Genomic DNA, 72,089 nt, shown 5'->3' on the forward strand with positions numbered 1-72,089 from the left:
GGGGGAAGCTAATGTTGGAATGTCTCAAATTGAATGTTTGCCTTTTATATACATTTGCTCTCCAGTATAGATCCCAATTTGAATGTTACATGTTTAGAAAAAGTTCAGTTGCTTGAGGGCAATAAGAAATTTTCAAACTATTGACAAAGAAATTTCTCAGTTTGCACTGAATCGTCTTTTTGTATGTAGAAGAAATTGCTTTACTCTTCTCCCCATTTGTGTTGACACATGAGCCAGGTTGGTCTATTAAAATGACAGAGGTTGAGGAGAGGGCAGGACTCGGGCATTGGGGGCCAAACACATGTCCGGTCTTGTTGCCTTAAGCGTCTCACTAGTGAGTTCAGTGTTAGGCTTGCAGTAGGGATTTTTAAAATACATTAGTTCATTAGCTACCTTAACATGCGCTCTGTGGGCCTTCCTAAACTAGCACTAGCCTCCACTTCTCTGCCCCACTGCCTCCCTGATACACTATGGAGCTAACTATTTTTGTTACCATATTATAACGTGAATATTTATACAGTAGCCTCTTCAATCTTAGAACCTTAGCAGTTTTCATTCCAAAAATGCCCGGTGTGATGCTTTACACTCCACAAAGTATGGTTCAAAGGCACAAGGTCATGGCCCTTGTCATAGCAGTTGAATGTGCATTGAAATATTTTTCTATGATTTTTTTTTAATTACAATAGAAAAATAAGCTGTTGTAACATGTGAGGTCATGACAATTTATGTATTTATATTTGAAATCAGATTTCTATAAACTTGTATTTGTGTACAGAATTCTCAGTGGGTTTATATATTGTGACATTTATATTCAAGATTGAGATATGGATTATGCTTAACAGTAAAAGCTGAAATGAGACCTTTACTTTGTTTAAAATGCTGCACTGTGCAAGTTTGGAAATGTACATTAATTTACTGTATATAATATCTTGAGTTTGTTTATACCTCCAAGTTTTTACACTGAAGATGAATTAGCTTTAAAAACATTCAAAACCTTTTTTTTTTTTTTTAAGGGAATAAGCTGTTGGGCTTTATCTGTATAAATGTGCTTTTTATTTTCCAATGTACAATGAAAGTTTATACTTATATTTCACTGCATCATATCTGATTGCAGAAATTAAAGCACAATTTACAAGCAAAAAAAAAATAATAATGATGACGTGGTAAGTAACTCATCTGAAAGCTTTATTTTTTATGGGATAACTTGTTCATAATTTAGGTTTTGAATAATGAATCCTGAATATATGAATAGCTTACCCATGAAGAATGTTTTAATACAGTTATGTAGAAATGCTAGATGTGAGCGGTTCTTATTGTACCATCACTAATCCTAAATGCCTGGAAGTTGAGAAAGTCACAATTTTTATACCAATTTGTGATAAAGCATAGACAGCAGGAAAATGTATTGCTGTGGGAGTAAGCATGAAGAAGAATTTAATATTAAAAGGTTTATGGCTATGTTTGTTCTAATTAGAAATATCTGTAATATAAATAGAATTGAGATAAAAGTATTTTATTTTAAAAATTCTAATAGGGATCCCTGGGTGGCGCAGTGGTTTAGCGCCTGCCTTTGGCCCAGGGCGCGATCCTGGAGACCCGGGATCGAATCCCACGTCGGGCTCCTGGTGCATGGAGCCTGCTTCTCCCTCTGCCTGTGTCTCTGCCTCTCTCTCTCTCTCTGTGACTATCATAAATAAGTAAAAATTAAAAAAAAAAAAAGAAAACCAAGAAAAAAAAATTCTAATAGACTAACTGGGTTATCAATATTGACAAGGGTTGAAGATAAAGCTGTCAAAATCTATGGGAAATGTAGACTTTTTCAAATTATTTTTATTTTTTAATTAATTAATTAATTAATTAATTTATTCATGAGAGACACACAGAGAGAGAGAGAGAGAGAGGCAGAGATACAGGCAGAGGGAGAAACAAGCTCCATACAGGGAGATATGGGAGATGTGGGACTTTCCCGGACCCCAGGATCACGCCTTGGGCCAAAGGCAGGTGCCCAACCGCTTAGCCACCCAGGGACTCTCTCAAATAATTTTTAAATAATTAAAGGCTATTTAAGCTAATTAAGAGGCTATATTAACTAAAGTTAATATAAAGCTTAAGTTTTTTGATAGATCATTTTATTGTTAATAACATGAATGTAGATATAAAAAGCATTAACATCGAAGTAGACTGGTAGATTGGGCATATAAGACTGTATATATTTGATACTATTACTAAGAATGCAAAGCCTACACTGGAACTTCAAGCTACAAAAGCTAATAAAATACGTGGCATCAAAGTCAATGATGTTAAATATTTGTTTAGGGTACGCAAAGTTGTATAGAGATAATGTTATGCACTCTAAATTTAATAGTGGAGATATTATTCGAGACTGGTAGATGAAAATTCACCTTATACCTACTATGAAACTAGTGAGAAGTTCATTTAAATGGTGTGAGGAGGTGCATTAGATATGATGGCATGAGTGAGTCATAGTCTAATGAGTCAGTATTATTTGCTTGTTGTTACATTATTTTATTAATTTAAGCCTTTTGAAGAATAAGCTCTTATAAGAACAAATGGCAGAGCAAGCATAATTTGTAGATTATATTTTTAGAATACTCAAATTAGTGATAAAAAGACAATTCCTGGGTTAGAAGGCAGGAAGGCAATAGCTAATAGGAAAAATTTTTGTTGGAAATAAGCATGTAGATTCTAATCAAGTCTATATTCAGTGGTTTTTCTGCATATGCACTTAATTATCAGTCATAATACAATAATAACTAATACTAAAGCTAATAATTCAAGAGGAATAATGTTACTATTTGTAAGTTTATTCTTTTGTATTCTCCTGAAAATAACTAACTGGAAGTTGATTGTTGTAATTAGGGTTTTCCAGAGACATTGAACCAATAAGATTTTACATATATATGAATATATGTATATATTACATATACATAAAATATCTATATCATATACACTATACAATACTATATATATATAGTACTATACAACACTATATATATAATACATATATATGTAAAATCTTATTGGTTTATATATATATAAAAATATATATCATATATACTATACAATACTATGAGATATATATCCATATATGTCTATATAAGATATATATCTAGATAGAGATTTACTATAAGGAATTAGGTCACATGGTTGCAAAGGCTGGTAAGTCCCTGAGCAGGCTAGAGTCAAGAGCCCTGATGAATCAGCCTCAGTCTGAGTCTGAAGGCTTAAGAAACAGGAGAACCGAAGAGGTAGTTGTGGTATGAAGGCTGGCAACCTTGAGACCCAGGAAGAGTCCGCATTTCAGTTTGAATTTGAAGGTAGGAAAAAAAGCCAGTCCTAGTCTCAAGTCCAGTGGGAGGAATTCCCTCCTACAGAAGGGAGGATCAGGCCTTCAGCTGATTAAATGAGGCCCCCGCCTATGAGGAGGGCAACCTACTCAGTCTACCGATTTAAGTGTTAACCTCATTTAAAACCACCTCACAAAAACACCCAGAATAATCTTTTACCAAATATCTAAGCACTCTGTGGTCTAGTCAAACTGACACATAAAATTAGTGATGATAGCATCATAGCTCTCCTAAACTAGAAGGATATAATTTTAGCAATAAAGCGATGTGAATGAAATCTTAAAAATGTCAATATTAAGTGGCAGTTTCCTGTCTAAAATGGTATATATACATATATATTCATATATACAGATGTTATATATCTGTTAATTATATTCATTTAACTATAACTTCATTAGTCCTACATTGTTTAAAAATACATTAGAAATGTTGCTCCTATTATATATAAACCACAAAATCCCATCTTTCAAAAAATGTTGTCATACCTACCATTGGAAATGATGAAATGGTGTTTTGAGTATTATTTGTAGCAACATTAAACAAAAACTCTAGGAGAACATTTTTAAGATTTTACTTATTTATTCATGAGAGACACACACAGAGAGGCAGAGACATGGGCAGAGGGAGAAGCAGGCTCCATGCAGGGAGCCCTATGTGGGGCTCCGTCCCGGACCCTGGGATCATACCCCGAGCTGAAGGTAGACGCTTAACTGCTGAGCCACCCAGGCATCCCAATGGCAAGAATTAATTAATGTCTTTTCATTATTCATAAATTGTAAATATATTGGTTGATATTCTTAGTATTAGTAAACTTGACCTATTAATTAAACTTTATCATATGATTCTGGTGGCTGGCCCAGAATTTACCACCGTAGTTTCCCATGGGAATGTGGTTGAGCAAGGTGTAATAAACCACTTCAAAGAGGGTATGAGGCCAGGACCATCTGACCTTCTGTAAACCCAAGGGTATTTTTAAAGGTTGATGGGGGGATCCCTGGGTGGCGCAGCGGTTTGGCGCCTGCCTTTGGCCCAGGGCGCGATCCTGGAGACCCGGGATCGAATCCCACATCGGGCTCCGGTGCATGGAGCCTGCTTCTCCCTCTGCCTGTGTCTCTGCCTCTCTCTCTCTCTGTGACTATCATGAATAAATAAATAAAATCTTTAAAAAAAAAAAAAAAAAAAAAAAAAAGGTTGATGGGTATTGAAAGCTGTAATACTAATAAAAGAACCAAGACCAAGTTTCTATGTTTATGGGTATAAAATAACATTTTCAGCACTTAGATTCAGATTAAACTATATGACTCATTTTTTTTAATTATGGAAAATCCTTCTTATGAGGGCTGTCAGGAGTTTAAGTGCTATGGCAACACCTACAGAATGAAAAACAGTCTATATACATTTTAAAATGCTTCTGAAAAAAAGATCCAAACTACTGAAATAGAAAAAAAAATTAATGATGAAATTTAAATATTTGTCATAGAAAATAAATATTATATTACTTTTTTCTCGTTCTTCTTCCCCAGTATTATATTACTTATATAACTCCCTAAGATAATCAAGTGTTAGCAAGTAATTATCATATTTGGGTTGTAAATTTTAATATTGAAGTATAAGTTTTATTATGCCTTTTGTTTTTAATTTGTGAAATTTACAAACATAAATTTATATTTAAGGTATATTAGTATTTTAATTTGTAGTTATCTACATGCTTATTATACATATATGAGCATGTGTATATTTATGAGGGTATATGTGTATTACATGTGTATTTGAGTGGATATGTGTGTTACATGTGTACATGTAGGTGTGACAATCAGCGAACTTACATCCAAGATTATCACTACATGTGTATTTGCTGGTATATGTGTATTATGTATGAACATGAATAATAGTTTGTGTGCGTATGTATTATCAGATAATATTTGATATTTGTATGTAAAATTCTTGTGTCCATTAGGCATTAATTAATTAAGTAACATCTTACAGAAAATACTGCTGATAACAATTATTTGAAGTCTCGCTACAGATGTTTACCTATTGACAGCCCTTGCCCACCCTAATTTTAAACATATCAGGTGAAAGCCACTACAGTTAAGGGTGATTGTGGGCTGACTGTCATCAGTTCCTGATTATGTCATAGTTAAGAGAAAATTGGAGATTTTAAATAGGAAGTTTCTGAAGAAAATACCAGATGCCGCTTTCCATTATAGAACTGTGGAGAAGGGTCTTATGTAAATGAGTTGCTGGTTTCTTGATGCTTGGTTAGTAAAGAATTCCATTGGAGATCGTATGCATAATGATAAGGTCTTCATAATGGTATATGATATGTACAATTAAAGGTTTAATCTTATGTAGTTAAAAAATTTAACTACTAGAATTTAGAAACTGTTTTTATTTTATTCTATTTTTAAAGATTTTATTTATTTATTTATTTATTTATTTATTTATTTATTTATTTATTTATTTATTTATTTATTTTAGAGCAAGAAGGAGAGAGAGCCTGTGTGCTCAAGGGATTGAGGGGCAGAGGAGAGGTAGAGGGGAAAAATATCCCAAGCAGACTCCTGGCTGAGCACAGAGCCTGTCATGGGGCTTGATCTCACAACCCTGAGATCATGATGTGAGCCGATCCAAAATCAAGGGTCTGATGCTTAACCAACTGAGCCACCCAGGTGCCTCGAGAAACCATTTTAAATAGCAAAGAAAAGCAGAAACAAAATTATAGATGAAATCTAAATTACAAAATAAGAAATGATTCTTGTAAAATGTCAACTCTCCTAATCTCTGAATGTAATTTAATAAACTAATAAAAACAATAGTAGGTTTAAGGGTAGTGGTGATATTTTTGTTTTTTTAATTTTTTGTGTGTTATTTTTAGAGTCAATCAAAATTTGTTGAAGTACATATTAAGTTACTTTTACGGATTTCTTATGACTCATAGCCTAGATGAATGGTTTTTATTATTTCAAATACCTTCATGTCATATTTTAATTATGGTTTGAGTATCAGTGGACTCATTAATTCAATCAACATATAACACATATTATTTAATTCTAGCAGAGCCAATGAAAAGGAAACATTCACAAGAATTATATTTAAATTATCTACATTCAAAACCACTATTTTAGGAAATATAATTCTATCAGAATTCAGTAAGAGCAGCTGTAGAATCAATTAAGTAACTGCAGTTATGTTTTTAAAAAGATAAATCAAACTTTTAAAAAGAGACAACTTGCAAATGTCCTGCTGTGATTTGGGGTGCTTGGGGTTGGCTGCTTTGAAAGCTAAATCAGATCCACCTGTGACTCCAGATCCCTGAGGCCTCACAGCCTAATCCTCCAATTCCTCTAGGTCCCAAATACCCAGGGGACCTTCTGATGCTCTAGGACCTGTGGCTCAGGATTGTAAAACAGCAGAGCCAAAACAGCCACTTGGGAAAAGGTAGACTTAAATCACTTCTGTTATTTTTATTTTCACTAAGACCATTTTCTTAGTCTGTTGAGCTTTTTATCAATCAATAGAGCTGTCAAAGAGAAACTTTCTTTTTTTATTTCAATATTTTACTTATTTATTCATGAGAGGCAGAGAGAGAGAGAGAGAGAGAGAGAGAAGCAGAGACACAGGCAGAGGGAGAAGCAGGCTCCATGCAGGGAGCCCGATGTGGGACTGATCCCAGGATTCCAGGATCACACCCTGAGCCAAAGGCAGGTGCTAAACCGCTGAGCCACCCAGGTGTCCCAAAGAAAAACTTTCTAAAGCTCTTTCTCTCATGGGAGATAATCTAGTTTTGATTTAAAAAGAAGTGGACTTTTCTAATTCTTTCTCAGGGATATATGTATAGCAAACAGCCTTGGAAGAGAGATAATGTCTGCCCCCAGAGCAAAGGGATCAGGTTACTCAAGTTTGGAGTTCCTGCTGATTGCACAGGCATCCATCTGGGCACATCCTCATCATCCTTTGGGCTTGGGGGTCTGGGGGAACTCACACAAGTATGCTGATGCTCGTGTTGTTGCTGTGCCATGAATGAGAACACCTTTTTCTCTGGTCCAGGTATCTCCTGTCTTCCCACAGCACCCATGAAACTATAGCAGATTTAACTTGTCAACTTGCAAGTAAGGTAAAATCTTAGACCTTTTACAGTTCTTGACATTAAACTAAAATGTATATATACTGTGTGATTCTATTTGTATCAAGTTTAAAAGCATTAAAACTGGCTACCCCCTCTCCATATATGAACAACTAGTATATGGTGTAAGAAGTAGGGATGGTTCCCTTGGGGAGCAGGGGTATTGCTTGCAGGAAACATTAGGGGAGCTTCTGATATGCTGGCCATGTTCTGTCTCTCAGTCTGAAAGGGTACTGATTACAAAACTCATTAATTCAAACTCAACAATCTTTGTACTTACTTATTTTTGCCTTTTCCCTCTTCTATGAATGTTTTACTTCTACAAAGGTTTAACTTAAAATTTAAAAAAAGAGCAGAGGTAGTGACCAGGATTGCCACACCAATGAATTAAAAAACATGTAGAACTAATTATCCACAACTCAAAGAAAAGGGAAAACACACCAAATATTATTAGCCAAAAGATAAGGAAAACAGAGGAGAGATCCAAGAAGAAAAACATGCTTTTAGTTGAGATTTCAGAGGTAGAGGAGAGTCAAAGATATATGGCTATTTGAATTTCAGAATTTCAAGGATAGAGAAAAATTTCTGCAATTTTCTAGTCAGGAAAAAGAAAAAAAAAAGTTACCTAAAAGGGAAAAAGAATTGTATTTACAACAGACTGTTCCCATAATACTCAATGTCGGAAGCAAATGAAACAGTAGCTGGACCATTTTGAAAAAAAAAAAAAAATTACCTAAGAAGGCCAAGTTACCATCCATCCATGTGACAAGAGAAATAGACTCTCAGATGTGGGAGGATTCAAAAACTGTATCACTCACTTACCTTACCAATATATATATTGGTATATATATGGTATATATATATTGGTATATTCCAGCTGCCCAAGAAATGAATCTAAATCGATGTCTAAGAACCAGGAAGACCTAGTGCAGAGGTGAAAACAACCATTCAAAGAACACTGAAGAGTTCTAACAAGTTTCTAAATTGCTCGGAGATGGGTACATGGCACACAGGCCCTGCAGATGGCCCACTAGCGGCATGCCCCTGCCGTGGTTCTGCCCCCTGTGAGTGAGAAATCTACGGAGATTGAGAAGCAATCTTTGCAGTTGTTGGAGTTGTGAGCCAGGAATAGACTACAGAGCCCCTTGGCCCTCTCCCTGCCTGACTCCTTCTAGCTTACCGGCCTACCCCCTCACCATGTGTAGACAACTGGTATAAAGCAACCCCAAGACGTTTCCATCAGGCGAAACCAAGACCAACTTCTGAAGCTCGTCCTTTAAGTTCAGGTATTAGGTTTGTCTGAGGTCCCGTCCTTCACATAATCCCTCTGCCATATTTAGCCAGGAGATCTAGGCGAAGCCATTCCCTTCCCCGCATGTGTCCCAGCAGGTACAATAAAGGTACAGATGGCTGGCAGTTTATATCCACGAAGCCACCTGCTTTGACCATCCCCAGCTGAACATTCCAATAGATATGATGGGAAGAGGCCCAGGAGAAGGCTCTGGCCAGGCTCCTAGAGCAGCTTGCATCAAACACGTCCATCAGGTGGATTTGACTTCCTATTCACGCTTACAAAGCCTCACTCTTTAAACTGATAATTTCACTTCTCCATTGAAATGGTTTACCAAAAGAGAGAAGCATCTGTCACTTCCTGTTGTTGAATCTGTACATTTAAATGGGGATAAGAGTTTTATCTTGTATGAAACATCCTTGTTTGTTTTAGTGTAGTCAAGCTGCTATAACAAAATGCCATTAACTGGCTTGTAAACAATGAACATTGATTTCTCCCAGCTCTGAAGGCCGGAGGTCCAAGATCAGGGTCACAGCATGGTTGGGGCAGGGCTGTCTTCAGGTTGCAGACTGCACATTGTATCCTCATATGGTGGAAGGGAGGTAGGTCTCTCCGAGGTCTCTCTTATAAGGCATTGCCCTCATTCAGGAGGGCTCCCTCCTCACCCTAGTCATCGTCCAAAAGCCCCAGGGATTGATATCATTAGCTTTGTGGTTCAAGGTTTTATTTTTTTATTTTTTAAAAATATTTTATTGATTCATGAGAGACACAGAGAGAGAGGCAGAGACACAGGCAGAGGGAGAAGCAGGCTCCCTGTGGGGACACCGACATGGGACTCACCCCAGGATCACGCCCTGAGCCACCCAGGTGCCCCTTAACTGAGATTTAAATTGCAGATCTGTTTACTGCTGCCCTAAATCTCTCAGTTTTTGTTTCATGTATTTTGAAGCTCTACTATGAAATTCGTACACATTTAGAATTGTCCTTCCTACTTGAGAGACTGACTCTTCCATTACTCTGAAGCGTCCTTTATCTCTGACAAACTCCTAATCTTGAGTTGTACATTCTTTTTTTTCTATTTCTGAACATCTGCTTTATTTTTTTAATAATAAATTTATTTTTTATTGGTGTTCAATTTGCCAACATACAGAGTAACACCCAGTGCTCGTACATTCAATGATAACGCAGCCTTTACAGCTTTATTGGGATGGATGTTTGTGTGATATCTCTCTCTACCCTTTTACTTTTAACCTACGTAGTTTTACTTAAAGTGCATTTCATAGAAACTCACGACCTGAGCTGAAGGCAAATGCTCAACCACTGAGCCACCTCTGTGCCCCCCTGCTTTTATTTTTTTTTTCAATTTGAAAGTTTCTAACTAATTGGAATTGGGTTTAAGTTTACTATCTTAATGCTTGTATTTACTTGTCCTATATGTTTTCTGTCCATTTTTCCTTCTTTCTTGACTTCTATTGAGTATTTAATATTCTATTTTTATCTCCTTTGTTGGCTCCTTAGCTTGAGTTATTTATTGAAAATTTAGTGATTGGGACGCCTGGGTGGCTCAGGGTGTGAGCCCGGAGTCCTGGAATTGAGTCCCATGTCAGGCTCCCTGCATGGAGCTTCTCTCTGCCTGTGTCTCTGCCTCTCTCTCTCTCTCTCTCTCTCTCTCTGTCTCTCTTATGAATAAACAAATAAAATCTTTAGAAAAAAATAAAAAATAAATGTAGTGATTGCTCTAGGGATTTTAATTTGCATCACTAACTTATCACCCTGTATTTTAATACTTCCATTTACCACTTACCCATTCTTTGGACTGTTACTGGCCTATATTTTACTTCTACATGTTCTATAAAATTCACATTACGTTATTATTTTTCTTTAAACAGTCAACTATCTTTTAAAGAAATTAGAAATAGGATTTCAAATGTGTCCTATGTTTCTTTACATGTTTCTCATGTTGCTTTGTTTCAGTAGTCAGATTTGAAATAGTTTTTAATAGAAAAAAATCATGATTTTATGCTTAGATTTCTAACTCAAAACTTAGATTTCAGGATTCTGAACATCTTTAATTTAAATTTTGTTGTACAGGAAAACTTTTTCTTCTAAATATACTAACATAATTATATATTTGCTTTATCCTGTGTTTTCCACATATTTAATTTTTTAACATTTATGTATGTATGTGTGTGTGTGTGTGTGTGTATTTGAAGTAGGCTCCCTGCCCAATGTGGAGCCCAACACAGGACTTGAACTCACAATCTTGAGATTAGGATCTGAGCTGAGATCAAGTGTCAGATGCCTAACCAACTGAGCCATCAAGGTGCCCCCACATATTTATTTTTAAAACAAGAATATCAGTGTAGCTATGAATAATACCAAATGCAGATTAAAGTATCTATATGGTTCTTTTTGTTCTTATAATCTGCAGGGATGTATAGTTGAAATACTGATCAAGTCACGTATCATAATTATTTTATATGCATGGTTATCAATCTGATGCATAAGCTTGATTCAGTCTGTTTTCAATTTGGGGGCATTTTTTTTCTTTATGTATTGTTATTAACTATGTAACTAATTTTCATGATCCAGATTTAAAATTAAAACCCTGTATCAACCTACATTCACTGAAAGTCTCATTTCTATTCTTGACTATTCCACACTATTCTTTTCCCCCCTCCAAGCAGTACCCATAAAAATTAAATTAACAAATGATAAAATTAATTAATTTTTGTTTTCATTTTCAAACATGTATATATTTATATGTATATGTCTGTGTATATATATATGCATGTGTATGTGTGTAGATATGTTACATCTTCTGCTAATAGCATTTTTGAGGTTTCTGAAGTGATGTAAGACCCTGGAGATACTTGCAATGCAGAATAGGGCAGTACCTTTTTTACGACAAAACCTAACAGTTTGAATTCAGAGGTTGTTCTAGCCTCCTGGAGAATCATAAACCACACGGTTAGCATATTTTTAAAAGAGTTGCCAGCTAAAAGTGATGAAAACTAAGATATTTTGTGATATGTGGGTTTTAGCAAATGGGACACCTTCTGATTTTCCCAAGGCCACCAAGGTGCTTTTATAACTCAGGAGTAATGAGACTTACCTTAACCGAAATTTTGGTCCAGTGATTTTCTCCTGAGCATCTGGGCCCTTTTTTTCTTGGTTTCATCACTGTTGTCTACTTGGTTTTTTCAACACATTGATGCTTCTCAAGGGGAGGGGAGATGGAGCCGTGATGAGAAATGTCAGGTCTGCCCAAGCCCCATATCTGTCCCCATCACTGTTGCCGGCAACCTCCAGATTCTCTAATTCCTCAGTTTCACACAAATCTGTGCACTTGTTTTTTTATCTTCAGTTTTGAGCCCACCCCAGGGACCAGGCCTGAGTAAGACCAAAGTTAGAGACTCCTACATTCAAATGCAATTGGCACAGATCCAACTCCATTCTGGCTGCTGGGCCCTGTGCTGGTCTTCTACCCCAGGCCTGATCTCTGGTCACTGTTATTTGGATTACTGACATCCTCATTATGGCCTGTCCGTTTTTGTATCATCCTTTACATTCTTACTCTGGTGACCATTTTATGATCTGTCCTTGACATCAGCATCAGTGCAATACTCTCCAATGTAGTTTGAAATCCTTGCCTGATACAATTCCTTTCTTCTCTCAATAGCCCAGAACTACTAACTGGCATCACCAGCTTACACAATGTTATGCAGTGATTACAGGGTTTAATCCAACAGTTCTGGATCAGCTTCAGCAGATAGATCTAAGGCATAATAGAATGAGTCTAGAACAGCGCAAATCCTTCTTTAAGCTCAAGTTGATGCTGCAGTAAGAAAACATAGGTTCTGGAATCAGATTGCTAGGTTGCGATCCAGATTGTACCACTTATTGGCCCTATAAACGTGGACAAGTTACTTGACCACTAGGTGCCTGTTTCCTGATCAGAGGAATGAGTATGGCAACTACCTACTCCATAAGGTGATCATGTGAGTTGAGCAAGTCATACATTTAAAAGGCTTAGAACATTGCTTGACACATAGACAAGCACTCAATAAATAGTAAACAGATATCTGTTAGGATAAATAGTATTATTGTCAAAAGATCATCAAGAATCACAAGAGGTGAAATATTGTCTAGCGATTATTAATGCTTGGTTATGAACCATAGAAAGCCCTGGAGCACAAGACTCAATTTAATATAGCAGTCGACCTATAGGCTCTAGCTCCACTATGGATCCAACTCTCCTAGGATTACTTCCTTGGAAGAGATTCATGGTAATATTATTTAATTTGCACTTATTACCTTGAGATACACACTACATATTAATATCACTCAAATAAAACTTGAGATCCAATCTCTACATAGAGTATCACTCAAAGAAAACACAAATTCCCAGCAGTTTGAAAAACAATTCAACCTGTGGTTGTCCAGTTTGGAGATATTATCACTTTTAGACATTTTAAGGGTAGCTTGAGAAGGTTGGAGGTTTCTAACCTGATAAAATTCTGGCCCATCCCAACCCTCCTTTTTTTAACCTCAAATAAAATTATTTCTCAATTGTCAAACTTTGATTAAGACTTGAGTAAGTTTATAATATTGTCTAAAATAAAAGTGAAGGGATCCCTGGGTGGCGCAGCGGTTTGGCGCCTGCCTTTGGCCCAGGGCGCGATCCTGGAGACCCAGGATCGAATCCCACGTCGGGCTCCCGGTGCATGGAGCCTGCTTCTCCCTCTGCCTGTGTCTCTGCCTCTCTCTCTCTCTCTCTCTGTGACTATCATGAATAAATAAATAAAATCTTAAAAAAAAATAAAATAAAATAAAATAAAATAAAATAAAATAAAAGTGAAGTGTATGACCATATCAGCATGTTAGTTACATACATTTTGGACAACCAAGAAGTATAGAGAAAATAGTTGCAATTGAGCTCTCACAGTACATAAAATGTTTTGTATAATATAGAGGAAAGCACTTTGTAACTACATATATATTATTTAGATGACAATTACAGCTAAAATTTGGCTCATATCCTGTCACTTCCTCTAGTAACTTAATACCCAGCAGGCACTTATCAAAATTAGGGAAAAAAGAATCATTCTTTTGCTTGCCTCATATTTTACTTTAACTTGTGAAATAGGGTCTTCCACTGATCTACTCCCTTGCAGACTTCTTCTTATGGAAAGAGGAGAGATGAACGGAACCTCTCACTCTTTTTACCAAGTTAACTTTGGGATGGAACCCTTGCATTAAAGGCTAAGGAGGCTGTCATCACAACCCTGGCTCTCATTCATTTACAACTCGGAAGGCTTGAGACAGACACATCTCCCACATGGCTGGTTGGGTGTTTCTTTTTAAATCTAACTCTTCCTATGTATATATAAGTCCAAAGCCAAGCAAGATTTGAGTGGAGGAACTGGTATGAAACTTATGCTGTCATTGGACCCAAGCCATGCTCACTAATGTACCATTACCATTAATACTAACCTTTCTCTCAATCTGACTTCCGTATGTTTCAATTGATCAAAGACCGGTAGTGACAGGGGACTGAGAACACCTCAACTATCAGATTACTTTTTGTTGTTTTTGTTCAGTTTCTACTTCTTCGTCTATAGAAGCGTGCTATAAGCAGTGATGAGCAGTAATGGAATCTTTCTCAACCATGTCACTTCAGAACCTAACAAACTAGTAGGCGCTTAGTATGTGGTCATAGATTGTTTGCAGATAAAGCGATTCCCATGGAACGTTTACCCCGACTGACTTCAGAATGGGGCCTGATTTTTAAAGATTAATCCCCAGAACTTGCTTTTGAACCTGTCACTTGATTTCTAACACAGGATTTTCAGTTCCTGTGTTCTCAAATTCAGGGCAAATATTCTATAAAGTAGTAATGTTTTCTTTCTCACCTGCCATTTTTACTTTCTGGGCTGGGTGGTGAGGCTCTTCCTGTTCCTGCCTAAAATAGAACTTTCCAAATGAGTCTGTCATGAATATAAGTTGGCTTCCTGCCACACCTGACTCCTGGTGGGGAAATAACACCAATCATAACACAAATCATCTGAGCATTCTTGTGAAAAAAATACAATTTCTTATTTAGTAGATAAAAACTGAAATTCTGCATTTCTTTCTTTTTTAAAAAAAAATATTTATTTATTTATTTATTTATTTATTTATTTATTTATTTATTTTATTCATGAGAGACCCAGAGACACAGGCAGAGGGAGAAGGAAGCTCCCTGCAGGGAGCCTGATGTGGGACTCATCCCCAGATGGGGGATCACACCCTGAGCTGAAGGCAGATGCTCAACCGCTGAGCCACCCAGGCATCCCTGAAATTCTGCATTTCTGACAGCTCCCAGGGGGTTCCCGTGCTACCAATTTGAAGGCCATCCTTTGAGTAGCAAGGGATTAGATGACCCACTTCACAAATATATCATCTACCCTTTAAACATTATTTAATTCTACTTTGTGCCAAGGACTGGGATGAGACACTAAAAAGAAATATAACCTAATCTTGACTTGTGAGAAGCCCAGAGTCTAATATGGCAGCAAACATAACAAATAACTGCTAACATGATATGTTTGTTAGGAGAATGTAAAGACAAGCCACAAACGTGGGACAAAATAGTTGCAAAAACCGTATTTGATAAAAGATTGCTATCCAAATTAGACAACTCTTAAAACTCAACAGTAAGCAGACAAGCAACTCAATTTTAAAAATGGGTGAAAGATCTGAATAGATACCTCACCAAGAAGATATATGGATGGCAAGTAAGAATATAAAAACATGATCAACTTCATATGTTAATAGGAAATTACAAACTAAGACAAAGAGATATTTCTCCACACCTATTTAAATGAACAAAATCTGGTACACTGACAATAACAAATGCTGACGAGGATGCAGAGCAACAGGAACTCTCACTCTTTGCTAATGGGACTGCAGAATGGTGCAGCCACTTTAGAAAGTATTTTGACAGTCTCTCACTAAAGGAAACATGCTCTTATCATATGATCCAGCAATCACGTTCCTTAGTATTTGCTCAAATAAGTCGAAAACTGATATTTATGCCAAAACCTGCAGAGGGACGACTAGAGCAGCTTTATTCATAATCGCCAACTTTTGGAAACAACCAAGATGTCCTTCAGTAGATGATTGGGCAAATAAACTTTGTTACATCCAGACAATGAGATGTTATTCAGTGCTAAAAAGAAATGAGCTAGCAAGACATAAATAGACATGGACTAACCTTAAATGCATACTATTAAGTGAGAGAAGTCAAAGGCTACATAGGATTCCAACTATATGACATTCTGGAAAAGGCAAAACATTGGACACAGTGAAAAGGTGAGGGGATTCCAGGAGTTTGGGGGGAGGGAAGGATGGATGGATAGAGCACAGTAGAGTTTTAGGGAGGTGAAACTATTCTGTACATTACTATAATAAGGGACACGTGTCACCATACATTTGTCAAAACCCATAGAATTAAAATAGCAAGAGTAAGCCCTAATGTAAACTATGGGCTTCAGTTGATAATGATGTGTCAACGTTGATTCCTTGATTGTAACAGATATACCATGTCCCACTCTGGTATAGGATGTTGGTGGTGGAGGAGGCTGTGCATGCATAGGGGCAGGGAACGCGGGAACGCATGGGGATTCTTTGTACTTTCCACTCACCTTTACTGAGCCTAAAACTGCTCTTAAAATACACACACACATAGAGAGATAGACAGGATCCAGCCAGAGAATTAATTCTGGAGCCTAGAAAGTCTTGATTGGTAGGCAAAAGTAATCAAATCAACCACATATGCCAAACTAGCCTCTATACGGGGAAACCTGCATTAAATTATCTAGGGTGTCTTCTGAAGATTGTAGAGCCATATTCTGGATCTTCTGAATCAGAATTTCTTAGCGCTCGGGAGTTGGTCATCAAGTTTATCAAGTTCTTGAGGCTGTTTTTAAGCACCATAAGGCTTGACAATCACTTTTCCACATGCATTTTTTAGTACAAAAACTAATACTAAATTGATTCCAAATAAGTTTTAATAACTATTGTTAATGAAATAAGCCATGTGAATAATACTGAAATATATTTATTTGAGAAGTACAGATATAATTCTGACACCTTTTATTAATAAGCAATAGAAACATAAAAGATTTGGAATTGTGGCAGCATGGTACAAATGTAAGAATATATCATTTGTAGAGATGAAATCGTTACCAACATTATCTTTACTATAAGACATGCTAAGAATATCCTAAAAAATAGACAGAAATATGTTGTTGCTTAAATTCAAGAAAATTATGAAAGAACTCTTTAGCTGTGTGTTTATCTGATAAGGGCAGCTAAACGTATCCTCCCATACTTCCTGTTTCTATATTTAAGAATACCGCAAACAGTTATTCTAATATATCTTTTTAAGTAGTTGCCTATAAAATGCAGCTTGGCTGAAAGAGCCCACCTAGAGCAAGTTGCTCAAAATTCCAGGGACAGCACTATCATACTGGAGAGATAACACTGACTCTAAACCAATGCTCATAATCCCAATCTAAGGGGCAAAATCTTAATGCCACTATTGTTACGGAAGAGAAGCCCCACCACAAAAATCTCAGTTTTATCTTTACGGCATTGAGAAATTCTATGAGATATCATACTCTTATCCCCATCATTTCAAACATTATTTTCATATATTTTCTTTAATGACCCATTTGCTCTAGTATCTTGAACTTTTTAGGAAACCAATATGGAATGTCCATTTTGTCAGTTTCTCTTCTTACCATTTCTGTAAGTCACCTAGTCTTCTTTCTAATACACGCACACATGCACACACACACACACATACACACACCACATTCATTTGTGCAGAAGTTCACATATTTGTTCCAATGGATCCCAACCTTTGCTGCCCACTTTGTACGAGGTCTACTGCCTTATGTAGTAGCAGCACCTGAGAATCCTAATAGCCTCAAGTTGTCGAATAAATTTGTAGGCTATTTATGAAATAATCAGACTCAAGTACTCTGGAAATTCAGAAAATTTAAAACCACCTCTTCTTGCTGTACTCAAGTGGCTGCAACTACAATATTTTAAAATGAATTGTTATGAAGCTATACCACTTCGTTATGTATGATGTTCCCTGACTCTTTAGTAAGAAGAGCAGCAAGATACAGATGTGCTTAATGAAAGTTTGGTGACCTGTACTGGCCAACTAAATATTCAAGACTTTTCTCTATTCCATTAATTGTGCTATCAGGTCAACCATGAAGCAGTTTAAGCTATCTATCTCCACTTGCCTGACGAATACTTACTTTAACTGATTTTTATGTTTATTTAGACACCCACAATTATATTAATTCAGCAGCATTACATCACATTTATATACATTAGTCCAAGTGACCCAAACACTGAGTCACAACCTTGTTTATAAATGCACCACACATTAATTACTCCATTAATACCTATGTTTGCTTAGCAGTGTAACAGGGTAGATAAAACCATTTGTCCGTCAGGGAAGGGGAACATCTACTCTACATTAGTTGGTGTATTCCACATCTTTATTGCACAATCTGTTCTTTCCATTCTTTTCTTATATCAAGTCTGAAATGATTTCTTCTTTACATTTAAGAAACCCTAGCATGAGATGGACAGAGGAAATTTTCTCCTGATGGAAGAACAACCAGAAACATACTATCATTACTTTGTTGATGGTTGTGTTAGTCAAATTGGGACATTCTTTGTCAAGAGAGTGTAGTGAGCTGATCCAGATGACACAAATCTCTCTTGCCTACATGTGTCTCTTATCCTCAAAAAATATATTAACTTTGTACATTGGGTAAGATGTAGCTAAGTTTAAATGTTCTACTACCCTGCTACTCACAATATCACTCAGTTTTGGAGGGAAGGGTTTTTGTGTTGTTGTTCAAGGCTATAATATAAAAAAGTTCCCTCAGAACTTCTGAGAGAACTTTGGTCATTTGTCCTATGGACCCTTAAGACCTAAGCACCAACATGAGCCTCCTTAAAGTGAAACTTCTCAGGTCGAAGAATATTATTTGACATTCTGTTGGGCTCAGATAATGGTGTCGACATGCTGATCATTCAGTGATCACTGGTTGGAGATCAGGGTTGAGTTTAACTCCTCACACATATGGCTGCATATTCTGTAGGTGCTTCTTTCACATTCCTTGCTTCTCTTGCATTTATTCCAATGACAGAATGGTTCAGAGAGGCATAAACAACGCTCTGTTTGTTTTCCTCCAGACATGGGTTAGAATAAACTTCAGTCTCTTCCTGGACCCTAAGCCAAGGGTCATTATCATAAGTACTAGTCCCTGACGGCAGTGTTTGGGGATTTTGCCTGGTTCCCACTTCAGATTGCTCATTCCTAAAGAGCTGGGGAACATCAACCTATAAGAGAAAAAAAGATTGCTTTAAATACCACCTAAGGATGCAATAGTGCATACAATCAGCAAACTATGAGTACATGCTACATTGAACCAATGCATCAGCAGAAATAATTTACTCTTCCTCGTATTCACTGTTGACACCTACTAGCAGATTCTTGCTTGCTAAAAGATGGAAGGTTTAAGGCCACTATGTTCCTCCAGAGTAGTTATTTTATGCTTTATTATTAGTCACTGTTGAAGTCACAGAACAGTTCCAGCTATTCAAGAACGCTGCCTGATAAAAATGAAGAAACCTATTTTATTTATTTATTTATTTATTTATTTATTTATTGAAGAGACCCATTTTAATGCTAAAAGTTGTTACTTCAATTTTTAAATCCCAGTTCTGTCAGTCAATTTATGTTCTTGAAGTTTGGCCTAACTCCTTGAAGGCATCGAGTTCACAGTCTTTGACAGTCTACATGCCTTGTCAGGCAACTTTGTTGTCCTTCTTTTATATGTGAAGTAGTACATCTCCTGCTGCTCCTTGGCCAAATTCCTCCATATATGCATGTATGGTCCTATCCTGAGAAGCTGAGCATTAGCTGCTGAGTATCCTGCTTCCTTCCAGTGAGGTGGCTGCCCAGAAAATAACACTAAGGCTGAATGATTGAACAAGGTTTTACCGTATCCAGTCTCTTGGCTCAGCTGAAAAATGCCCTAACCTCTATTCATTAAAATCTCTAGAGAAGCACTGAGGAAGAAAACTGTCATGTGACCTAATAAATAGCCAAAAATCCTCAACATATCAACAGGATTACTGTCATACTTTTACAATGTGTCTATGTCTGTCAACTCAGTTACTAGGCTCCCTTCCAAAAGATGGCTGGTTTCCATGAAAAACTTAATTAGAATGAATGAGGTAGAAGAAAACATGGTGCACTGTGGCTGACCCTATCCTGTGGCACCTCAGCAATGTGGGTGGAAGCCACAGAGGCTGGTGCACCATACTGTAGTCAATAGAGAGGACAAACACCAAAGCAGCTATCCTACTGTATATTTGTATGGCATTTTACCATTTACAAAGCACTTAAAAAATAGACAGCTGAGTGTTTTTTAGTATTCAAATACATTTATACCCTCCAGGGACTACTGTGGAATAAGACGAGAACTTTGGCTTTTATATATACCTGCCCTGTTTTTACCAGTTCCTTTCTCTTCTTTGGATTTCAATCCCACTGATTCCAATGCAAGTCCCTTCCTAGGAAACCTTTAGTCTCAGAGACCTACATGACATCACCTTATTTTCTGAAATGCTGATCAACTCAAATGGGACCAGAGCTCTGAATTCCTGTGAAAGACACAGACTTCTTAAAATAAGATTCCCGAATAATTACACACACAGAGAATACCTCTTGAATTCAACTTCAGATCATAAATAATTTATCCAGCCTACACAGGAAGAAATATGACTACATTTTAATCAACCTGGGCTTAACTTCAACAAGAAACTATTTAGATTATCATTTTAAATGGTTTCATGGATCTCAGTTCTGATCGCAACAGAATGTAATTCATTGTTTCTCACTACAGGAAGAAAGAAAACAACATTTAAGAAAATTTTCCTGCTTGGGGTACCTGGGTGGCTCAGTGGCTGAGCATTTGCTTTTGGCTCAGTTCATGATTCTGGGGTCCTGGGATCGAGTCCTGCATCGGGCTCCCCGCAGGGAGCCTGCTTCTCCCTCTGCCCGTGTCTCTGCCTCTCTCTGTGTCTCTCATGAATAAACAAATTTTTTAAAGAAAATTTTCTTACTTGAAGAAACAGAACTGTAGCCCCCAACAAAATGTTGCCTACTGCTGCTTACTAAAAACTTAATAGGAGTTTACAAAGTTGAATGTATTTGGTTTGATTTAAAAGTGGGCAACCTGATGGGGAAGTCTGTCATTTAATATAGTATGTAAAATTATTGGCTATATCTGCCTTTGACATTTCTGGAACTTTTGAGAAATTTACTACTTCTTCATCTCTACCCTTACACTCTGAAACATGCACACACACACACACACACACACACACACACACGTTCCTTTGCAGTGCCTAACATATGATTATTTGTTTTCAACTGAAGACCTTCCATAAAATGTTTTCAGAAATATATTGCCTCATTTTGTTTGTTTTGAGTTCCAATACTCACACAACATTGAACCCAAAAGAAAAAGCCTAAGTTTATATTCCAAGAACTTGTGGGAAAACTTGATCCTGCCTCCAAAATGCCCTTTGCTTTGTCTGGGAAGTCTCCTCCTTGATGAGCCCACATTCATTACAAGAGAGTTTTGCATAATAATTATACATATGGTCATGCTTCTTTATCTGCTTGTGATCTATGAAGAAATCACACATCACTTTATGAGATAATATACAGTTCATTCTTTCATTAACTCTCAACTCTTTCCCAGAAAGACTTTAAGGTATTTTTTCAAGAATATACGAGCAGTCTGAAATTACGTAACAGCTCAAGAAGAGAGGCAAAGTTGTATATCCAGTCTCTGACTTTTCTCCTTCAGTTCTACACTGCCACTCATGTTCTTCCAAAAGACCTCTTATTATGAGATTTGTTAATCCTGAAGAATCTTTACAATCCAAAGAATTTTAACAATCCAAGCTCCACTAAAAAGAAAATTCAACAGGGCCCTGTTCAGCCTTCCTCTGATTACACCAGCTAAGATGTTGAAACATTTTAAACATGAACTGTTTAAAGGTGGCCATGATGGAGGTAAATGTAAAATAAACACATTTTATAAAGTTAAGTCAATATATAGAGAGCATTTGGACAGCTCCTGGCACAGGGTAAAGTGTTCCATAGCCTTATTAAATTTGAAATAATATATTAAGGTTAACATGGTATAACCTAGATTGCATTTGTTTTAGTAGACATATAGAACATACCACGTTAATTTCCCTTCCTGCTGTATCAGAAGGCTTCTTTTGTTCTGCTGGAATTCAAAAACAAAAAATAAGAAACCAAGAAGAGTAAAGAACAACGCAAAATTCTTCCCCAATTGCCTGTAAGTTAAGGTTGTGGTAAGAATATAGTTTCTAGAATCAGACTGCTAGGTTGGAGTTCAGTGTCTAGAGCATAGGTGGGATGCTCCCCCACCCATGTCCACCCATTTGCATGCCAGTGGCGGTGTCCTTTGGGGATATTTGGTCTTCATTGAGACAAGGCATGATGGCATGTGGCTATGAAAAAGGGGATGAGACTAACTCAAATCAGACAAATGGACTTGAGAGATTAGTTCTCTTTCAATACCCTTAAAGTTTAGAATAGTTTCTTGTTTAATAAATTTAAGATTCATCTAAGTAAAAAAAAAAAAAAAAAAAAAAAGATTCACCTAAGTAGAATGGGTAAGTCCTAGCCATCTGCCCTCCTAATCACAACCCCTGCCTGGAGCACTGTGCTGTGATGATGATGCTTCACCGTGACTGGGAGGGACCTGAATTAACCCATCTGTCTTTTTGGTAGAACGATGAGTTGTCCCCGAGGATATTATCCATGGTTCCTCACAGGATATCAGGAAAGAAAACAACAGGAGCCAACTAAAAATTAATCAACCCTAATAAGTGAACCCCAAAGGTGTGGCACATAGCAGAAGGTAGAAAATAAAACCCACCTTGGTGCCTTCTAAGACAGCAGAATAGGTAGAAACAGGTAATGAGAAGAGGCAATGCCCCCAAAGGAAGCAAACTATAAAGCATCCAATGTTTGTTCTCCATCACTTCTGTGGAAGGTGGTCCTGAGGCACTGGTTGTATCTGAAATGTGAGTCAATGCTAAAGACAGTTAAGAAATTGGAGATATAATAGGATCAGTAATCCCTTCTGCATCATCACAACTTAAATGAAGGAGATATTTCCAGCTTCTCTTTCTCTTCTGGAAGCTTTCTGCAAGAACCCTGGGCCTCACTGTCATCACTCACATCTTGCCTTATTGATGGGCATATATATGTGGGTGGCTCTGGGTTATAATTCATCTTTTGTAAGAATTTTTTATTCTACAAGGATTAATCCCCTCTAAAAATACCCATAAACTGCTCTCAGAAAGCACTTCACAAGCTCTTTCATTGACATTGTCTTATTTAACTGTCATATTCACCACTAAAGGAAAGTAAGGAAGACTTTATTTTTATCCAGTTTCATGCCTTGATAAAAGTATTATTGTTCAGATCGCCCAAGGCCAGAGAGCTAGTGAGTTGCAGTTGGGACTCAAGCCAACATGTTTCTGATACTAAAATCTAGTTGCCTTCACACAATGGCTTTTTGTGGTCTCATAACTCTTTGGGATCTCCAAATACTAAGTACTTTTCTTATCCCAAGATATCTTTGTTATTGCCAAATGTGCCTTGCTGGACATACAGCTGGTGCTCATTACTATGATCAATGTTAACCTCTATTAAGGTTCTGTTTGTCCGTGGTAGGTTGCAATTCATTGATGAGTCATGAAACAGCGTAATAGATCACAAAAAAAAATTAGAAACATGAATCACAGCAGAATAGAAAAATATAATACATTACACATCATTAATTCTGTATATATGTTGACTTTTTACACAGGAAATTTTTATTTATAGTTATATTAACATCATTTTCTATTTTCTTCCGCATGTGTTTGGTTTGAGGTAAAGGTGGTCAGGAGCTACTGAGGGTAGGAAAACAGTGGTTAGATAATTCAGAGTGGTAACAAATGCTGTATTGTTCATGCTGCAGCTGCTGCTTGGATTTGGACAGCAGCCAAGTCATTACCAAGATGACCAACACAGCTGTCTGGGGGACGGGTATAGATAGAAATAAGGAGGAAGGTTCCCACATAGATAACTTAATGCAAACAAATACACTCAATTGGGAAAACGCAACTTCTATTATTTCTCTGACCACCAAATAATCTACTGTTCTTAATTTTGTTGGACTAGTTTGCTACTTACTTAGTACAGGGTGTTCTGAATTATTTCGAGTCCATTCTGAAATAGAAAATCCAGATAAAGAATTGAAATCGTTATGAAAATAATACTTGGGATCCCTGGGCGGCACTTTATGGACACAAAGTAAATCTCTGGGTTTATTTTGAAGCCTGATGAAAGACTAAATACAACACAGTCTTTGTCTGCTTTGATTCCTGCTTCCCAATTATTTAAGTATAAGGATAGGATACAGCCTCTATGACACATTCTGACACTTGAAAAAAAAACAAGATGTTCATTCAACAAGTGCTTAATGGGGCATAGAAGGCCACAAGGAAAGGATGTGTCTGATGACATGCTGAGTATCATTCTGAAACAGATTGTGCCTCCCACTTCCTGCCCACTCAGACCATCCCCACTTTTCTGCTGGGAGGATGACCATCTGCCCTTGTGAAGTTCCTAATCAGGGACTGACCAAGGGCATATTGGAGAGGATGGAGTTGCAGGCCAATGTGCATTCCCAGGACTGCTTCCCAGCTCCGTCAACTTTTTTCCTGGAGCTTTGCTTTGCAAAGCATTTTTCTTCATTCTGGGAGAATATTCTGGGAGAATATTGCTTTCCCAGTAGCATCAAGTCCTGACTCTGCCAAAGCCCTGTTCTTAACTTATTCTCTTCTTTTCTTTTTTTAAACATGGACCAGTTCTTAACTTGAATATAAAAAGAAAAGGAGAGTCAGATACAAAAGCAGGAAAATTTCCAATAGCCCCTGAGAAAGATATTTCAAGAGGAGAAAATTAAAAATTTTTTAAATCATACCTCCACATTATTTTTATGAAAAGCATCGTCCTTGACAACCTCTTAATCATAGGGCACAAACTGAAGGTTGCTGGAGGGGAGCAGGTTGGGGGGATGGGGTAATTGGGTGGTGGACATAAAGGAAGGCACGCGGTGGGATGAGCACTGTGTGTTATATAAGACTGACGAATCACTGACCTCTCCCTCTGAAGCTAATGATACATTATATGTTAAGTAATTGAATATATTTTTTACTTATTTTTTTAAAGATTTTATTTATTTATTTCACAGAGAGAAAAAGAGAGGGAGCACAAGCAAGGGGAGCAGTGGAGGAAGAAGCAGGCTCTCCACTGAGCAGGGACACAACATGGGGCTCAATCCCAGGACTCTGAGATCATGACCTGAGCTGAAGGCAGACATTTAACTTACTGAGCCACCCAGGTGCCCCAAGTAATTGAATTTAAATAAAAAAAAAAAAAACACCACAGTTTCTGCCTCCCAGGACACTATAATTCTTCATGGTATAAAGAACATTTCCAAAAAAAAAAAAAAAAAAATTTACATACATTACTGTAGTACAAGAAAATGTCTGATAAATGAAAGGCACAGACCTTAAATGACATGAAATTTGCCAGAAAAGAAAGATCACTTCTCCTAAGATGAACTCTGGAAGGCTTCATTAAGAACTTGGGAAATGAGCTGGGCTCGACAGAAAAGTAGAATTGCAGGAGGTGGAGGCAGATGAGTGGTGATAGCAGCATAGGAAGGAACATGGCGAAGACATGTGATGGCAGGGAGAGCTATTGGGCTGGAACAAAGGCTCGAAGTGGAGTCCAGAAACACTCCAGAAAGGCAGGTGGCAATGGACTGTGGAAGGCCTTGAATGCTCATTAAGTGTGAGCCCAACATTAGAAGCCCTGAGGATGCTCTGCCAAAGACTCAATAGAGGAGTGGCATCATGGAAGCCATTTATTAGGCAAATTAAGTATATTAGGAAGATATTTGGCTGAGCTGAACCAAAAGAGAAAACACTAAAGACACAGAGTCCATATGGCTGATTGGAATATTTGGAAGGAAGATAATGAAGGGTTGAGACACTCATGAAGCTGTAGGAGGGAGGCAATCCCAGACTGCAGGTTGCTGACAGATAAGATTCGAAGGCCAAAGCGAAGTCTTTGGGAATCCCCTCAGGTCAGGAGCATTCATTCACAAAGTGATAGGAAATTTAGGAGAGTACAAAGTCAGGAGAACAGAAATCTCCAAAGGGAAACTTCAAAGGCCCTTCATGTCTCACGGTTCCCTCTTTCTCTCTCATCTCCAGCGTGATCCTAACAAGCGTATCCCCGCCAAGGAACCGAGTTCCAGGGAGAAGCTGCCTCTCTTCCCTTTGGCCCCCATCTCCCCAAGAGGGACAGATTGTTGATCCTAATTTCAGCCCCTACTTGATTCCTAGAACAGGCACCTTCATGCATTTTACAAACTGTGCCACCATCTGTAGTGACTGGAATGACCCCACTATGGGACAGAGGAGACAAGTAATACCCCTGAGACAGTTCCATGTCAGAAGCCATTATTGGCTTGCCCCTGACACTGGCTAAATTCCTACCTCTTGTACAGAAGGGGATTGGTTCCCATGAAGGAAAACAGAATTACACAAGAAGGCTGTTTTACCAAGGAATGTGAACTCAATGCCACTGCATTTAATTTAATTAATTAATTATTTTTTTAAATTAAGGATTTTATCTATTTATTTGAGAGAAAGAGACAGAGATAGCTACGAGATACCATAAGCACGGGGAGCACCAGAGAGAATGGGAGAAGCAGGCTCCCTGCTGAGCAGGAAGCTTGATGTGGGACTTGATCCCAGAACTCTGATATCATGACCTGGGCCAAAGGCAGACGCTCAACCAGCTTAGCCACCCAAGGAACCTCCATTTAATTTTATTATACATTATATAAATAATCTAATAGTGTTCAATTGCTGTATTTTCATAGTATAATTAATATCTTAGGAGTAATGTTTTGCAAGTTTTGCTTTTTTTATCATTTATTTTGCCAGTTAAAAAAGTAATATTTCTTTAAAAATTCAATACCTTAATATGTGAATTGCTCTATCAAGAGCAATTTTCTCCAGAAAGCATTCTGGAGGGAGAAGCAGGCTCTCTGCAGGGCGCCCAATGTGAGACGTGATCCCAGGATCCTGGGAGCATGCCCTGAGCCGAAGGCTCAACCAATGAGCCACCCAGGCAACCTAAAGGTTTTAAGTTTTTATGAAGTACAATTTACTTCTTTATGTATCTCTGCTTTTGATGTTGTATGAAAAAAATGACAATTCCAAGATCATGAAGATCTACTTCCACATTTTCCTTAAGGAAACATAGTATTAAAATTTTATATGGCTTTTATTGTTTTAGTTCTTATTAAATATCTGATCCATTTTTACTTATTTTTGTATATTATATGAAGTAGAGTTCCAAATTCATTCTTTTGTATATGGGTATCCAATTGTCTCAGCACCATTTATGGAAGAAACTATCCTTTTCCCATTGAATGGGTCCAGTAGCCTTGTTAAAAGTCAATTGGCCATTTCATTGTGGTTTTAATTTGTATTTCCCTGATGATGAGTAATATTGAGCATTTTTTCATGTGCCTGTTAGCCATTTGCATGACTTTTTTGTAGAATGTCTATTCATGTCTTCTGCCCATTTCTTAACTGGATTATTTATTTTGTAGGTGTTGAGTTTGATAAGTTCTTTATAGATTTTGGATATTAGCCCTTCATTGGATATGTCATTTGCAAATATCTTCTCCTATTCCATAGATTGCCTTTTAGTGTCGTTGGTTGTTTCCTTTGCTGTGCAGAAGATTTTTATCTTGATGAATCACCTCACACCTGTCAGAATGGCTAAAATTAAAAACTCAGGAAACAACAGATATTGGCAAGGATGCCGAGAAAGGGGACGTTTTCTTGCTCTGTTGGTGGGAATGCAAACTGGTGCAGCCACTCTGAAAGACAGTATGGAGGTTCCTCAAAAAATAAAAAAACAGAACTACTCTACATCCCAGCAATGGCACTACTAGGTATTTATCCAAAAGATACAAAAATACTGATTCAAAGTGTTTCATGCACCCCAATGTTTATAACACTGCTATCAACAATAGCCAAATTATGGAAAGAGCCCAAATGTCCACCAACTGATGAATGGATAAAGAAGATGGGGTGTGTATATAGAATATTCCATTTATATATATAATATTCTAGTATATATAATGGAATATTACTCAGCCATCAAAAAGAATGAAACCTTGGCATTTGCAACAAACATGGATAGAACTAGAGGATATTATGCTAAGTGAAATAAGTCAACCAGAGAAAGACAAATACCATATTATTTCACTCATATGTGGGATTTAAGAAACAAAACAGATGAACATAGGGGAAAGGAGGAAAAATAGATAAAAATAGAGAAGGAGGCAAACCATTAGAGACTCTTAACTGTAGAGATTGAGGGGAGATAGGTGGGGGGATAGGTTAAACGGGTGATGGGCATTAAGGAAGGCACTTATTATGATGAGAACTAGGTATTACATGTAAGTGATAAATCACTAAATTCTACTCCTGAAACTAATACTATACTGTATGGTAACTAAATTGAATTTAAATAAAATCTTGGAAGAAAAAAATGTAAATTATCTAAAGATGTATGGATTTATTCTGGACTCTTAATTCTATTCTATTGATCTGTATACCTATCCTTATGGCAGTACCACGCTCTTTTGATTATTGTAGTTGAGTAGTAAATTTTTAAACAAACAAGCGCAAGTCCTCCAACTTTGCTCTTCTTTTCCAAGATTTTTTTTTTTTTTTTTTTTTTTGCTATTTAGATCATTGCAACTGTATGTAAAGTTTAGGATCATCTTTTTCATCTATGCAAAATTAAAAAAAAAGGGTTGTTGGGATTTTGATGGGAATTGTATTGAACCTGTAGATCACTTTGGAAGATATTGCCATCTTAACAATTTTAAGTCTTTCAAAGTGAACATGGCATGTTTTTCCATTTATTTACATCTTTAATTTCTTTCAGGCATGTTTTGTTCAGTATACAAATCTTGAGCCTCCCAGGTAAATTTATTTGTAAGTATTTTATTCTTTTGGATGCTACTATAAACAGATTTTTTTTTTTTATTTTCTTTTCAGATTGTTCATTGCTAGTGTTTAGAAATACCATTGATTTTTTAGCTGATCATACAACCTTGATGAATTAATCTATTAACTCTAGTAGCTATGTGGATTTTAAAGGATTTTCTATATATAAAATCAGGTCATTTGTGAATAGAGATAGTTTCACTCCTTCCTTTCCAATTTTGGATGCCTTGTATTTCTTTTTTTCTTGCCTAAGTCTTCTGGCTAGAATTTCTAATTCAATGTTGAATAGAAGTGGCAAAAGCAGACATCTTCATTGATATGATGTGGGATTTTCATAAATCAAACGTGTTTATTTATTTTCCTCTACTCTGTTTGCTGTCCATGTTTTATTCAGTTTGGTTTTGCTCAACTTAACCTCAACCTGATGTTTGAGCCTATTGAAGGCCTCTGGGAGGCACTGGGGAGGCAGCTAAAACTATAAACATCCTCAAAACTCATCAGGGAGACAGGCTTATTTGTGCACAGTTTGTTCTCTGTGCAATCTACGAATCACTAACAAATTATAATTGAACACCACAGATATGACTTCAAGGATTTATTATCAATAAAAGTGAAGGACTGGTAAGTGGAAGAAAAAAGAAAAGAGGACAAAGAATAGAGAACTGTCTACTACTATTGGTATTTACTTGGTAATTTTTTCTATTTTTCGGTGATCTACTTTTGGATTTATAGAATAAATGCTATACTCCCTAGAGGCATAATAGCTTTTATTATATTTTTTCTCTATTTTCTTCTACCTCACCTACCCCAAAATTGCACACACACTTGCTCACAAAGATCACAATCTGAGGAGTGTGGCAGCCCCCTGATTTACATGACTTCAGTATCTAACATAGTTGTTTGAGAACCTGGGTGCTCCTTTTTCTTAAAACAGACAAAAAAAAATATGAGATAGTCTTGTAGAACTCACCTGTCACATTAATGGTTACTGAATGGCTTTCCACATGTCCAGATGGAAAATCTGCAGAACAGCGGTATGACCCGGTGTCGCTAGGCAGCAGGGGATTAAAATGCAGAATAAACACTGAAATATTCCCCTTTTCATTCCAATTCTGACGTTTATAGTCAAGAGGTTGACAGGTTTTTTCTTCAAGCTTGCACCAGCTCACGTTAGGTCTGTTAGTACAGTATTTCACAGGGCAATTCAGAGCAAATGAATTCCCTGCTGAGACAGTGTGTACGGAATATCTCTTTACATACAATTGTTCATTACATGCTTTTTCCCCTGAAAGATAAAAACAAAATTAAAATCAAATAGGCTCTAGAAAGACCAGATATTTGCCACCCAACAGTTTCTGCCAAAGACTTCTCAAATACGATTTTATAATTTTCCTGGATAACATTTTTCAGTATATTAACCCTTACTAGCAGAGTGTCTGGTACATAGTAGGCACACAATGAGTATTTGTTGAAAAAAAAAATTCGTCAATTTCCAAAATATTACTGATCGTTTTTGTTGCTATGAAATGTTTTATTATTTTGTGGCTATTCCAATAGTAGCAAAAAATAAAAGCAATTTTCAGTCAATAATTTATTATATTCCAACATTAGGGAACCCCGGGTGGCTCAGCAGTTTAGCGCCACCTTCAGCCCAGGGCGTGATCCTGGAGACCTGGGATCGAGTTCCATGTCAGGCTCCCTGCATGGAGACTGCTTCTCCCTCTGCCTATGTCTCTGCCTCTCCCTCTGTGTGTGTGTGTGTCTCTCATGAATGAATAAATAAATAAAATCTTTAAAAAATAATGATAATAATTTATTATATTCCAGGGGCTGTTAAACCATACTAAGTATTTGAACTCTAATCTGCACAACAAAATATATATGTTATTATTATTATGAAACCTATATTACAGATGTAGGAAAGCATTTGCCTAAAGTTATATGCTAATAGCTTAATAGCATTCAAACAAATACTAGAATCCATTACTCTGTAACTCACTAACCATTACTCTGTTACTGTTTCTTGAGTAGTAATCACATTTTCTATTACTAGTTCTGATATATTCCAAAAAGTGGGAGAGAGGAACTTTTGTAGACAATTATTTCCTTATTATACTTGAAATTAGAAATTTTCTTTACTTGTTTCTCAAAGGCCTTAGCGCTGTCTTGCAATTTTTTCCATGACTTTTTCTATGTAGAACACATGCAACTCAAGATAATTGTTGGATGATAGGACGTTCTGACATAACCTGAATGTTTTGTCTTCTGAAAGGGCAGGAGGAACAGTGATGCACCTCTTTTGGAAGTTCTGCCTATTGGTCTAACCTAATGGAAGTTGTCTCCCTCTGTTTTGGTGGAGAGAGCTTTTTCCTGGAAATGAATTTTCTGTTATCTTCTATGAACCTTCTGTTAGCAATTGTCAATTGCATAAAAAATCTGCAGCCAAGAAAAAAGAATTTTTAAAACTATATTTTTGAATAAGTTCTGTTTCTTTTAACTTACCATGAAAGTATTTACCCGGAACCTCAATATTTAGGATGTAACTGGGAACCAAGATACATGAAGAAGTGTTCACTAAACAGCAAAATAGATACTGCAGGAATCCAAACTCATCTCCCTCTATACATAATCCTTACAATTCCATTATCATTGCCTAATTAGCTTAAGAGCATAATTGTGTTATATGATACAGAGTCACAATTATACTGAGAAGACTGAATCAACAACAAACTTTGAATTAGGCTTAATATAACCCTTTTTTTTGAAACCAAGAAGAGTTCAATCTATTTTACAAAGAATTTAATCAGAAATGGTCACTTCAAAAAACATTTTGGCCTCCAAAGGGTCAAACCTCAATTACTTTAAATGTAAATGTATGTGGAAGTATCCATTCTCTGTTAATTGTTGGATTATATTGTCCCTTTGGAGACACATGCACGTGAGCAAGAGAAATGGCACCAATTTATGACAACTGTTTAATTTCTTTTTGCATCAGTTGCATCATGAGTGTATATAAATCATAGAATATTCTACTACCGAACGGACTCCCAGTGCTAGTAAAACAAAATAACTACAATCAGCCAGATTCCTTTATGAATGTTATAGTGGCTCATACTTTTTTATTTTTCCATTAGAGTTAAGGTCTTAAGAGTGTCTTCTCTTTAAGTTCCTTTTCCTACAGCCTCATGTTTTTTTTCTTGGCTCTGTCTTTCCCTGTTCTGAACTACTTTCTCAGCAATATATCCAATACATCCCCTTCATAAATTTCTTACTCTCACCTTCAGTGGTTCCTCTAAACAAATGTACCATCTCATGTAAGTATAATTGAGATAATAGCATAATTCTCTTTTAAGGACAAAGCAGGCTAAGGATGAATTAGGTGGAGGGCAGCTTTTGGCCCTGCCTTGCACATGCTGCTTTACTTAGCTTAATGTTCCACTTTATTTCTACACCCTTACCCTCATAAATAGTCTCATTTTTAGCTATTTCCTAACCTCCAAAAAAGCCTCTCACTATATGATTTCTGCTCACATCTCATCAACTTCTGTTCAGAAACTTGACTGAGTTTCCAGGAACCAGATAGAGAACTGCAAAGAATTTTCAGAAACTTTTGAGTATTTCTATATTTATAAATGCATTGAAACTTCAAACAAGTTTACTTTAAGACTTATGTTTCTGTCACTTCCAAAAATTCAAAATAAAAATGAAAGCAAGCTAAAAGCCAAGTTATAAGGATGAAGTTTTCAAAAACTTGAAGAGAAAGGGTGATTTACCAAAAGGAAGTGCCTAACAATATAACACCTGGATGTGGTTAGACTTACAACAAGAAAGTGAAGAGACCAGAAACAGAAAAGCCAAGTGAAATTCGAATTTCCAGAACTCCATTCTTCCGCCTAAAGTTAATAGACTACCTCAGCCTCCTAACTTCCCTTTTCATGTACTTGTATAAGTCAGTCAGAGTTTATGGGGCCTAGAAATTGGTGCCAACATCGTGGAAAACAATGAGATAGTTATAAGCAAAGACCTTCCTTCCCTCAAGGAGCTCAGCATTTAATGGATGAGACAAGAATTAACTAACATAGTCACTTTCCCAGAACAAACTTACTATTTACCACTCTTTTTCTCTTCAAATTTATCTGAGCTGAAAGCAGGGTTCAGAGGGACCCTGAACAGTTGTTAGGGGGTATAGAAATAAGTAAGACATGATGTCTTCCTTCAAAGGGCTTGCCTTCTAATGGGAGATAAAGACGCTTGACAGATGGGAGAATGAAATGACACTATAACGTGGTGCAAACTGCTTGGGTGGGTAGAGGGCTAACCTCAGCTGGGACTATTGGGACAAGGCTTAATGGAAAAGCTCTACTTGAGCTGAACCTAAGTGAATGCATAACCCGTTGATAGAGTAGTGAATGGGACAGGGGACGTATTTTCAGACTCAGGACATGGAAGGGCAAAGGCAGAGAGGCCAGGAATCTCATGGCAGATTCAGGGAATTGACACACACTTGGATCATGGGTTGCTCATGTAGTGGCATGGAGACCAGAGATTGTTTCAGAATAAATGCAGTAAGCATTAGGTGGGCCATGTTTAAATTTCACTTATTCACCATGAGAAAATACAGAGCCTGATTCTTTTGGGAAATTTGTAAAAGTCCATAAATAGCTAAAAACTAGAATATTCATTCGAACATGGTTGCTCAAATACTAACACGTCATGTAATGTTGAGATAGCCACCTAGTCTCACTGGTCTTCAATCTCTGTAAAACAGGATGAAAATAGAAAAATTCTTACCCACCTTCCCCCCCATACAAACACATCCACAACTTCACCTCTAGCAGTGTGTGACTGACATGATAAAACCAGCTCTAAGTCTGTGTCGCCTTTCCATTTAGCCATCAGTCTGTCACCCAGTGCTAGTAGCACGAGTGAACATTCCTTCTAGTCCCAGCCCATGTGGCTATGTGCATGGGGGAGCACACAGAGCAGGGGTGGAGAGGAGGAGAGTCAGCTGATGGTCCTAACCATATCACCAACTCCCAATGGCATTATGGAAACATCGCTGTGGTTCCTGCATATTCTTATCAGCAGGGTGAGGATCACTGGCTGTCTCATTGTCTGGCACAGAGATTTTTCTTGAATGGAGGAATGACTAGATGAATGAAGGCTTGCCAACAGGCATTAAAAGTCATCAAGAGTACTCGCTCTTTGTACAAAGAGGGTATTAACATTTCGCATCCCCCTGAGACTCGAACGGATATTTGTAGTGCAGGAATGCTACACAGAGCTAAATGGCACAGTTCTAATTCCTCGTGGGACAGGAATGTTGACACTTGGCTGCTTGTCCTGAATTATGTATGGCTATTTCATGGCATTCAAGAAATCAAAAGCTGCCCTGAGGGGTTAAAGGAACATGTTCTAAAGAGAGGTGAGGATCACAGTTGCTTTTGGATGGATGTATCAGCCAACATTAGTTGTTCATGCTGTTGTTCTCAAACATTCATAGCTTATGGTGGGGAATTTTCAATATTAAAAGTAATTCAAATAAACATACACAGAAGAAGGATGAAACCTCTACTATCCTCAGGCTTTCCTCTGATGAAGTACCCTATCCCTTTTTAAGTCACTCGAAGTTTTGGAAGACTCACATTTTAAAGTTCCTTATGAAAATCATGACTGTTTATTACAGCACACATATTCCATGACGAGGGCCTGTCTAGCATATTTGAGGCTCAGAGTGCACCATTTCTAACAATCACCTCCTCTCTATGGAAAAATGTTTTCAGAGATTATTAGTTGAAACAATAAAATGGCCAGAAAAGAAACATAGACAGTGAATATTTCCTTTCATGGAACTTCATATATAAAACCATGCATGTTAAAAATATTTTTAAAACTTTAGAATCAAAAAAGGGAAAAGGCACACAATTATTTAATTGATAGTTTGGTAACTACTTAAACAGTGTGAACTTTGATCCTTTAGTTAGTCATATATCGTAGTCTATATAAATAATTTTCCAGTAACTAGTAAATGAATTTTATGAAAACCGAAATTCTACAAAAGATACAATGTAGGCAATTACTGAATTGTACCATGAATGTGAAGTTTTATTTTGATTCATTTAATTTTAAAATAACACTTTAAATAGTAGAAAACATTTCAGTCATATGGAAATTATTCAATAAAACGTGAAGTTTTAAAACTTCAAAGCTGAAGTTCATACCTGAAAACAAATTACACCGCACAGTTTGTACTGCTTCACTTTTAGATTTTAAACAAATAAATATTCAAAGTGGTTGCATAGAATGAAAGCGATGAAACAGCTCCCATTCTGTTTCTTTGGCTGCATGGTCACTGCGGTGTTATTTATTTAAAATCTATGTTGAAATGAAGGAATATGTAGAGGCACAGGTATCAGAGACCCAAACTGCTTGGAGCAAGCTCAGGTGATTCTGAACATTATAAATTTACCCATGAAACAAATACAAGAATCTGTGTGTCCAGAGCCAACTCTGTAACTGGGAAGTTCTCTGAGTTAGCTTTCGTGTAGAATGCAATGTTTATCAAAAGGGAAGTACTAAAATGTGTTAATTTGGAACTTAACATACGTATCATTAAAATCTAGCAGTAACTATAGCAATTATTTAGAATTTAGATCAAAGATATTTTTAGGAGGAGGAGTATTTTATTGCTGCTATTGTTCAGAATTGCTGGCACGAGGTGATAATTAAAAGTAGCTTTATTTGTTTTTAAATTCTGTACATATAATGTCCCAGGGATGGGGCCTTCACTCTATGTCTACTTAGTAAGGTGACAGTTTCTAATGCAAAGGGAATGCAAAAAGAGACCTCTATTGCTCTTTAATTTTCCCTTCAGACTTTTTTCTTTCTTTCTTTTCTTTTTTTTTTTTTTTTTAAACAAGGTACAATCCCTCAGAGCTTTCCAATTTCTTAGAGGGAAAGAGCCCTCTGGCTAGGTCAATCTGGAAAGGCTTCAAGAAAGAGGGTGAATCCCCTCCAGTCCCAAATCCACCCTAGGGCAAATCTGCTCCACCTTCTATTATCACAATACCATCACCTACCTTTGACAGGGCCAGAACACAGGAGCCCTCTTGGTTTCTCCCTTCTTTCCTTCCCCTTTCCATCAGTCATCAAGTTGAACTGATTCAGCATCCAAAATATCTTTCAAATTTATTTCCATGACACTGGCTTAATTTGGGTCTTATTTTGATTCATGTGGATTATTGTCACAGTCCACCAACTAGTCTCCTACATTCCAAGCTTGGCCTTGTCCCGCCCCCCTCCCGCAACCCCAGTTATTTGCCACATCACTGTCACAGTTTGCATTCTCAAAATGGAAATCCAGTCTCAGGATTTTGTGCCTAAAACCCTTCAGAGATTCTTCAAAGCCTGAGGGAAATGTCCAGAATTCATCAAATGAAATTTAGCCCCTGCTTCCTTTGGCAAACCCACCCCTCCCCCACCCTCCAGTAACCCAAGTCTGCTGGACATCCCCTCCCTCCCCCACTCCATGAATGTCCCACGCTGTTCTGCATGACGTGTGGCATTCTTTTATAATTAAATATGTGCTTATGCATCTGTCTTCCTATCATGTTCACAACTTTCTTGATGGAATAGGATAGTACTTGTCTCTGCAGGAACTTACTATGAAAGAAGAAGGCCTGATGTAGCCTGAGACTTCAAAGAGAGCTCAGGACGAAAATAATTTCCTGTTCACAACTCTGACTAATAATGCTCTCTATGCACTAAGGGAGCAGAGTAGACACCTCTGAGCTCTCACCAAGGTGGTCTACAGGGCACTGAAGTGAAGAATGTACGCATCTCAACATACCCCAGAGTGGTTAAGTTATAACCACTAAAGAAAAACCAGACCTTATAAGTATATAGTGTGGGAAGGCCTGATTTATGTCCACTCAGGTGTGATATTCAAAATATTTAACAAATGCTACTCTGTGATCATCCAGATGCCTGGATCAGCCAATCAGAAAGGTATGCCAGCCACAAACAACTCCAATGGCCCATATCTTCCAGTTGAGCAAGTGTACCTGCAGGTGTAAATACCATCAGGAGTCAGGGAGGGTAGAAAAATTTTAAAACCTATTAGCTCTTAAAAAAAAAGCTTCATGAATATGAATCATATGTGAAGTACAATTATTTCTTATTTTTAAAGACCAGGCACCATGAGGAAAATCTCAACTGAGATTCACTCTTGCTCCATTGAAAAATTCTTACACGTGAATGGAAAGTTCACAATAGTTACATTTACTGAAAGAAATGAATGACTGTAATGAAGGCAGATTGCCTTAATTTGAACTAAGATAGGGTTAAACATAAAAGTGTCAATAAATGATTTTTGAAAACTACAGTGATCATGAAAGATATTAATACATCAATAATTTTCTGTGGCGTGAAGTAGGATTTTTTAGATTCTGTCAGAGGAGAATGTGAGAGACCAATACGCAAAGAACCCAAAAACTTCAGATACATGGTGAGGAGGCTACAGAAGGAGAGGAGTCTTCAGACTAAGAAGGAAAACAAGCCTTCAGAGGATGCCAGTGGTACAATCTGTCTTACTGTGGAGGGCCAGGATGGTGGACAGCAGGGGAGATCTGATGACCACGAGGGAAGGAAAGCAAATATCTATTGCCTTGCAAATTGGTTTTGGTTCAGGGCCCCCCTGATGCAATGGATTGACCAAAGTCAAAGCCGTTTCACACACAGCAATAGCAGCCATGTAATCACACATCAAAGATTCTGGAAGGACATCTACCTGGACACATTAGGAATCACATGCACAGCATCAGGAAGCCCGTGTGGCACACTGCTCATCATAAGCTAGCTGGCATAGACTCAGAAAATCAGAAATGTTGTGACATGAGATGAAGGTGGTGGACATACAGACACCGCCAATCTAATGTATGATGTAATGTGGATTAAACTTACTACTTTTACTCTGTGGTAAACAAACCTACTATGTAAGTTGGATATCCCCAGAAGTGCTAGGAATACCTGGGAAACTTGATATATGTATGCAATGTTACAACAGAGAACAGAGCTTCTATTGTAAAGACTGACGGTTGGTAATCTAAGCCAAATCCTGTGTCACAGTCTCAGGGGTTCAATGAAAACTGACCGAGTCTCAGTCCCTACCATGAGATGAAAGATACGTATGTCTACCTGACAAACAACATGCCGTGTAATATAGATCAAAGACATAGAATTAATATGAAATAATAGTTCAGGTTTTTCATCTTCTCTGTGGTTATTGTCTGATAATTGGTCTTTAGACAGGGTTAGGCATCTCTTCCTTATCTAAACACACATGTGCAAGCCTGCACACATACAGAGAGAAAGAGAAAGATTCTCATGCACATACAGTTCCTTTAGCAGAAATGGAACTGGAAAAGATTAAAGAATTAACTTCACAACAAGAATGAGCGTACTATAAATCTGAATTCATTCCATTTGCTTAAAATACAAAGGACAAGAAATGAGAAATTTGAGAGGATTTTCACAATCATCTCTACTACCATTTCCTCCTTAAAAATCTCATTATGCTTGTATTTGAAAACTTTCTTTAAGTTTGCTTTCATGTGGTATTTATTTAGCACACTTTGAGGCAATTTCTTCTAGGGCTAGAATTTCTCATTCTGTGATATAACTATCTGGGGGAAAATTTCTAGACTATCTTTTCAATCTAGTTTAATTGAGCAATGTAAGACTTTAAGCCATGTATCTCTTGGTTTTACACAAGTTTGGGATAAGTCTAAAATTGTTTTGTCTTGAAATAGTCATTTTAGTATTTGCCATAGCTTTGTCTAACAGTCAGCAAAGCTTACACAGTACCTGTGCCACTTGCTCTCCTTGAGATATTAGAAGACAAGACCCACAGAGAGCATTAGTGGTTATCAGGTCAGGCAGGCAGCACAGGGATAGCATAAGTCACATTCAGGAAATCACCTCCAGAATCACCGCTTCACATTCATTGTCACTTGCTCACAAGCACACAGCACCTCACATTATCAAAGTGCTGCAGAACCTACCCATCCCAGATCCTCCTGATGGGAGGAAGATAGGGACATAACTAGTATTTTTGAGTTCTTATTATGTGCTTTTCACTTTTAGGTACCATACATATATTGTTTCATTTGACCCTTAAAATCTTATTTGGTACTTACAATTATTATCTTAATTTTTAAGTTGGAGAAACCAAGTATTAGAGAAGCTAAGCCACTTGCCAAAGACAACCAGCCAATAGGACTTCAAAGTCAGTACCGAGACTTGAGCTTAGGCCTGGCTAACTCCAAAGCAATAGCTCTTATCTGTCAGAGCAGTTGTGGAAGTAAATGAGAACACATAGAAAGAGTTCTTAGCTCTACGTTTGATTTGGAATAAACAACAAAAGATACAGGTATTATTATTATTTATTAAGATGAATTTAGGGAAGTGACACAGCAGTTGAGAAAAGCCTGCAGGTGGTAGAAACAGAAGAGAAACTAGGAGGTCCACCTCAAGTGCTTCTGCTCTGAGTAGTTATTCCCAAGTGGGTCAAGAATCAGCAGTGATGCATGATGACTGGTATATACATTGGCCAACAAATATAATAGACTTCAAAAAGGCAGTATATCCCATAGAGAAATGTCCGTCTGTATGAGAGATGAAATCCTACAGAATTATACTAACTGGGGGCGCCTGGATGGTTCAGTCAGTTAAGCATCTGACTCTCGATTTTGGCTCAGGTCATGATCTCAAGATCTCATGAGATTAAGTCCCATGTCTTAAGTATGGAGTCTGCTTAAGATTCTCTTTCTCTCTCTGCCCCTTCACCCCTCTAAAAAAATAAATAAAAATAAAAGTATTATACTAATCATCAAGGCCGGCCTTGGTCAAAGGTGGGAAGTAAAAGTCCTTTGTGTTTGGATACTTTTTCAAGCTTTCCCTCAGTACTTCTCACTTCTTGCTATCAAGTGAAAGATGTCTGTTTGTGGTTCTACCCTATTGGTCATTGACTTTGTCTCTCCAGCCAAAGAATTCACATATGTTCCATTTCTGGGCAGAGTCCTGCCCACCCTATCAATAAGAATGAGTATCTATCTAGTAGAGTATTTGTTGGCCAATTCTGCAATTCTCTCTGTGGCGTAGTAAACGTTTTTAGCCAGTTTAATTAGCTCTAAGGTACAATGACTCATTTTGACAATGTAGACTATATTTCCAGAGGACTTTGAGTGCCTGCTACTGGGGGGGGAGGGGCTGTTCTTCAGAAATGCTAGGCCCCCCACCTTGATCACATTGTGTTCTGGAAGAAAAGTAGTGCAGAAAAAGAAAAAGTACAGCATACCTTAGGAGCCGTGGCCAGTAGCATCAAAGAGAGCCATTGTCACTGTATCAGAAATCAGTATAAGTATTTTTAATATTACCTTTAGTGATAATGTGGTTACCTGTGATGCTCAGGGTAAGCATGGGTTATGTGTTACCTCAAAGACACAGGGAAAGTCCACTTCTACTTCTTTCCCAGGTACTTCCTCTCCTTCCTACTACACTCTACCACAGAGATCCCAGTGAGATCCACTGGTTTTTTCAGAGCCTTAGAAGGTACTTAACAATATCCATGTAAGCAGAAACTGTCAATTGTCCCCCAATAATTAATTCTCCTCTTTTAATATGGTAGAAGGAAATTAAAATAGGGCCACAGCCTCCCAGCTAGAACCCAAGTGCCCCAGCCTGCCTTATAGCCACTTTTGGACAATGAGCTGCCACTGACATATGTGAGTTCCAGGTTGTGTTCACAAGATAAATATGGCTAACAGGAAGGAGAAAAGGAGAAGTTAGCTCCACCAGCTAAACCTGAGGTTTCCCTATGACTAGCCTAGATGGGCCCTCTGACACTCTCTCAAACTCTGTTCAAAGTGAACCCCAAATTAGACAAACTCAGATTCTGAGCATTCAAGAACGATGGTCTTGAATGTGCCACAAGCAGACACCTGCACACAATAATTTCTTCTGTAGAGATGAGCATGTAAATCAGAGGCCATGACCATGAAAGGGTAGGTGGGTAATATTGAGTTTATTTTGAGGTAAGGGAATGGAGACTATTAGAAAAGTGAAGCAAGGTGCATATGATAGAATGGGTTGCAGAGGCAATGTAACTGAAGTCACATGAGGGCCAAAGCCTTGCTATTATTTCTTGGTAGTTGCCAATGATTGTAGCCAATAATATCAAGAGTTATTTATAGACAACTTTTCTCAACCCCAAATGAGAGATGGTCTCCCAATCCTACTTGAAGGGAACTATCAAGCTAATTAAATTTTGGACTAAAAGAAAAAAAAATTATTAGCTGAAGTAACACAGCACTTAATGATGCATCAAGTAAATCACAGGAAATCCTCAAGATATAAAGGTTAGAATTAATGTATTCTAAATGTCTTATAGAGTTAGTTCACAACAGCCCTATAAGATCAGCGTCAATATTGCCCTCGTTGGTTAGATGGGGAAACAGAACCAGAGAGATTACAGTCACAGTAAATGGCAGAGATGAGACACTAATCCAGGTGGTCTGGCTCTAGAGTCCCTAGTCCTAACCACTCTGCCACTACCTTTCCAAGAAACACAGCAAAAAAATGATTTAATTTGATTATGAATGCCTGTAAACATTTTTCCTTCAACAATTCAGAACTCTTAAGTAAAGACGAAATTCACAAATACTAAAAATTAGGTAGGAAAGCCCCAGTGAAGCAAGATAAATGGTATCTGACTTCAAGATTGCAATAGAGGAAATTTTGATAGCATGAGAAAGGAAGCAACAATTAATTAAAGAGCTCCTTGGAGTTAGAAAAGTCTATTCAAGGCTCTTCTCAGCACAGCGGGTAAACTTTTTATGCTTTAATCCAGGAAGTCCTTTAGCTGCAGAATGTTTTCCTAGAATTTATATAAAAGGTACTCATATTTTGTGGAAGGCGTTTTTGTAATAACAATACAGGCATTTAGCAGAAGATGGAACTCTACCTCTAGCATACCAGGTACACATTTCAGTAGGAACAAAGAGAGCCATAGAAATAAGCCTGATAAAGACGCTGTGTTACAAAAGAGGAACCTCAAAAAATGGTAGGTAGGTGCAGAGCATTTTCTGCCCTGTTTTTGCTCTGATCCAAGGATATGGCCAGTTCTTGGTGAAGTGACAATCTGAATGGGATGTGGGGTATGGGACCATGGACCAAATGGACTTATCACAATGAAGGAGAAAGGACACAGACAAGAGCCGAGGGGAGACTCAGATCTAACTATCACGTTCTTGATGGAGCCAAACTCTAAGTGTCTACTGGTACTAGACCAGATTAGGATTTTTTTTTGTAACAATAAGCAGTGGTCAAAGATTTCCTACCGCCTTCATTTCAGATCATATTAATGCCAAGTAGTATGCAGACATTAATTGCAATACTCCTGCCGGCTTGAAGATGGAATCCTTGGTTGATCCTCAACTGAACAAGTGGTCCAAAGCCTTGCAGCTGGAGCTGCTCCTGGTGATGCATTTCCACTTGCAGCTTAGGTCTTCCCAGTATAGTCTGCCCATCTGCCCATGAAGGGAAGGTACTGACACCTTTATTACTTTCATCAGGGCAGGAATCAAAATTATAGCCAGATACCAAGGGGCAGAGCTCCTTCAGGTTGTTTCAAGAAACACAAAAAGCAAGCAAATATAATTTTATTATAAAGGAGGACCTTAAGCAAGAAATTTGTAGAGAACATAACATATTTTCCAACTTCACGATAGATGTTGCCTCATTCCTGGGAAGAGGCACACAGATCTCATATTGCTTTTAAGTAAAGCGGAAAAAAATCTACAAGGATTAAAGAAAACTAAATTATAAATTAAAAAAATGAAAAATTCAAGCATTTTGAACTGTGCCAATGTAATGAATTCAGTAATTAAGCAAATCACAGGAAATCCCCAAGATAAATAGGTTAAAATTAATGTGATTTTAAGGAATGGAGCCATCAGCTATCTGTAAGAACAAATCTCACCAAACATTTATCTCAACCCAAATCTTAAATTTAATTTAAGTAATGCTTCAATCTGCTTTATAATATGCCTGGTTGGCACTTTGTCTGAGGCTTTCCATTTCATTTCCCAAATAATTCTATTCTCTATTGTTGGGGTCAACTGTATTGTGTATTTTATTTATTCATATTTTAGTTTTAAAAACTCAATTATTTTATTTTATTTTTTTAACTCAACTATTTTAAATGATAGTATTAACACTATTTCCCATTTAACTGAATTTTGTGGGGGCTGTTGGTGGAAATAATAATTAGCAAAAACACTACTGACATTTATTAGTTTTTATTACATGCACTTGTTATAACAGGCACTTCACCCATATTATTGCACTTAGAGTCTTCACAATAGGCCCATATTTTAGGTACAACTATTATCTCTATCTTACAAATGAGGAAACCAAGGATGAGAGAGAGTAAGAAACTTGACCGAGGTCACACAGTAAGTGACAGAGTCAGTAAATGAACCCAGCCCTAACCCTCCAGTCTGGTTTTAGAAACACACTGAGAGGCAATAGAAGTTGCTCCCAGTGTGCTATAGCTCTGAAAATTCTTTTCCTCCACTTCACAGAGGATAGTTTATGTGCTCTTCAAATTGGTATGAATTCTATTTAATATTTGACTCCAGTTATAAGCTGTGTGATTTTGGGTGTCTGATGGAAAATGAAAAACCCCACCAGTCATCTAAGCACCTCATCAACGTAGTACCAAATTACTTGCACACACAGAAATGCTTAGGTGACTGGGGATTTTTATTCTGAACCTGGTTGTGTGCCATCCTAGCATCATGAAGACACATTCCAAATCACACAGTTCCAGAACTTAGAATGACATTCTAGAGGATTTTGGTCACCACATTTTCCGATTTAAAAACCACAGCACATACACACTGATTAGAGAATGTGTGTTTGTGGGGACAACAAGGCTGAATGTTAGAATTCAGACCTGAGAAAATCAGAAATTTCTGCTAGCTATTTAGTCTTTCCAATAGATGGGCCCCTGTGTCGATGTAAGGGAGTAAATGGACTCACCAGAAGAAAGAGATTGCTTTTTTGCCTACATAAAATCTTTGCAGAGGTGGCCACGCATAATCTATGACCTCAAGACCTCAAGCTGTTTTCTGTGCCACATGACACCTAAGTAGGAACCATTTCCTTTCAGTCTAATAGAAACAATGACGGAATGCTCGGATCCTAGATCTCTAAGCTTTTTTTCTCATTCAGTATTCTCCAGGCACACACCCCACTAAGGAATAGCACAATTCTATTTAGTGACATTATTCAAGAGTAACCACAGAGTCCGGTGTAATCCCAGGTGTCTAACACCCACCCTGTTGAACACTACAGCACTCTCCTTGCTTCCATCTCAAAAAGACAAGCTAATCAGTCATCATCAGGATGGCATTCAGAGCATTTTTGTTTCAGGTAGTGATACATTGGTTCCTTATGTATAATGTCCGCCCAATTCTCTTTCCTTACTGTCAGAATATGTTATTAAGAAGATCAGCCAAGCCATGACTTGAAAATCATGTTCTTATCTGGTTGATGTTCTAGAATGTGCTCAGTGAGAGAATCTTACCATATGGTTTTATCTACCACTATCCACTTGACATAAAAGAACACATCCTACTAACATTGCAAGCAAAAACATGTCCTCCAAAACCCCCTGGGAAATAAAACAAGAGACTATCCACGTAAGGGCCTTACCGTTGATACTCCAGATGGCCAGATGTGGGATTAGGACAAACACCCAAAAGAGTTTCCCAATTCCAAGCATGCCAGGTGACGTCTTCATTTCTTGTGCATATCAGGGATGGAATATCTTCACATGTAGAAGACTTCCCTTCCTCCTTTAAATTCTTCAGGATTGAACCACGTTACCTACCTCAGTGACATCTGTGAAATAAATAGAGAAGAGCACGGAGGAGGTAGGAAGCGCCTGAATGGCTTATGAAACAAAGTGAACAGAAAGACGTGTACTCTATTCTGTGGTTTTGCTTCTTGTCAAATCGGCTGTTCACTTTCAAGCACTGTAATGTGCAAAGCGGCTCGGTCCTTAACTTCTCCTTCCGCTTTACCACATTTTTTTTTGCCCCACATTGAGGTTTTTCTTAGTCAAAGTTCAGTGACATGAAAAATCACACTCTAAAGCAATCTATATTGCTGCAATCTTTAGGTTGAGATTTTAGTCAAATTAAGGGCTGGGAACTCATGGCCAAAAGTACCTATGGTAAGTATGCCTTTTTCCCCCTTTTCATAGCTTGAGATTATGAAACTTCTTTTATGTGAAAGCTTTTAGATTTTTCTTCCTAAACATCGTGTCATGGCAAGATGAGAATGCTTATTGTCATTATACCAGTGATTTATCTGAGGTTATGGAGAATATGAGTGACAGGAAGCACTTCCTCAACAGATGAGGGAAGGACAAGTGTCTTTAATCTGTAGATAGATATCAATGGAACAAGATCATAGGTAATATTAGCTACATGTTCTCTCTAAATAATAAAGTTCCGAGCTAAATGACATCTTGAATATCAATTAAAGGAAACTTTCATTTTCAACATTCTTCATGTGGTTATTGTCTGGAGGAAGAGAAGAGAAACAATAAAAGGAAGAAATGGAAAAGTTCAAGATCAGCTACCTCAGGGTCAAGATGAGACTGTTTTCTCCAAGGCCACTTATAATAATTAGTTGTGCTTCTAATTATAGGAGCTAATTAAATTCACCCATATGAGATTCCACAAATGAAAAATCTAGATTTGTGACATCTGTGGTCATTGACAGAAGCTGATTTTGTAAGTCTTTCTCCCAGAGGCTGGTGATTTTCTTCCAAGGCCAAACTTCAATGGCTTTTAAGTACATAAGTTTAAAAAAGTTATCATTGTATTTATTGATTCAAACAGACATTGCGTGGTGGTTAGGGGCACCCAGATGAATGATTTTAAAAAGCTCAGTGAACCAGTACTGTAATCTCCTCATATCTGTCATTAGTGTTGGAAATGAAATATGTGTGTATTTCAACCACTACAGTTTAACATACAGCTACTGTACCCATCCTAGAACATCCGTTACTTACTGAATAAACATCCTGTGAAATATTTATCCAGGATTTACATAACTTTCTTTCCCGTGCTCAAGGTGGAATGCAAACTTCCTGTGGCAGCTGAAGCAAGACTCATTATCCCTTTAAAATGGTCCCAGAAGTCAACAATCATACCATAGGCAAGGATCTCAGGATATTGTCCCAAACCAGAGACAAGTCATATATACTTTATTTATCTCAGCATAAAATCTTTTTGATGTACTATTCTAAAGATATTTTTTCATATAAAAAATTCACTGCTAATGAAATAAAATTTGGAAAAAACCTTATGTCACATCTAGTGTATTTTTTAAGATATCTGTTTTGTTCCTTTTTTCAGCATGACTGGCTCTTTATCCCTCCATAAATGGAGTCCTGAGAGGCCTACTGTAGATAGAACCCTCCCTCAGAATCTGACTCCTGTCTTCATTCTAATAAAAAAAAAAAAAATTGAAAGAAGTCTGGCTCCAAATTTTGTTAGCTTAACTACAAGTTAATTGCGGCTTTAAATTTCTACCTCATCTAGTAATTACATTTCTATCCTGACCCTTGTCCCATTATAATCATGTACTGTTCGATTAAAAAATTATACTTTTTATGTAAATGTGCAAATTTAAAGGATTTACTACATTTTCAAAAGTGATTGAAATTATTTTATTATCTTTTATTCTTATTTTTTAATAAATGACTTTTCCTTAAAAAAAAAAAGATTTTTTTAAATTTATTTGAGGAAGAGAGTGAGAGACACACAAACCCAAGCAAGGAGAGGGGCAGAGAGAGGGAGAACCAGACTTGCCATTGGGCAGGGAGCCCAACACAGTGCTCTATCCCAGGACCCTGGGATCATGACCTGAGTGGAAGGCAGATGCCTAAGCGACTGAGCCACACAGGCACCCACTTAAGAATAATTTTAAAAACATGAATATGTCTCTAATTTTATTGTGAAAGACAAAAAGCAAAGAAGAATTTGGATTTTTAACATTCATTTCTAAACATCTTAGGAGCTACATACAGAGCAAATTCTTCAGTTAACTTACAGTTTCAGGTGCTTTCATGAATCACGAAGCAACTATACTTTCTCCAATATTTTTACTTCAAGGGGGTCAGAGAAATATAAACACAAAACAGATGCAGGACCCTAAAGAGGGCTTACCACTGACATTAGACAACATCAACCCAGAGGGATGAATCTTGGCTTTAATATTTTTAGCACCCCCAAAAACATTGCAAAGCTTCTGCCACAAATGTAGTCCAGCATTTAAAACCCTTTCCAGTCATCTCTTTGGTGTCCTTTCCTCACAATCGCAATAGCAATGATTTCCAAATATGCTCATACTTTAGAATCAGTCTGGACACCTTTTACACTGGATGGGATTGCCGGATCCCAACTACGTCCATTGAATTAGAATCTCACAGGATTGAGAGCACATATCTCTATTTTAAAGAAATCTCCCAAAGTGATTCTGATAGCTGATTTGAATGGATGTCTGGAAACCAAGCATGAATTGATGGGAGACATGGATTTTGAGCCACCAAAGACTTGGTACCAAATCTTTACCGTTTAATAGCTGTGGAATCTTTAATAAATTCCTGGGTTCTTAGAGCCTGTAGTAGACACAGAGACGTACCACTTGGATACCCCTTCAAGGATAGATTTGCTCTTGGCTATGGAGAATGTAGTCGGCAGATAGCTTCTAGGTGTAAACCTCTTTAGTGACTGTCCAGTTGAGACTCACCTTGTCCAAGGTCATACTTTTCATTGACAGCCTGCATCCAGTGATGGAGCAAGGAAAATGTATAAAATGCTGGCCTTTTGGGTCTCCCTTGGGAAGCTGATGGGCAATAGTTGACCCAAAGCTCCTAGTTGTCAGCCAAGGTTATGTCAGGCCTATATCACAGTTTGACTTCTTCCTCTTGCTCAATCTTGCTTCTGCCCCCCTTACTTTCACAGGTGCTGATTGCTAATCTATCTTAATGTCTGCTTCCAGAGAACCAAATCTGTTCCACATCTCAATTTCCTGTTCTGTAGAACACTGATGATATTAACATCTACTTGTTATGCTGGTGAAATGAGATAATGTATGCAAAGTGATCAGTAAATTGTATCTATAATTATTCCTGAACCAAAGATGGGCTTTAATTTGGACAAGATGGATACCAGGATGCCCTATGTTAATAAGCCAAAAAATAATGGTGGAGCCATTTGAATATGTTCATTTGCTAATGTGAGTTATTGCTGCATGGAGATTGAGACTCTGAATAAATGTCGTAACAAAGCTTTGATTAGCAAAGAAATGTAGCAGATTAAAGATGGTCTGAATTCCCCCCCGAATTTACAAGGATGGATCAACCATTCAGGAAAGCCTCAGAAGTAAAGGGCAGAAAGAATTAGAAGTCTGAGGGCAGGGGATGTAAAGACAGGCCCATATTGGGAAAACGCTCTAAGCATCCAAAAGACTGGAAGGGGCCAAAGCAATGGTACTGTCACAGCAGGACTAGAGGAGGGTTGGGCAGGTAACCAAGGCAAGGACCACTCATTGAAACTAGAATACAGAAAGGTTCAGTCATTCCTCACACCCCAAGATAGGCAAAAAGGCCAACATGATATTGAGCCTTTCCCCTTTGCTCCTTAAGAGTATCCCTTTGATGAGAGGATTGGTCCTGCACTGTGAGGTGGATAGGGTTGACACAAAACATGATATAAAATACCCTTAGCTGCAGAACTTAAAAGACCGAAGATGTTTTGGGGGAAAAAAGAAATTAAAATGTATGTACTGAGAAGGTCCAAGAATGCCCTTCTCCTTTTTCTTCCCTCCTGGCAGACGTGGATGTATTCTGGTCCTATCATTTACTAGATGTGTGACTTCAGGCAAGCTATTTAACTCTGAATCTATTACCTCTTTGAATAACAAGTACCTGAAAGGTTGTTATGAGTATTCAATAAGGGATTTAAATAGTATTATATATTTTAAGTTAGCATGCATGAAACCACCTACCACAGTGCCTGGCACAGAACTAGGATCCTGACAAATGCATTTTCCTTTCTTTATCTCACTCAGACAGAAAAATATGGTGTTCCCTATGTCTTGTTTATTGGTATCTTTGTAGACTGGACAGAGAGAGAAAGTTGACTTCTCTTATATCCTATGCACCTGTGTGTAATACATTTGTATGTGCTTATAGTGCTTATTTGTACTATATTTTTGTGCTATTGTGTATGCTTATCTCATCGCTTCCTCATGAAACCAACTTGTGGATGCATCATGGCTTTGCAAATTGTTTTATCTTTTACTTTTGTGGATGTGTATATGCTTTGATGTGCCTGCAGCTTCAGATCTCAACAAAATACTAGAGTCTGAAACCATTAACTAGTTCTTCCAGGAGGAATTTGGGGTACTATCTGGAAAAGAAGGGTGGCACACCTTATAGATTTCCAACTATAAGTAGTGTCATGGGCCAGGAGCCCCAGGTTCTGCATGCCAAAATCCATTACCCCATTTGTGTCCATGGAGCCATCCTTTTCAGCCAGTGACTGAAGACAATGGATATTCCAGGGCAGGTCCACTGCTGAGAAGCAGGACTCCTCTAATCACAGACTTTGGCTTAAGGACTTCCTTATAGCCTTGGCAAACCTTCCTTAGGGTGCACAGTAGGAAGCTTCCACCGATCACTAGGATCAAACTTACTTTGTGGTCTTCTCCCCACCCCATTTTTCTCTCATAACTCCACATTTTTCTCACAGGCATCTCTCCTAATCCTTATATTTTCTATCCTGTTTTGAAGCCTGCATTTGGAGAACTTGGTCTAATACATTAATTTTGCATAGGTTATGACAACATGGAATATACAGCTTCCTATTTTGCTTCCCTTTATCCCTTGTTCAGCGGGTAGTGTTCTTCATAGGTGAGGGGATCTATTCTATAAAAGGTGGGAAGGCATGAAATCTAGTTAGTAAAAGTAGCAGGATTAAGGTAGTCAATTTGGGAGAAACTGTAAAGATCAGCTAAATCGATGGAGAAAATAGCAAAAACACAGCCATAGAAAAGAGAAAGAAATGTGGAAAATTCACCTTATTTAACTCTAACAGTGAAAGTAAGAGCATTGTGGGAATTGGACCAAAAACAGTGAAAAGCTTTTGCACTGCACATACTCACATTTGTCTTCTCTTTATTTATATGGCTTTTGGAGGGGAAAAAGCCATGCAAATGAAGTAAACAGTAATTTGAAGCAAAACACAATGGAGTTAGCTTTATTTTGAAGTAAGTTCTAAGAAATAAATTCAGGAGAAGTTTGCCCTGAAATGAAATACACACACACACATGCACACACACACACACATAATATTCAGTATGGTACCAGTCAGACCACATGGGGGCTACAGAGCTGGAACAGCTTTCTGGAAGCCCCACTGTGTCAGTCATTTTAGTTGCTCAATAATTAGAAGATCCAAAATGAGAGGTCTCAAGAAAGGGTCTCAGAAAGTCAAGGAAGAAGCAGGGAGTACTTGAGGGCTCAGGGCAGCAACTAGTTGCTATTTACCAACTGGTCCAGAAGTGCAGTATTCATATTTTAACATCTGGTAGTGCTGTGCCAATGGTAACGGACTACCTTTTGGTTGTTTATCCCTTTAATATTGATTAGTACATGTTGATAAGCCCAAATAACTGTATAGGTGACCCTTGAACAACATGGGACTTAGGGGCTTTGACCCCCCACACAGTCCAAAATCTGAATGTAACTTTTGACTCTCCCAAAACTTAACTATTAATAGCAAGAATCAGGAGAGACCACTTTTCTTTTTATTTTTTTTTTTTCACTTTTTTTTAAAGATTTTATTTATTTATTCATGAGAGATACACAGAGAGAGGTAGAGACCTAGGCAGAGGGAGTAGCAGCCTCCCCACAGGGAACCTGATGCAGGACTCGATCCCAGGACCCCGGGATCACGACCTGAGCCAAAGGCAGATGCCCAACCACTGAGCCACCCAGGTGGCCTAGACCACTTTTTATTGCAATATACAATGCTAGAGAGAAAGAGAGAGAGAGGAACTGCTCACACAGAGATGATTAGCCTCACAGGGAATTTTAAGTGGATACTCTCAACACTTCCACTCACTGCAATAGCAATAGGAGGTGGTTAGGAAATTATTACCAGCACTATAGTATATTTTATTCAGTTATGATTTGATACTAGGTCTTCACGTTTGTTTACATTTCTCTCAGCTGTGCATGGTGCCATGTCCAGCCTGTTAAGTATTTGTGAGTATTGATATATTTTAACTTTGTTTATACATGTATGCATATTTAATAGTAGTAAATAATAAACTAGACTAGTAGCTAATGCTTTTCTCTTGTGTGTGTGTGTGTGTGTGTGTGTGTGTGTGTGTGTGTGTGTTTTATAGTTCTAGGCTATGGGGTTCATCTGAGAATTTTTTCAAATTGTCACAAATCTCCAAAGCATTTTCCAATATATTTATTGAAAAAAAAACAAACAAACCTCCACATGTAAGTGGACTTGCTCAGCTCAAGCCCATGCTGTTCAAGGGTCAAATGTAATTCTAAATTGTCCAACATAATCATTTGAATGGAAACTCAGAAAGCCCAGGGAGGCATGTTCTCTTGATCCTTATGTGCATTATTAGCTGTCTTCTCGGCTGCCTGGCAGGATTGCTCTCCTGACCTTGCCATAGGCATGTCCAAGTGATTTAGAAGAAAATACATTCCAGGAACATATATTTAAATGGCTGCATAATATGCCGTCTTATAATTATAGGACTTATAGGACTTTTATATACTCTTATAATTATAGGACTTATAATTATAGGACTATTTACCCATATTCCTATGATAGGACATTTAGGTTTTTCCAATTTTTCTCATAAAGATGAACACATTTGCTCTGCTGCATCTTGGATGATATCCCTAAAGAGTAATTACTGGAATGAAGATACAAACATTTTTAGTACTTTTTATATTTAGCGCAACACAACTTCAAAGACCAATGTACATTCCTAGAGACAAGTTATGAGATTATCCAGATCTGTTTAACTGCACCCTTACCATTAGAAATGTCTTGTTATGATCATCATAGTTTTAAAAGTACGACATTTGCTTTATTCTGTGTTTTTATGTTTAATGAGGATGAACAGATGTTGGTATGTTTTATCATTTGTGAGTTGCCACTCATGCGCAATTAACTGCTTACCAAGATACTGGAGTCAGTGGCTTTCTTACTATTTTTTTTAAATTTAATAATGTATATATTGGGCAGCCCAGGTGACTCAGTGACTGGTGACTTCAGCCCAGGGCCTGATCCTGGAGACCCAGGATCAAGTCTCACATCAGACTTACAGCGTGGAGCATGCTTCTCCTTCTGCCTGTGTCTCTGTCTCTCTCTCTCTCTCTGTCTCTCATGAATAGATAAAATCTTTAAAAAAATGTATATATTGATAATGTTAAACACTTGTCACCTTGCCTGTTATATTTTCAGCAAATAGTCTGTTTCTGCCTTTTAACATTTTAATAGTGGCTTTTGATTTATAGAATGTGCATTTAAAAAGTAACTGTATCTAATAATTTCTGTTCCCTTTAAATTAGAAAAAATATTTCTTGGATGATTTCTAAATCAAGATGTCTAGTTGAATGTGGTAGGTTGAATAACAGCCTCCCAACTGTGTTCACATTCTAAAACCTGGAAGCCTGGACCCTCTGCTACCTTATATGATGATGAAAGTTACTTTGCAGATTTGATTAAGTATCTCTAGGTGGAGAGATTATCCTGGGTTATCCCCATGAGCCTGATGTAATCAGAACGATCCTTATAAGATATATGAGTCAGAAATGGAAGAGAAGGCAATGTGATGACAGGAGCAGAGATTGAGAAGATGGGACCACAAGCCAAGAAATGTCAGCCTCTAGAAGCTGGAAGAGACCAGGAAGAGATTCTCCCCCTGGAGCCATCAGAATCAGCTTTACTGGACATTTTGTGATAACCACTACACTATGGAAACCCACTTACTGGACATTTTGATTTTAACCTTGGGAGACTTATTTTGGACTTCTGATCTCTGGAACTGTAAGAGAATAAATCTGTGTTCTTTTATTAAGCCACCGAGTTTGTGGTTATTTGTTACAGTGGCAATAGGTAAGTAATGAGTGATGTCATTTTGCTCTCCATCATGCAAATTCCCAGGAAATATCAAAATGTTTACTGTCTAGAAAATATTCTACGTGAATACAAGAAGAAATTTGCATCACTATAGAACCTTCATGGAATTTCTTTTAGAAATTGTGTTATGTGGCTGAATTGTAAGAAACTATGATGTTTTCAGGCCTAATTATCTCCTATGAATCTCAGTATATCCAGTAACTATGGAGGCCCCCAGGCAGCACATCCCTCTTTTTCCCTTGGAAGAGCAATAACAGATCAAGAGGCTATTTTAAGGATTATATCACTTGAATTCTGTATCAGTTTGAATTAAGTTCAGCATGTATAGTGGGGAATCCAAAATTGTGATAGCTTAAATAAAATACAAGATTGTTTGGTTCACATGCAAAAGAGGTTTGGAGGTAAGCAGGATGGGGCTAACATGTTGGCATCTTACTCATTAGTGACTATATCTCCATCTGTCTTTTTGCTTCATTTCTTAACTCTGACATCTGTCTTCTGGGTCCATTGTCCAAGATGGATGGTCTCAACTCCAGTCATCATATTTGACTTGTAGGCTTAAAGTGGGAGGCAGAACGTCAAAAGAGGCAACCTGTGGGGATGAGTGAGACCCTTTCTGGAAATCTGATGCCAGACTTTCACCTACAACACACTAACCCTGACTTAAGCATATGACCGCATCTTCCTGCAAGGAAGACTTATAAATAAAACCTATCTGGGAAGGAAAAAATGCCCAACTAAATTTCTAAGTTCCATTACTGAGAAAGACAGGCTGAAGTTGTCTGTACCACATCCACCACTTTGGCCACCTAAATAATCATGAAAAACACACTCCTCTCTCCCAAAGGGACAGGACCAATATTTCACCTTGCTACCTTGTCCGAGCCAAAATGTGGAAGACACATATTCTCCCCATCAGATTTGTATGTAGCTTCTCATGGTTCCATGACTTATGACCTGAAAGGCAAGTTATATGTTTCCAAGATTCCTATGAAAGTGTTTTTAAAAATTTTCATATGCAATTTTTGATTGTTGAGTGGTTTCTTGTAATAATAAAACATAACATAAAGGAGTCCCACTTTTAGAACTAGTGTTCCAAAATAAGAAAGAATATAGTATTCATAGCTTAAATTACTATATGATGGTAATTAATTCTAATTGGATAATATTTGGTCCATTTTGACAAAAATAATGTTTCTGCACCTTTTTTTCTAGGCCATGGTGCATCAGTGCTCCATGTTATGTAGGAGACTACTTTAAGCCAAGGGCAAAAGTGTCAATGTGATTTCTTTTCAGTTTTTAGAAAAAAGACACACACACAGAAAAATTTATAAGGAAAATGAAGGCCAAGAGCGAAGGTGCCCTGTTACAACTGTGGCAGGTTCCTTGTTTAGTGCATCTGGTGCCCCAGCCTCTGCCCTCTGCAATTTCTTCCTGGTCTCTGAAGATTAAGTTCCCTGGGAGGCAGATTTTGAGGCAGAGTTTAGGATACAGGAAATTTATTACAGAGTGCTCTAGGGATCAGTGAGTGCAGAACCAGAGAAGAGAAAGGAGCCCCCAGGCTGTGATGTAGTCTCAGCAAAGTCTTCAGCCACTCAAGGGAGGTCTGACACTGATTCAGCCCCTGAATACGGTCAATTCACCCCCATATTGACCAATCACTGGATTTAAGCTGTCTCTAGAAAAGGTTCTTTGGTGAAATACTTCTCTTTAGCAAGTTCTAAGATAAGACTGACAGTTGAGGACTCTCAGCTAGGAACACTCTCAGTGCCTGGAGAAGTAAGCCCTTCAGTTCTGAAGGGAATCTGGAAGTGCATAATAGCCTCTGGTCCTTTTTCCATTTGAGTAGAAAGTATAGAAAGTTCCCACATACTCCCTTCCCCCACACAAGTACAGCCTTCCCCACCATTAACATCCTGTACCAGAGCAGTACATTTGTTATAATAGATGAACCAACTCTGACACATCATTATCACCAAAGCCCATAATTAACACCAGGATTCATTCAATGTTGTACTTTCGATGGGTTTTGACTCGTGTATAATGATATTATAGTATTGTAGAGACTAATTTCATTGCCCTAAAAATCACTGTGATCTGACTATTTATCTCTGCCTCTCTCCTCTCTACCCTCTTGTAACGACTGTCATCATAGTTTGCTTTTTCCATAATGTCATGTAGTTGGAATCATACAGTGTGTAGCCTTTCTGGATTGGCTTCTTTCACTTAATATAATCTGCATTCAAGATTCTTCTATATTTTTCCATGACTTGATAGCTTATTTCTTTTTAATGCCAAATAATATTCCATTGCCTGGATGTACCCATTTGTTTATCCATTCACCTACTGAAAGGCATCTTGGCTACTTCCAAGTTTTCACAAGTATGAATTAAGCTGCTATAAACATCTATGTGCAGATTTTTGGGTGAACATAAGTTTTCAATTCCCTTGGGTAAATGCCACAGGTGAATTTTTGTTTAATTCTGAAAATTCCAAATTATTTAAGGTTTATCTATTTAGATTGCAGGCCACAAACTCATGGCCTTTCTTAGCCAAGTGCCATTTCCTTCCACCCCCTACCCTGAGTTGATCTGTGTCTCTCCAGGATTTTGCTGAAAGCAGCAGGAATTAGCACACTTATACTAATATTTTGATTTTTTCCTAACATTTTGGTTAATGTTACAGGTATAGCTAACATGGGCTCTACCATTCAAGGATTGTTCCACATATAACTTGGTTCACAAGTTTTCCAGCTATAAAATCTAAATCCTTAGAATCTTTTACACTACTTCCTTTTTGTAGCCAAAGCTACAGTTTAGGTTGTGACACTCTCTGTGCACTATTCTGATAGAAATGACTGTAGTTGACATATTAGAATTGTTTCTAGCTAGTTTGATAAAGAAAGGATTCATTCGAAATTTCTTGAAGCACCAGAAAACTAACTTAAGTGCTACATAGTGAGAAGAAATACCAAAAACATATCTAGTTATCAAATAGAGTTGTTACGACAAAATCACACTGTTATCACTGTAGTCAGTGTCTGTGAAGCCAGAAAGTAGATCTTCTCCATTACTCTTCTAGAAACAAAACAAAAAACAAATACCCCCATGCTGGTGTTTCTCAGAAAAGTCACGTGGCCACTGCCTCATGATATTCACTTCCATGTTCCAGAATCCTAACTGTAAGAGGGTCTGGGGAATGTGGTCTTCAGCTTGTCTGCCTCCAGAATAGTGGAAGGCAGGAAACAAAGGAGTTGGATTTATATAGAGAAATGTTTCTCACCAAGAAGTAATTTTGTCTCTTAGGGATATCTGACAATGTTTGGATACATTTTTGGTTGTCACAACTGGGGTGGGGGTAATAGTAGCATCTAGTGGGTAGAGGCTAGAGATGCTTCTCAACATCCTACAATACACAGGACAGAACTCACAACAAAGAATTATCCAGCCCCAAATGTCAATGGTGCCAAGGTTGAGAAACTCTGGTGCAGAATGAACCAATCTGCAGTACCTGCCTCAAACTTCCTCCTTAGATTCATATTCCCTGGGGGGCAGTGGAGGCCCTAGAAGTAATTTCCGGAGACTCAAAATGCAGAGTCTTATACTAAGTGCTAAAGAACCACGCAATGATCATGTCCAAAAAAAAAAGATTTTGTCACAAAGGCAGTGTCTATGTTTTGTGACTACCTGAGTTTCAGGCTTCTACCCCACTTCCCAAATCTCCTGTATTACTGCATCTTGGAACTAATGAAAATTTATAGTAAATATAAAACTCTCCTCTCCTTTGATTCAAACCCGAAGTACCTATTTCAGTCTCTCATCAAAGCCATTTCAAGTTGTTTTAGATTGGGCTCCCCCTGAAGCAAATCCCAATTTGAGGACTTAAGCACAAACAGTTGATTTGGGGGTGTTTTCAACACAGTAGGGGAGTGAAGAAGACAGGAAAGAAAAGTAAGCTTATATGTAGTTTGTTTTCTAGCAAGTTGCTGCTGTTAATAAGAGACTTAATCCTCACTCTGGGAACCCTGAGAGTCAATATTGAACAGATGCCTCCTAGTCATCCCACTCAAGAACTGAGGGAACTGGGGCATTTAACCATTTTATTAGTTTCCTATTGCTCCTATAACAAACATGGTGGCTTAAAATAACATAAACTTATTATTTTACAGTTCTGAAGATCAGAAGTCTAAAATGGGTTGTAGCTACATCTGGAGGCTATAGAGGAGAAACTTTTCAGCTTCTGGACACCTACTGCATCCCTTGGCTGGTATCCCTTTCCTTCATCTTTAAAGCCAGTAGCATAGCATCTTCAATTGCCCTCTGACTGCGACCTCCTTCTTTCAGTTTTAAGGACTCATGTCATAAGACTGGGACCACATGGTTAATCCAGGATAATCTTTCTAAAGACATGAGTTTAGTCACACCTGAAGAATAACTTGTGCCAGGTAAAGTAACATATTTGTAGATTTAGGGGATTAGAATGTGGACATCTTTGAGTGGGCCATTTTTCTACTATATACATCTGCTCTCATCAGTCATTAGTTGAAGACTGTTCCTAAGAGGGGCGTTGGCATTTCTAGCCTGCTGCTCAGGAAACCAAGAAGGCTCTGATGGCCAGGGAGAGCCTGTAAGCAAAGTATAGGTGTCAGCACTTGGAAATTCAGCAGTATTCACCAAAGGGGTGAGAGTGAGGGATATAGGCAGGCTCAGACACCATCTGCTGCAATTCTTCTTCGATATAAGTCAGTAATCAGAAAGCATGACCCTTTTATTAGTTTTTGTTTTGGTTTAAGAAGGAAAGAAAGTAAGGGAGGGATGGAGGAAAACAGGATAACAGGATAAAAACCATAGGACACCTATGTAATGTTTATATGTAAAAAAATATTCACATAAAGGTGGAGGAAAGACACAAAATTCAAAAGTAAGCCACCTTTGAAAAAAAAAACAACCCAGATAACACTTTCCTACAGGTCACAGAGAAGAGAAACTACCAACCGGCATAAATCTACATGGTATCAGCTCTGTGCTAGAGGAATAAGAGGGATACGTATCTCTCAGATATGAGAATAAGAGAGCCCCCAAATAGCTAACAGAACTAAATCATTAGAGCACATAGCAGGCCAAATGGAAAACAGCAGTGGAAACTGGGATGGCTGTACCCACTCCATCAGCAGATAAACCCTAGAAGCCCATTAATAGAGGGCTGGGGAAGTCAAGTCCCCATGAACTTTCAAAACAAAAGTCCCATATCCCTCCCACAACGGAGTCCTATGCTGATTAGTAGCTATTAGGAATGACATCAGAGCAGAATAGGACAGAGATGATAAAGATGAAGAGAAAAAAAATGTTTCTATGAAGGTGGGAAGGGAAATAGAATTCAAAAGCAAACCACAATATTTTTGAATTCTATAAAAAAAAAGAGAAAGAAAACAGAGCATTCTGAAGTTAGAAAAGCTATAATGAATCATTCTTCCTTTTAAAAATTTGGAAAAACTAATTAAGAAACAGGAAAGTATTGAGGTCAAATTCCATACAAAGTTATTATAAGAAAAGAGAATAAAAAGGAGTAACTTCCTCACAAACAATGAAAGCATTGCATAACAAAGACATGTTTACAGGAGAGATTCAAAAAGAGCTTAAAAAAATTAAATAACACAAGACATGAAAGAACAACATAATTTAGATCTGAAAAACTCAAAATGAAGTGATGATTCAAAATAGAATTAGAAATAAAATAACAAAACTTATTTCAAAAACAAAGACTGAACAAGAAAGAACACAAGAATAAATTAGCACAACAGAATGTTTTAAAGACATAGAAGGGGAATCTGAGACAAGTTTTAAATTCAAAAGAAATCAATAGGTAAAAAGGATTTGTTAGAAAGTAACAACATTGCAAGTAGCCAAGTAGGCAAAAAAGATCCAACATGCAACAGAGAAAAACTACAAATACAACCATAAAACAAGTAACAAAATGGCAATAAATACACATCTACCAATAATTACTTTGAATGTGAAAGGACCAAGTGTTCCAATCGAAAGATAAAAGATGATGGAATGGGTAAAAAAAAACAAGATCCGTCCATAGGCTGCATATAAAAGACTCATTTCAGGCCTAAAGACTTGCGGATTGAAAGTGAAGTGATGGGACACCTGGGTGGCTCCTGGTTGAGCGTCTGCCTTTGGCTCAGGTCCTGATCTCAGGATCCTGTAATCAAGTCTTGCATCAGGTTCCCTGCAGGGAGCCTGCCACTCCCTCTGCCTATTTCTCTCTCTTTCTCTCTCTCTCTCTCTCTCCCTGTGTCTCTCATGAATAAATAAATAAAATCTTTTTTAAAAATAAAAAGGAAAGTGGGGATCCCTGGGTGGCGCAGCGGTTTGGCGCCTGCCTTTGGCCCAGGGCGCGATCCTGGAGACCCAGGATCGAATCCCACGTCGGGCTCCCAGTGGCATGGCCTGCTTCTCCCCTGCCTGTGTCTCGCCTCGCTCTCTCACTGTGTGCTATCATAATAAAAAAAAAAAAAAAAAAAAAAAAGGAAAGTGAAGGGATAAAGAAATATTTCTCATGCAAATGTGAAAAGAAAGCCAAGGGGGATCCCTGGGGGGGGGGGGGGGCGCTCTTCGGATCGATCCCATCGGTTCATGGGCTCTCTCTCTGTCTCTCTCTCTCTCTCTCTCTCTCTCTGTGACTATCATAAATGAATTAAAAAATTAAAAAAAAAAAAGAAAGCCGAGGTAGCAAAACTTATATCACACAAAATAAATTTTATTTATCTTATTCATTCATTCATTCATTCATTCATTCAGTATTCATTCATTTATTTTAAGTTAGATTCTAATGCTTGGCTGGAATTCACAACTCTGAGATCAAGACCTGAGCTGAGATCAGGAGTTGGATACTTAGTCAACTGAGCCACCCAGGTGCCCCAAAACAGACTCTGGGAAACGAACTAGGTGTGGTAGAAGGGGAGGAGGGCGGGGGGTGGGAGTGAATGGGTGACGGGCACTGGGGGTTATTCTGTATGTTAGTAAATTGAACACCAATAAAAAATAAATTAAAAAAAATAAATAAAAATAAAAAAAAAAAAAATAAAAAACAAAAAAAAAACCAGACTAAACAAAGACTATAGCAAGAGACAAAGAAGGACACTATATAATAATAAGGGAGAGAATCCATTAAAAAGATATAATAATCATAAATATTTATGTAACCAATATGGGAGCACCGAAATACACAAAACCGTTAATAACAAATATAATAGAGGTAATTGATAGTAATACAATAATATAGGGGACTTTAACACCCCACTTATATCAATGGACAGGTGATCCAATTAGAAAATCAACAAGGAAACAATGGCTTTGAATGACACATTGGTCAGAAGAATTTAATAGATATATTCAGAACATTCCATCCTAAAATAGCAGAATGCACGTTCTTTCCAGGTACACATGAAACATCCTCCAGAATAGATCACATATTAAGCCATAAAAGAAATCTTAACAAATTCAATAAGATGGAAGTCATACACATATCTTTTCTGACCATATACTAAGAAACTAGAAATCAACCACAAGAAAAAAATCTATAAAGAACACAAATACACAGAGGTTAAATAACAGCTACCAAACAATGAATGGATCAATCAAGAAATAAAAAAGGAAATAAAAATACAGGGAGACAAATGAAAATGAAAACACAATGGTGCATCTCTGGGATGCAGCAAGTGATTGTAAGAGGGAAGTTTGTAGCAATATGGTCTACTTCAAGAAGCAAGAAAAATCTCAAATAAACAACCTAATCTTACATCTAAAGGAGCTAGAAAAAGAATAAACCAAACTTCAAATCAGTAGAAGGAAGAAAATAATAAGGATTAGAGCAGAAATAAACAAAAGAGAAACTAAAAGAACAATAGAACAACAGATCAATGAAACCAGGAGCTGGTTCTTTGAAATGATCCACAAAATTGATAAAACATTAGCCAGACTCATAAAGAGAGAGAGAGGGGGGTGGATTTAAATAAAATCAGAAATGAGAGAGGAGAACTAACAACTGACACCACAGAAATACAAAAGATTGTAAGAAAATATTATGAAAAATTACATGTCAACAAAGTGGACAACCTAACAGAGATGGATAAATTCCTAGAAACATATAACTTCCAAAAACTGAATCATGAAGAAATAGAAAATTTAAACAGAACATGGGCTGCCTGGGTGGCACAGCTGGTTAAGTGTCTCACTTGGTTTCAGCTTAGATTGTGATCTTAGGGTTGTGAGATTGAGTCCTGCATCAGCTCTATGCTTGTTGCAGAGCCTGCTTGAGATTCTCTCTCCCTCTGCTCTTCCTGCTTGTGCTCCCTCTCTTTCTCTCTCTCAAATAAATAATCTTTTTAAAAAAATATTTTATTTGTTTATTCACAAGAGACACACACAGAGAGAGGCAGAGACATAGATGGAGAGAGAAGCAGGCTCCATGTAGGGAGCCCAATTGGGACTTGATCCCAGGACTCCAGGGATCATGTCCTCAGCTAAAGGCTGATGCTCAACCACTGAGCCACCCAGGCATCCCAAATAACTAATCTGAAAAGAGGAAAAGAAAAGAAAAAAAAAGAAAAGAAAAGAAAGAAAAGAAAAGAAAAAAGAAAAGGAAAATTTGAACAGACTGATTACCAGCAATGAAATTGAACCAGCAATTATAAAAACACCCAACAAAACTCCATGACTAGACAGCTTCACAGGTGAAGTCAATCAAATATTTAAAGACAAGTTAATACCTATTCTTCTCAAAGTATTCCAAAAACTAGAAGAGGATGGAAAGCTCCTAAATTCATCTTATGAGGCCAGCATTACCCTGATACCACAACCAGATAAAGACACTACAAAAAAGAGAACTATAGGCCAATATGTCTGATGAGCAAACATGCAAAAATTCTCAATAAAATATTAGCAGACTGAATCCAACAATACATTAAGAAATATCATTCACCTTGATAGATTGAGTTTATTCCCGGGATACAAGGGAATAGTTCAGTATTTGCTAATCAATCACTGTGACACACCACATCAATAAAAGAAAGGATTAGAACCATATGATCACTTCGATAGATGCAGTTTAAAAGCATTTGACAAAGTACAACATCCATTCATGATAAAAACTCTCAACAAAGTAGATTTAGAGGGAGCATACCTCAATATAATAAAGGCCATATATGAAAGACCCATAGTTAACATCATACTCAATACTGAAAAACAGATCTGTTCCCCTAAGGTCAGGAGCAGACAAGGATGTCCACTTTCACCACTTTTATTCAACATAGTACTGCAAGTCTTACACACACCAATCAGACAAGAAAAAAAGAAATAAAACTCATCCAAATTGGTAAGGAAGAAGCAAAACTTTCACTCTTTGGCATGATAGTATATATAGAAAACCCTAAAGACTCCACCAAAAAGACTACTAGAACTGATAAATGAATTCAGTAATTTTTCAGGATACAAAATCAATGTACAGAAATACATTACGTTTCTATACACTAATAATGAAGCAGCAGAAAGAAATTAAGAAAGCAATTCCATTTCTAATTGCACCAAAAATAATGAAATACCTAGGAATAAACTTCAGCAAGGAGGTGAAATATCTGTACTCTGAAAACTATAAAAACATTGATGAGATAAGTTAAGATGTTCCATGTTCATGGCTTGGAAGAACACATATTGTTAAAAGTGTCCATACTCCCCAAAATAATCTACAGATTTAATATAATCCCTATTAAAATACCAACAGCATTTTTCACAGAACTAGAACAAACAATCCTAAAATTTATATGGAACCATAAAAGACCCTGAATAGCCAAAGCAATGTTGAAAAACAAAAAGCTGTGATATTATGATTACAGATTTCACATTTTTAAAGCTGTGGTAATCAAAGCAGTGTGGTACTAGCAGAAAAATAGACATATAAATCAAAAGAACAGAATAGAAAATCCAGAGACAAATCCGCAATTATATGGTCAATTAATCTTTGACTAAGGAGGCAAGACTATGCAATGGAAGAAAGACTCTCCTCAGCAAATGGTGTTGGGAAAACTGGCCAACAATATGCAAAAGAATGAAACTGGACTTTACACAAAACTGGACCATACACAAAAATAAACTCAAAATGGATAAAATACTTAAAGATGAGACCTGAAACAATAAAAATCCTAGAGGAGAGCACAGGCAGTAATTTCTCTGACATCTGCCATCAATTTTTTTCTAGATATGTCTCCAGAGGCAATGGAAACAAAGGCAAAAATAAACTTTGGGACTACATCAAAATAAAAAGCTTCTGCACAGCAAAGAAACCAATCAGCAAAACTAAAAGACAACCTACTGAATGGGAGAAGATATTTGTAAATGACATATCTGATAAAGGGTTAGTATCCAAAACATATAAAGAACTGATACCAAAAAAAAAAAAAAAAAAAAAAAAAGAACTGATACAACCTAACACATAAATAAATAAATAAATAAATAACCAATTAAAAATGGGTAATCACTTCTTGGCCTTTTGGCTAAGATCAAGTGTAAAAATGGGCAGAAGACACGAATAAACATTTCTCTGAAGAGGACATACAGATGGCCAACAGACACATGAAAAGATGCTCAACATCACTAATCATTAAGGAAATATAAATCAAAACCATGATGGGATACCATCTCACATCTGTCAGAATAGCTAAAGTCAAAACCACAAGAAATCATAAGTGTTGGCAAGGATGTGGAGATAAACGAACCCTTGTGCACTGCTGGTAGAAACGCAAACCGGTGTGGCAACTGAGGAAGACAGTATGGAGGTTCCTCAAAAATTTAAAAATAGAACTACCATATGATCTAGTAATCACACTAACTGGGTATTTACCCAAAGAAGATGGGAACACTAATCAAAATGATACATGCACCTCTATTTTTATTGTAACATTTTTTACAATAGCCAAATTATGGAAGCAGCCTGTGTCTATTGGTAGATGAATGGATATATATATATATATCACAGCTTCCTTGTGATTATATATATATATATATATATATATATATATATATCACAAAGTGTTATTCAGCCATGAATGAAATCTTGCCATTTGCAACAACCTGGATGGATCTAGAGAGTATAATGCAAAGCAAAATAACTCAGCCAGAGAAAGACAAATACCATATGGTTTCCTTCATATGTAGAATTTAAGAAACAAAAGAAACCAAAGGAAAAAAAAAGAGACAAACAAAAAAACAGACTCTTAATTATAAAGAAGAACAAACTGATGGTTATCAGAGGGGTGGATGGGGGATGGGTGCAATAGGTAAGGACATTTAGAGTACATTTATCATGGTGAGCACTGAGTAATGTATAGAATTGTTGAATCACTGTATTGTACATCTGAAACTAATACAACATTGTATGTTAACTACACCGGAATTAAAATAAAATTAAAAATTAAAATTAAAATTAAAAAAAAAAACCCAAACAGAAAAAGATCTAATATAGGATTAATATAAATCCTTGGTGAAGAAAAAAACAAAACAAGAGAAAAATACTTAAAAATATAAACAGTTTTCCTGAAATAAACAAAACATTGTCATCAAAGACTATGATTTGTGTAATGTGGGATAAAGTAAGTATGTATTTATAGGATAACCTAATCCTACCAATTCCTATGTCTCTGAGAACCATGAGTCTCTGTGAAAGAAGGGAGATACAAATGTAATGTGGAGGTCAAAGACTCTGTAGTATTCCTAAATTTTGGATGGAAGTATTAAATAATTTTATCCTAAAATATGTAAATATATAAGCATAGAGCTAGGAGATAATTGGATACAAAAAAAAAAAAAGGAAAGAAAGGAGGGAAGAGATGAGGAGAAGAAGAAACAACAGAAGGGAGAGAACGAAAAAAGGGAGATCTTTCCAAGTTTTATCCACCTAAGGGGTCTAAAAACTGTGACAAATCCTGTAGCAATGAGCATTTCTAATACCAGAATTGTGGTCTTGACATACCATTTCCCAATTAAAACAAAGCAAACAAAAACAACAATCAAAAACTAGGGTCCTGTAGGAGAAACAGTCAATTCAGGGCCTGGGACAGGAAACGTAAACATGTTAATAAACACAAAAACGTAGAACGTATTGTCAGAAAGAGAGCAAAAAAAGCTATGAAAGATTACTAGGTTATATCAGAAGGATTTGGAGCAAACTTGAAGAGGTTCCTAATGGTCCAAAGATGGGACAATTGAGCAATTTTTTTTTTTTAAGATTTTATTTGAGAGAAAGAATGAATGGTGGAGAGAGGCAGAGGGAGGGAGGGGGAGATGGAGAGAGAGAGAGAGAAGCAGACTCCCTGCTGAGCAGAGAGCTGGATGCAGGGCTCAATCCCAGGATCTGGACATCATGCCTGAGCCAAAGGCAGATAGTTAAAGAGACTGAGCCCAGGTGCCCCAACAATTGAGCATCTAAACAGATAACTACAATTTATTAAAATATCTCAAGTGTGAAGAAAAAAGGGAGCAGGGAGAGAATAGAAAGTGGGGTGCCCATTCTAGTAAGACCAGGAGAGAAAACTTCATGCTAGTTCGAGAGTTTTGTCTTCTACAGCGGATTGAGCACAGTGATACTGATGATGACTGTGTTTACAAACATGATTCTAGGATAGTCTATTTTTCAAGAAAGATCAGAACAGCCATGCGCCTGCCAAAACCTTTATCCAGAGCCAAGGCAGGCTGATTGCCACTAAATAAAGTTTAAAGGAATGGCGAAGGATAAAAATAAAGTGATGTGTTGGTTATAATCTATGTGACTGTTTATTCAACATACCAGTTACATGCATAAAATAGGAGAACTCTGTCCCCCTGAAGCAGATAATCTGGGAAACATTTTACATGTATACAAATAAGTATGATGTAAAATAAAATAGCAGGAAATAAGTGCTACGATGGAGACACAATCAAAATTTTGTTAGTTCAGGGATCCCTGGGTGGCGCAGCGGTTTAGCGCCTGCCTTTGGCCCAGGGCGCGATCCTGGAGACCCAGGATCGAATCCCACATCAGGCTCCCGGTGCATGGAGCCTGCTTCTCCATCTGCCTGTGTCTCTGCCTCTCTCTCTCTCTCTCACTGTGTGCCTATCATAAATAAATAAAAAATTTAAAAAAAAAGAAGTCCATATTCTTATAAAAAAAAATTTTGTTAGTTCAGTATGCAGAAATATCACTTCTGACAATGATGAGAGAGAAGAGTAGGTTCTGAGCTGGTCTTTAGAGGATGAGTTGCGCTGGTGGGCAGAGATGAGAGGAAGATTGTGCTAGCCTGGGGAAACAGCTGGAATGGAAACGCAGCGTAGGAAAGTAGGGGCACTGTCTTATATCACAATAGGAAATTTCAGTTGTCTGGAGAGGAAGGTATGTGCTGGAGGAGTGAGAGACAGGCTGCAGATGGATTGCGACCAGGCAACTGGATGGGCCTTTGTCATCAGTGTGAAGGCTTGGAATTTATCTTATAAAAGAGAGTCACTGAAAGTTTTTAAATGGGATAAAGTCCTACCAACGAAAAAGCATTTTATGGTACATGAAGGATATGTTCAAAGAAAAGGCATGCAGAAGCAGAGAGACCAGTGAAGAGGCCATTGCAGTCATTAAAGAACTGAGCTGCCATGGTGACAGTGGGGATGGAAAGGAAGAAGTAGGTGCCGGAAATATTTTGAATGAAAACTCAAAGTAGATTTTTGATGAATGATTAGATAAAGAACTGAGAAACCCAAAGCAGGTAAGGATAACTGAATCTACATGATTGGAGAGAGATATGATTGGAGAGGAGAGACTTTTGTGCTTCCTAAACTTAAAGTATATTGACTAGGAGGAGCAGGACATTTGAAATGAGAAACTGGAATCGAGGGATTGGGCAGGAAGCAGTCTTGTGAGACAGGCCCATAATGCAATTTGGGGGGAGTAAATGAGAACTCAAGGGGAGTGCAGAGGAAGAAAAAAATGGAATCAGTGACAGGCCTTTGGGAGAGACTGACATTTGGTGAGGGCAGGAGAAATCAATGGAGAGTAGGGCAGAGACCTGGTGCAAATTCTCTGGCGTATGCCAGTCTCCCAGGGCTCAGGCTGCCCCACAGTGTGACAGTATCAATCCGCCCTTCCTACCAGCCACTACTTGAGGGATGGCACACTGCACAGCAGTACTTCACAACCCATGTTGAAAGACCAGTTTTTCTTTCCAATGTTTCAGAATCAATAATTTTGTAAAATCAATATGAATTAATCACCAAAAAAACAAGATCAAGAGCTTAGATGTTTTGGCAAGGTCAACCTGTGAAATTTTCTGAAAGCTTACTTTCAATTTCTGTCCTTACATCATGGTAAATATAAATACCAACATCTCCAAGTAGTGCTAAGAGGAACTGACACCAAGACAGGATGCTATTTCCAGTTCTGTTGTTAGCACTGTGACTATAGGCAAGCCTCTTAACCTCTGGTCTTACATTCCCTTGTTTGTAAAGTAAGATGACTAAATTATCCCTACAAAGTCTAGATTGTAGGGTGTTTTGAGTGTTAGTTGACACTGAGATGGCCTACATTATCATTCTGCCCATATTCACTTCCACACCTAAGTGGGAAAGAGCTATTTTCTTCTCCTGGGAGCCTTTCCTCCTCCTTATGTTTTGAAGTAGATTGCTGTGTTTTGAGGCTGGAAGGCTGGTCAGGAAGAAGGACTCCAGGGAGCCAGATTTTCTGCAAAACTACTCTGAGCTAATCTCTATTTTTTTCTAATCACAGCACATCAAAACCACAGGAAATCTAAAACAAAAACCTTAACTGAACCACAGGCCCCATGTTACAAAACAGGATCCATGATTAACCAGTTCAGGATTCTAGGCTACAGTGTGCGCATTTCCACATGCCCCAGCCAACTTGCAATGGTCGGTGGCATTTATCATATCCTGTTCTTTTGTGGTAATGCCAAACATAGTGCTAGGCATACAGTAGATGCCCCAAAACTCTCTCCCAAATATATAAATGAATGAATGTGAATATCTTCTATCCTTCAAATGCTTTCCACACCCCAGGTTGACACTTCTTTTTCAGTGTCCCCCTAGCACTTATTCCGTGAAGAAATTAGCTGTTTCCTGTCATTTCCTAAAGGAATTGTGATTCATATCTCTAAAAAAAATGCCTCTTTGGACTGAACTGTGTCCCCCTCCCCAAATTCTTAAGTTAAAGTCTTAACTCCCAATAGACTGTATTTGGAGACAGGACCTATATGGAGGTAATAAAGGTTAAGAAAAGCAACAATGAGGCCTTAATCTGATAGGGCTGATATCCTTAAAGAAGAGGAAGGCATTTCTCAATCTCTCTCACTTTCTCTGCACACCACAAAGGAAAGGCTATATGAAGAAACAGAGAGAAGACAGCTATCTGCAAACCAAGAAAAAACTCCTCATCAGAAACTGAATTTTCCAATATCTTGATCATGAACTGTGAGAAACTTAATTTTGTTGCTTAAGCCACGCCGTCTGTGGTGTTTTGTTATGGCAGTCCAAACAGACTAATTGAATGCCTTTCCCTGATCTCTCTCATGTATGCATCAGATGATGGAATGAGACTGGGTCAATAACAGCAAGAAAGCTGGAATATTCACAAACACATGAAAATTAAACAACTCTTGAACAACTATTAAGTCAAAGAGGAAATCAGAAGAAAATTTAAAAACATCTCAAGACAAAAATGAAAAAAAGACATAGCAAAATGGAAGAAAAGCAGTAATAAGAAGGATGTTGATAGTGATAAATGGCTGCATTAAAAATGAAGGAAGATAATAAATAGACAATAACTTTACACCTCAAACAACTAGAAAAAGAACAAATTAGGTTCAGTGTTGGTAGAAGGAAGGCAAAACAATGGTCACAGCAGAAAAAAATGAAACTGAGACTAGAAATACAATTTTTATAAAGATCAATGAAACTAAGAGGATAAACAATAAAGAAAAATATTTAGCTACACTAAGAAAAAACAAGGATGACTCAATCAACAAATGAAAGGAGATAATACAACTGATAACACAGAAATACTAGAGACTATTATGAACAATTATGTGTCAACAAATTAAACTAGAAGAAATGAATAATCTACTGGAAACATACAATTTACTAAGACTGAATCATGAAGACATAGAAAATGTGAACAGACCAATAATGAATAAGGAAATTGATCACTAACCAAACATCACCCAACAAAAAAAAAAAGCCCAGGAGTATCTGGGTTCACTGATAAATTCTACCAAACATTCAAAGAAAAAACAATACCAATCTTTCTTACATTCTTCCAAAAAATAAAGAGAGAATACTTCCAAATTCATTTTCTAAGACCAACAATATCCTGGTATCAAAGCCAAAGACACTAGAAGAAAATTACAAACCAACATCTCTGATTAACATAAATGCAAAAACCTCAATAAAATGTTAACAAAACAAATTTAATAGTATATTAAAGGAATCATACACCATGATCAAGTGAGATTTATTCCTGAAAGCTTTAACATATGCAAATTAACACATATGTTACAACCCATTAACAAAATTAAGGATAAAAATAATATGAACATCCCAAAGCATGAAGAAAAGTATTGGAGAAGATTCAACATTCTTTCGTGATAAAAATTCTCAACAAATTGGGTGTAGATGGACTGCATCTCAACATAATAAAGGTCATCTATGACAAACCCACAGCTAACAGCACACTTTATGGTAAACAGCTGAAAGTGTTTCCTCTAAGAGCAGGAACAAGTCAAGAATCCCCACTCTTGCCACTTCTATTCAACATAGTAGTGGAAGTCCTGGCCTACTAAGTAATTAGGCAAGAAAAAGAAAAAAAAAGCATGGAAATAGCAAAGGAAGAAGTAAATTACTTCTGTCTGCAGATGATAGGATATTATATATAGAAAACCCGAGACTGCCAAAAAACTACTAGACGAATAAAAAAATTTAGTAAAGTTTCTAGATACAAAATTAATACACAAAAACTAGTTGTGCTTCTATACACTAATAGTGTACTACCTAAAAAATAAATTAATAAAACAATCCCACTTATAATAGCATCAAGAGCAGTAACATATTTAGGAATAAATTTAACTAAGGGGGTAAAAGATCTTTACCCACATTCTAAAGGAAATGAAATCCTTATCTTGAGGAGATAACTACTCTCATGGTCACTGCAGCATTATTTATGATAGCCAAGATATTGAAACAACTTGTCCTTTGAAGGATGAATGGATAAAGAAAAATATGTGTTTTACACAAACACACACACACACTGGAATATTATTCAGCCTTTAAAAAGAAGGAAATCTTGTCATTTGAAACAACATTGATAACTCTGGAGGGCATTTTACCAAACAAAATAAGCCAGATAGAAGACAAATACCATGCATTATCACTTATATGTGGAATATTAAAAAAAAAAAAAAAAAGGAAAGTAAGAAACTCATAGAACCAGAGAGTAGAATGGTGGTTGCCAGTGACCGGGAGAAATAGGAAGAGGTTAGTGAAAAGATGTATTAACTTTCAATTATAAGATGAATAAGGTATCAAAATCTAATGTATTGTATGGTGACTATAGTAGCTGATACTTTATTGTATAATTGAAATTTAAGTAAGAGAGTAGATTTTTAAGTGTTTTCACCACCTCCCACAAAGGGAAATACGTGAGGTGATAGATGTGTTAATTGTGAGAATCCTTTTACAGTTTATTCACATATCAAATCATCACTTTGTGCACTCTCAAAAAAAGATTTTTTTGACAGAGGACAAGCAGAGGGAGTGGCAGGGAGAGGGAGAAGCAGGCTCCCCGCTGAGTAGGGAGTCTGATGTGGGGCTCCATCCTGGGACCCTGAGATCATGACCTGAGCCCAAGGGAGACGCCTAACCAACTAAGCCAACTAGGTCCCCCTATTTTTTTATTGAGAGAGAGCACGCATGAGCCAGCACATGAGCTGGGGGAGAGGAAAGAGAATCCCAAGACATTCCTGCAAGTGCAGAGCACAATGCAACCTAACCCCACCACCTCCAGATATCATGATCTGAGCTAAAATCAAGAGTCAGATAGATGCTCAACTGACTAAGACACCCAGGCACCCCCACTTTGTTCACTTTTTAAATTTTTTGTATCTATTTATGACACACACACACACAGAGGCAGAGGCACAGGCATAGGGAGAAGCAGGCTCCATGCAGGGAGCCAGACGTGGGACTTGATACCGGGTCTCCAGGATCAGGCCCTAGGCCAAAGGTGGCGCTAAACCGCTGAGTCACCCGGGCTGCCCCTGTTCACTTTAAATACATCATTATTTGATCAATTATATACCTTGATATGACAAAAATAATTTAGTCCATTTCCCTCATTTTAGAAAGTAGATATGAAGGACAGGAAAAGTGTTAGGAAATTGAAACGGCAAAAATAACTACAAAACCAAAACCAAAAATATTTGCAAACCACATGGCTGATAAGCGGTTGTCACCAAAATAAACTGGATGCCTTGCTGTTCTTTAATAAATAGAGGCATGAGAAAATAGAGGAGGTTCACCAAAATCATTCATTTCTTTCCTCCATTACAATAAAAAAGTATCAGGAGAAAGAGGGAGAAGGGAGTTTTAATAACTGACATT

The 72,089-nt window shown here is 37.5% G+C and overlaps 1 protein-coding gene across 3 annotated transcripts; it reads right to left on the reverse strand.

Moving 5' to 3' along the window:
- Window positions 1-16,873: 16,873 nt before the first annotated feature.
- BTLA (B and T lymphocyte associated) lies at window positions 16,874-45,164 on the reverse strand. 3 transcript variants are annotated; one of them, XM_038582811.1, is made up of 6 exons: window positions 44,858-45,164; window positions 30,051-30,365; window positions 24,162-24,197; window positions 22,855-22,995; window positions 22,130-22,176; window positions 16,874-19,204 (listed from the first exon to the last, which is right to left on the reverse strand). In XM_038582811.1, the coding sequence occupies exons 1-6, from the start codon at window positions 44,943-44,945 to the stop codon at window positions 18,929-18,931; spliced, it is 903 nt and encodes a 300-aa protein (XP_038438739.1). In that variant the 5' UTR covers window positions 44,946-45,164; the 3' UTR covers window positions 16,874-18,928. The 3 variants fall into 3 exon arrangements, with proteins under 3 accessions (XP_038438739.1, XP_038438738.1, XP_038438737.1); XM_038582810.1 differs by having other exon boundaries at window positions 22,130-22,173; window positions 22,855-23,013; XM_038582809.1 differs by having other exon boundaries at window positions 22,855-23,013.
- Window positions 45,165-72,089: the final 26,925 nt, after the last annotated feature.

This window comes from Canis lupus, chromosome 33 (assembly GCF_011100685.1).
Source record: "Canis lupus familiaris isolate Mischka breed German Shepherd chromosome 33, alternate assembly UU_Cfam_GSD_1.0, whole genome shotgun sequence".
In the NCBI taxonomy this organism is placed as follows: domain Eukaryota; kingdom Metazoa; phylum Chordata; class Mammalia; order Carnivora; family Canidae; genus Canis; species Canis lupus.

Coding starts and splice junctions, on each gene's coding strand:
- BTLA (XM_038582809.1), bottom strand. CDS start 44,945: ATGAAGACGTCACCTGGCATGCTTGGAATTGGGAAACTCTTTTGGGTG. Junction 30,366..44,857: donor GGCCATCTGGAGTATCAACG/GTAAGGCCCTTA, acceptor TTTATCTTTCAG/GGGAAAAAGCATGTAATGAA. Junction 22,177..22,854: donor CTGTCTTAGAAGGCACCAAG/GTGGGTTTTATT, acceptor TTTGAATTCCAG/CAGAACAAAAGAAGCCTTCT.